Raw genomic sequence first — 72,089 nt, forward strand, 5'->3', positions numbered from 1 at the left:
GCTGATATGTGTGCCGACCGCCGCCGCCTCCCCGCGGCAGGGGGCGGGGCTTAACGGGACATGCTCCATGACGGATATATCCGTCCATGGTCGTGAAGGGGTTAAATCATTTTATCCGTTAACCACTTCAAGACCACCAATGGTAACTATACTGTATTTTGGCTTCTGCTGGGCTTGTGCAGAGCTAACGTTTAATTATGGTAGACGGTCAGCAGGGGATTGCGACCTCCTAAGACCCGCAATCGCCGGAGTTCTGGTGCAGAATGGTAATTATGCCCAGAGACATCATCAGGACCTGAATGGATCATGGCACATAGAAGTTAGAGAGAAGCAGTGCACTTGTTTTCTTACCTCTCTGGCTCCCCGATTGACACAATTACAAGAGAGCCGAGGGTTGTCATGGCAGCTGGAGGTCACATGATGACCTCTGGGTCTGCCAGGTATGGTGGCCTCTCAGACCCAGCCTGCAGTAGTGTCAGACAGGCAATCTGCAGCCTTACACTTAGAGCATAATGCATTGCTATGCTGGTGCATGGTATCGCATTATACCACAGATCAAACTAAGAAAAGTTAAAGTCCCAAATAGGGACTAAGTAAAAAAGGTAAAAAAAAGATCAAAATAACTGCGCAAAATGTAAAAAAAATTACATAACACAAAAAATGCCAAAAAATACATTTATTTATATAAAAAATAAACAAACAAAAAAGTGCACATATTTGGTACTGTCACACCCAGCCAAACCAGATCTATAAAACTGTCACAATATTAAACCCCTTCAGTGAACAGTTTAATAAATGTGGCAAAAAATGCTTTTTCATCATACTGCAGAAAAAAAGTGGAATAAAACGCAATCAAACAGTTGAACATAAATAAAAACTGTATTACTGAAAATTAGATCTTGTCCTGCAAAAAAACAAGCTGCCACACAGCTTTAATGCCTGAAAAGTAAAAAAAGTTATAGTTCTGAGAATATAGCAATGCAAACATTTTTTTTTTCTAAAAAATTATTTTTATTGTGTAAAAGCAGAAAAACGTAAAAAAAAGTATAAATGTGGTATCGCTGTAACCGTGCTGACACACAGAAAAAAGCCCTGTGTTTTTACTTTTACCAAACAATGAACAGCATAAAAAAAAATTGCAAAAACTAATTCCTGAACTGCTGTTTCATGTTAATTATACCTGCCAAAAATGAGAATAAAAAAAGCTCCAAAAATGTTATGTGCCCGAAAATGGTACCAATAAAAATGTTAACTCATCCTGCAAAAAACAAAACCTCATATGACTCTCCAAATGTGACATGGTGTCCATTATCTTTTCCAGAAAATTCCTGTGCTCTAAAATAAAAATGGCGCTCCTACCCTTCTGAGCCCTACTGTGCGCCCAAACAGTAGATTTCCACTGCATATGAGGTATCAACAAACTCAGGAGTAATTGTACAACACATTGTATGGTGCATTTACTCCTGATACCCTTATGAATATGCAAAATATGTAACATTTTTGTTAAAAAGTTAAATTATCATTTTTCCCTTCCACATTGCTTCAGTTCATGTGAAACTTCTGAAGGGTTAATAAACATCTTGGATTTGGTTTTGAGCAGTTTGAGGGGTGCAGTTTTTAGGGTGGTGTCACTTTTGAGTATCTTCTGTCACCTAGCCCTCTCAAAGTCACTTCAAATGTGATGTAGTCCCTAAAACTTGGTTTTGTAAATTTTGTTGGAAAAATGAGAATTTGATAATTTTTAACCCTTATAACTTAACAAATAAAAATATGTTTCAAAAATTGTACTAATGTAAAGTAGACTTGTCAAAAATGATATTTCGTAACTATTTAGTGTAATATAATTTTCTGGTTTAAGGGTATACAAATTCAAAGTTTGAAAATTGAGAAATTTTCAATTTTTTTGCCAAATTTCCAATATTCCCACAAATAAACTTTAAAATATATTGTCTTAATTTTACCACTATCATTAGGATGAGAAATATGTCACTAACAAACAGTCAGAATCACCCGGATCCTTTGAAGCATTCCAACAGGTTATAAACCTGTCAAAGTGACAATGGTAAAAAAATGAAAAAATTGGCTCTGTCACGAAGACACAAAGGGTTAATAGACTGGACTTTTAGAAATGTGTCAGTACTAATTATGCTTATTTTTAGTATTTTGTTTTTCTTTTTTTTTTTTTATTAAAACTGGTTAAAGGGTTTTTTTTTAAATAGTTTTATATCTTTGCGAAATATTTTCTGAAACTATGTTTTTATATTTACCTTATCTGTAATCATTGTATTACTTATACCAAATAATTATATCAAATGATTGCAGTATATAGTATAAATCATGTTTTCCTTTGAACTCGGCCTGCTATTGACCTTCACCAACATGGCACTGATCACATTTGGGAGCCTTCAGAAGGCCCCCAAGCTTCCATATTAATCCATCATTCCCCTATAATCACATTGTGTACACCCAGTCGGCACTGGTCAGTGCTCACACAAGTGAGATTGAGAGCAGCATTTAATTAGTTAAACAGCAGCAATAATGGCTAGCATCAATCATTATCATGAGCAGATGATAACTATGTATTACAGTTGGTATGTGCTCAGTAAGCAGTGGGCCCAGCTCCTGAGCCTGCACCATACATGTGCACCCTGGATGTGATATACATGTATAACAATGTGCACGAAAAAGATACGTTTCTGTTTAAGTAGTTTTACATTTCTTATTAATACAAATTAAAGTATACATAAGTCATTGAAGAGGCATTTCCATTAGAGACATTACAGTATATCGACAGGGTATAATATTACAGCCAATATCCAGTAGGTATAAACTTCCTTAAAAATGAACAAAGCAAGCTAGGCAGGCGTGAATGGTCATCTCTCCATATGTTACTCCTTAAAAGATTGTTTGGGGTCAGCGAAACACTTGTACTGAGATAGGGATTCAATTGCTGGATATGCCGTAAAAGTCTGTGATACAAATAAATATCCATTTAACTTAAGATACTACAATAAAGAGTGAATATGACTCACTCAGGTATAAAACTTGATTCAAATGGTTTTTATTGATTTGTAAATGTAGAGTAGGGTATGAACTAGGGAGGTATAACACTTAACATAAAGGATCTTCAAATATACCTAATTGAAAAGAATTTTGGAACAAAAGCCAAGTTATGTTTAGATAACTTTGGTGGAACAAATTTTTGATGAGATAAAACATCCATGATTTTAATCTAGTATAAACTCCTTACTTTCTATTTACTTAAGCAATGGAATGCTCTTTAATTATAATGTCTTGTCTTTTTCTTGTTATTGTGTTAGTAAGGAATATTATATGATTATCCTCATCCATTACTCAAAAGAAATGGGTTTTTTTGTAAATTTTTGAGAATATATTCACACACAACTATTTCTAGTTCTTATTCTTTGTGTTGCATTCATCTAGTAAACGTAATTTCTAGATACAGATACAAATTCTAGAACAGGAGGTGTGGCGTCCAAAAAGCTCTGTGCTGTAGATATCAATATCCTGATATGTGCTTCAATGTAGTGAATGGGAGGCGTAGCCATGCCCCCTGTTCTCAGACTGTGGGAGCATTAGGAGACTGATACAGCACAAAGCTTCTGGGATGTTACGTCCAGTGTTCTTGAACTGCGGAAGCAGCTGTTATGGGAGACTGACTGATACAGCACTGATCTGCACAATGATGTTGGATGTAACATCTCAAAGAGGAGGGGTGAGGAGCAGCTACTGTATACATGAATTACAAGTGTTCTAAAGATAAAAGAAGCGTACTAGGCATCCCAGCTTTGTATGAATGCAGGGAAAGTAGAAACATTTTCTATCTCCCTGGAGTACCCTTTTAAAGAAGGAAAAGTGCCTCCAAATCTTCAGGAATAGCTCATTCTCCTTTAAGGGGCAGATAATATGATGGTAATGGCTGCAAACAAAAGCCTTCAAAATTGGAGTGGAGTGGCTCTGATTAGGGATGAGAAATGAAAGCAGCAGGTCCCCTAATTGCACCACAACCCTCATATGGGGCAGAGAATGACAGCAGATGTTCAGTGAACAGCACCATTACTAAAGTTCAGGTATTTTGAAAATGTTTGTGGATTACGTCGGACCTGGGTGTTTTGGGGGTTAATAAATTGGAGAAAGAGGGTGGTTTTTTATGTTATTTCAAATAAAGGATTTTTTGGGTGCTTGTGTTTGTTTCTTGTTACTTACAGATTAGTAACAAGGGGGTCTCATAGATGCCTCCCAGTAATAATCTAAGGCTTAGTGACAGCTGTGGACTGTATTAACCCGTTATTACCCCGATTACCACCCCACCAGGGCAATCAGGAAGAGCAACATAAAGTGCTGGGATCGTCACATCTAATGGATGTGACAATCCTGGGTGACTGCAGGCTGCTATTTTTAGGTTGGGGGGCCCAATAAGCATGGATTTCCCCAGCCTGAGATAACCAGCCCCCATCTGACAGGTTTTATCATGGCTGGGTATCAAAATTGGGGGGACTACAAGTCATTTTTTTAAATTATTTATTTAAATTAACAAAAAGCCACATGTGGTTCCTCTTATTTTGATACACCACCAAGATAACCACACGACTGGGGGCTGCAGCCTGTAGCTGTATGCTTCATCTGTGCTGGGTATCATAATATGGGGGAACCCTATGCCAATTTATTCATTTATGTTTTTTCATACCATGGTAGAGACATGCAGACAGGGTCTGTGAATGCAAGCAGTCAGATGCTGTCACACAGGCTGCAGGTGCGTCTGGGTGCAACCAATCACAGATGCAAGGACTGCTAAAGAGCGGGGGAAGCACTGAATATGCATGAAGGTAAATAAGCAGCCCAATAAGAAGAGTGAGTGTTCCAAAAACAGTTACAGCCACACTGTAGACTTGGTAAATTATAGCACGCTTGCTTTAATCCCCCTATCCCTTCTACCACCATTTTTAAATACTTGCATGGGGACCAACGCCTGGCCAGATATCTGGGATTAATTCCAGGCCAGAACCTGATGCCGGATATCTGCGAGTTTGCCCATCACTAAAAGTAGAGCAATGAGTCATGTAGGACGTATTATAATGTAATCTGGCAAAGCAAAACACCAACCTCTCTGGACAAAGTCACATGTTGATAGGAATACTTGATCTGTGTGGAGGCTTTCCCCTACTGTGGCTTCTGCTTTCCTTCCTTGCATACATTCACAGTCACTCACAACTTGTTAAGGTTCACATGCCACATGCCCATGGTACATTCTTAAGAGCACACTGCTCTTTAGAGATGTCCAACTACAGACAGGAAATCTATGTGCACTTTGCCTGCAATAGTTTATAGTGGGAACTAAGAAACTAGGAGGTCACATAACCAGTGAAGAATTTTAACATCAAGTAAATTGTGCCATTTCTTCATTTGTGATAGGCTTCAAAAAGTTTAAATATCTGTGTACTTGGAAAATCCCTTTAAGAAGGTGCTACAGGACCTCATTACAGACTCTAAATAATGGTGTTGAATCTAATCTACGACAATGAAGGTAAATCACTGGGAAACCCACACGCATAATATGAAGCACTTTATGAAGAAGAGTATTGGGAATTGATTCTGATATTCCTTGAGGTGATAGTGCAGATTTCTGACAGTTAGGTCATAATAGCTTACATTAAAACAGTTAAACTAATTTGCTTTTCAATCTGGAATTCATTATAGTAACATTTTCTATTGCCTTTAAGTTTGTCTGTTTTTTGGTCATTTCTGGGGGCAAATACTTTTTCATTTAATTTGTCTCATGTCAGAATAGAATTGCTATATATTCTACCAGCAAACTACCCACTGCTTTTGTGACGCCCCTGGACTCTCAGGTCGTCACAGGGTACTGCACAAGCTGCCCTTCTGTGCAGTATTCCGCCTCCCTCTTGGTTCTGGGTCCCTACTTAAATGGTGTTGCCTCCAACAGCAAATCAAATCGTAGAGACACCTTGCACCACACCCACCTGACACACCAGTGGATGGCTTGAGTGGAATAGAGTCGCCCATATGGGGGGTCAGGGAGGGGAGGTGAGAAGTGTAGGGAGTCGAGTCTGTCTGTGAGTGGAGAAGGAGTTGAAAGTAGCCCTCGGGCCAAGAGGAGCTCAGAAGAAGTCGGGAGTGGTGACTCCTAAAGTAACTGCCTAGGTTGCAGATGGTGGTCTGGGCCTAGAGGAGTCGGAACCCCGGTCGCAGGAGATTGTGGCGAGGTGCTCGGACCTGTCGAGGAGGATTTCCGGCAGCCTAGAACTATCACCCGTCTGGGACCTGAAGGCACGACGGGGTACATGGACCCTAGGTTGGGGAGTTACTTAAGGCAACACGACAATTGACCTGACGAGAACGGAGCCTTTACGATCCGTTCCCACCCGCTCCAGAATCAGGGCATTAGCGCAACGAGGGGGATTGGACTTTCCAACCGAAACAGTCCAGATAATCCCAAGCATGAGCCCTGAGAGCAAGCTCCCATACTTAGCCATAGTAGGAAGCGGGGCCCACTTAGTCATAGTAGGAAGCGGGGCCCGGCTAGTTCCATGCTACCGGGCCATCAAGTTGAAGTCAATCTAAGTGCCAGGAGGCAGGTCACGGAGCACCACTTGGGGACGGGACGCAGACGAGCTCCCCTCAGCGGCAGCATTACCCAGAGACTTGGTTTACCCGGTTGTCAGTGTCTACCCATGAAGTGAGTACAAGAGTGACCCCTGCATCCCCACGGCCCCCCCTCACCGAATCCCGGGGCACCCTCTACCCGTAGAGGGTTACAACATCTTGCAATCCCCGCTCCATCATCCCCAGGTACTCCCAACGGCAGCGGTTGTACTCCCAATTACCACACACCACGGGTGGCATCACGAACTATAATTGCACTGTAAATACCCCCTTTTCATTCGAGTAGCCGCACAACCCCCAGGTCCGGAGACCCTCGAGCCACAGTGAACCCGGATCAAAGCAGCTATTCTGCTTCCATGGAGGCGGTACACGTTGCTCTCAGACAATATGTTAAATTATTGGTTGCGCTTGTTAGGCCATATTTTCAGTTTCACCCTGAAGTTGACATTTTCAATATTTAAAATTAGTTTTTTTCATCTCCTCTTTTTTCTTAGTTTGGTGTTACCAATTGTCTATTTTTAACAAATTTGTTGTAACACTCAGGCAATCAACTAATTTTTGAACAAATTTTTATCTACATACATACTCTCCAGTTGTGTCTGTCCACCTATACCGTCATGCACAGCGTCACTGTCCATTGTGCAGCCGCAGTTCGAACGATGCACCGGCTTCCAGATCCTCACTGCACGCACACACACACAAGCACACACACACACAAGCACACAAACATGTGAGCACATATACACACATAGCAGACACACATGGATACACCAAGCACATACACACACATAGCGCACATGCATGTTTACACTGAACACACACATATGTCTTCACACACACACACTGCTGTATACTCACCTGTCCGGGGCCGCCGACGCCACTTCTGCTGTCAGCGCTTTACTGCAGTTGAATGCTTTATGGCGCCGTAAAGCATTCAACTGCAGTAAAGCCATGACAACATCCTGCAGCAGCCACTCTGGAGACCAGATGCTATTGTTGCGGGTGGGGGACAGACTGTAACTAAGGGGCTGCTCGGGGATGCTCGGATCTGGGTCTTTACTGTGGCCCGAGTGGGAACCGGACCCGGGCTCGAGCAGCGGTCTGCCACCCACAAGAGAAAGGGGGACATTTACAAGGGAGATTGTCTGTGACGCCACCCACGGTGTGTGGTGAGGTAAGGCATCACCGCTGCTGTTGTGGGACACGTTGGGTCGATGGGATGACAGCTGAATGTTAACCCTTCCGTGGGTAGGGATGGATGCCCCAGGGACCAGTGTATTGTGAGGGGTTGCAGGGAGCAGTCTTTAGGAGGCAGGAAGTAGGGAACTTACAGTTGGTAGTCGTGGTGCTGGATGATGCTGTACTGATGTGGAGGGTCAGTAAACACAGAGCCCTTTTGTAAACCAAACTGCCGGTGTCTTGGAGCCGTGGGTGAGTAGTGTCCAGGTTTTACACACGGTGCAATGAGTAGGGGCCCCTTTGTAGTCTACTTAACTCCTCTGGTTGGAACGGGGAATCCACTCCCCTGCACTAGTCTGGGTTCCCGTTCATGATGCTGGTGGGCCACTACCCTGCCCCGGTCCACTTTGGGTCCCTTCCTAATGCCTGACTTGTTCCTGCAGTCCAGGGGCTCCAACCCCTGACCACTCTGCTCCTTTCTCTGCAGACTCCTTCGGCACACAGCTTGCTCCTTTTCTTTCTCTCCAGCAGCCTAGGAGACACGCTCCTCACTGCTCTGCCTCTCTCCTACAACTGAACTCAACTCCTCCCCTCCTGCTCTCTTCAGTTCCTACCCTGGGGGGAGGGGGCGGCTGCTCATATGCACCATGTGGGGGGGTGTGGAATTACCAAGGAGGATGCACCTTCTGTGACTACCTGGCTAGGCCAGGGCATCACATTCCCCCTTGGTTAAACACAGGCATCACCTTTTTTTTAATTTTTACTGCTTCTGCAAATTGAAAAAGATAACAAGTAAAACATGTAAAATATTTTTCATTCCCCGAAGGAAGGCACATCATAAAAAAAAAACATTTTTTTTTTTTTAACGTTGCAAGGAGTCCTTTCCGCCAGTCCATAAAACAACATTTTTACAACTGCTGCCGCTCCCAATACGGTGCAAGGGTTAAGTGCTCCGCCTCCTGCTCAGGAGCCAGGCCCACTCAGATGCCTTTGGCGCCGGCTACAACCGGCCTCGCTAACTGCCGAGAGCCCCAACAGTCAGTGACCTGCTCTGCTGCCTCGCAGGTGTACTCCGGCTGCTCCACAGCCAGGACGGGACACGTGGCAGCGGCTGGTGCTGCAACTGGGGAAGACTTCAGGACGGGTGCTGCCTTCGTTGCGGCCAGGCGGACTGCCGGAGCCGACGTCATCACCGTTGCGGCCGGGCGGACTGCCACAGCCGATTTCATCTCTGTTTCGGCCGGGTGGACTGCCGGAGCCGACGTCATCACTGTTGCAGCCGGGCGGACTGCCAGAGCCGACGTCATCTCTGTTGCGACCGGGCGGACTGCCGGAGCCGGATGGGATGTCGCGGGGTTGCAACCTGCTGTGACATCTTGCCGCTCTTGGGTTCAGATATGGAATTTTGCAGAGTCCTGACGTCCCTGCACTTTACAGTTCTGGTTACATGCCGCAGTTTTCGCCCACCCCCCTGTTTTTTCGGGAGCGGTCTCCAGACGCAGCTTGCTAGTTTCGATTTCGGCCTCAGGGTGTTGTTTCCTTCCGACCTTGTTCCCAGGGGGTGGGGCTTCAACTTTGCGCCCTTTCTTGGGGAAGAAGATGCTGGGTTGTTGTTTTTCGTGCCTAAAAATGGTGGCAAAAATGGCTTTTTTTCAAGATTTTGCAGCGGAGCACCGCTGACAGTCCAGAACAAGGCGCACTTCCATCAGTTAAGTGGATGGGTAAGTATCCTGTTTGTGACGCCAAATTGTTGCGGGCGGGGGTCAGACCATAGCTAAGGGGCTGCTCGGGGATGCTCGGATCCGGGGCTTTACTGTGGCTTGAGTGGGAACCGGACCCGGGCTCGAGCAGCGGTCTGCCGCCCACAAGTTAAAGGGGGTTATTTAGAAGAGAGGTTGTCTTTGACACCACCCACGGTGTGTGGTGAGCTATGGCACCACCGCTGCTGTTGTGGGACACCCGAGGGCGATGGGATGGCAGCTGGATGTTAACCCCTCCGTGGATAGGGATGGATGCCCCAGGGCCCAGCGTATTGTGAGGGGTTGCAGGGAGCAGTCTTTAGGAGGCAGGAAGTATGAAACTTACAGTTGGTAGTCGTGGTGCTGGATGAGGCTGTACTGATGTGGAGGGTCAGTAAACACAGAGTCCTTTTGTAAACCCAACTGCCGGTGTCCGGGAGCCGTCGGCGAGTAGCAGGGCCGGCGTCAGCATCCGGCTTACCCGGGCAAATGCCGGTGCCCTGGAGAGTCGGGGGGTCCAACTCCGCCTCGTCAGTTCTGTTGCCCCTGGGCCGGGCCCACTTGCCTTCAGCTCTGCTGCCCCCAGGCCGAGTCCCGGGGACCGCAGTCCTCATCAGGAAACTGTGGCTGCCGTCCCTTTAAGGCACGCAGACCACAGCGTTCGCTGTGTCCTCCTGGTTTAAACTTTATCTGTGGGCGGAGCTACCGCCCGGCGTCCTGCTCAGTCCCACAGATGAAGGAGGCACAGTACCATCCAGCGAGCCCCAGCACAGCGCTTCTCTTGGGCGCTGTGTGGGTCCCATCTCCTCCGTGACCGAGCGGTATATGCTGCACCCTTCTGCCCCCACCCCCCCACTCGATCTGTATGTGCCCTCCCTGAGCCCCCATTTAAGGGCCCCGGAGAGCTGTATGGGCTTCAACCCCCCCCCCAGATTTATGCCCTGACACCCCCACCAAAGCCGCGTGTGTGGGCCCCGCAGAGCTGCGCGTGTGGGTCCCGCAGAGCCGCGTGTGTGGGTCCTGCAGAGCCGTGTGTGTGGGCCTCGCAGAGCCGCATGTGTGGGCCCCGCAGAGCCACATGTGTGGGCCCCGCAGAGCCACGTTTGTGGGTCCCTGGCTAGGCAAGGGCATCACACTATCATGGAAGGGTCTGTATGCTGCAGCTGAAGGCTCCGCGGCCGTGGAGGAAAGGTGAGACATGACATAATAGGGGACAGAAGGGAACCAGCAGGAACACATTACTAAACAATGGGCTAATTACTGCAGGGGACATCAGCCCCCCCTACCAGATCTGTATGCCCCCAGTCCCCCTCACCAGATCTGTATGCCCCCAGTCCCCCTCACCAGATCTGTATGCCTACAGCTCCCACAAGATCTGTATGCCTCCAGCCCCACTCACCACTGCTCCTGTCAGTACCACTAAGCATAGACAGATGTTCATTTCACCGCACTCCTGATGCGATAGCATCAGGCATATTTCTAGTTAAATAATAAAATGTACTCTTCTGCCCAATAAATGCTTGTTTTCTGGGAGGTATTTTAAAAAAACAGTCCTTAGTATTTGTGACCCTTAGTAAATACCTCACACTGATTAGAGATCTAATAGGTGAGGTTATATATAAAGCAGAAAATGTCCTGAACAAGCTCAAATCTCAGTTATGGAAACTGCCTCACGGTCAGACTGTTCTAGTTGTCCACAGCAACCAATCAGAGCCCAGCCTTCACTTTACCTCTGGTTTCTATAGGCAATCAAAACAATCTTACTATGAGGCAATCTTCATCAATGAGGCCCCGTCATAAGTCATAATAATTCTTTGAGACCCTTTGGGCAAAAACTGTGGTATTGTATTCAACACACAGACCCCGATTTTCTTCTTTATTTCTATAGAATTGAAATTTGGGGGACAAAATCCTGTGAAGGGGAGATTATGACTTTTAATGTTGACAGTAGTTTTAGTCTGGTCGGAAAGACGGGCCATCCAAAATTTCACTCAAATCAGGTGAATATTGTGGTTTCCTATTTAACGGGCTACCACACACAGATTTTCTGCTTTATAAATAGATTTCCCACATTATGAACCATATTAAAACCATGGAAAATTAATATTTTTTGACTATGAACTCCTTTATCTTTGTGTTTTAGTCTGTTTCTTGAAGGCAGATGTTGAACCATGTCTCATGCATATAAATACAATCTGATAATGGCTTAACCACAATTAATTCATCTGGTATTCCAGACAGCAACAGTTATCATGAAAACCTCCTCTCATATTAAAATGACTGTAGGAATTTAACAATTTAGATTGTTTATTGAGATGTCTTTGGAAAGGTTGCATCTGTGCATTCGAGATGTTATTTTTATAAGAATAGTTGCTCCACTGAAGCAGACGGGACAGGAAGGATTCTGAGGAAGAAATGAAGCCTTTTGATAATTTTGACCTTATGGCTGAGTAGACAAATTGGCAGACACGCCTGGCTTGAACTTTACAAAGCAGAGCAATATGATTTTTTTTAGTTGAAATTGCCCTTAAAACATTAGAAACAATTTCCAACAACATTTTTTTTTATTGACGATGTTCAGTGTCTTAAAGCCATTTAAGGTAAATATTCCCCATACAGGTTTATTGTGGACCTTATTGGAATGTAAGAACAGTTATTGTTATGCAAACATAATTTACAACATATAGAGAGATTTTGTCTTCCACAATTATTTTTTTTTTGAAATTTTAAGCATTTTCCTTTGCCTTTTCACCGCAATAGAGCTGAGCAGAAATACTACACACGACCTGTAGAAAACCTGTGGTGGTTTCGTGTCAGTGGGGCGGTGGGGCCTGGAGACATGGGGGCTTCGCCTTGCAGCATGGGTGCATAGGGACCCACTCAGAGGTTCGCCGTAACATGGCAGTGGTCTTAATACAGTGTGATCAGAATGAAAACTAAGAACCTCATGGTCTATTATTTAAATTTTGGCCTAGCGGCTTTAGATCATTGTATTTTTGGGATGTGCTATCCATGTCTTTTTTTCTTTTGTTCTTTATAGTGTGTTATTTAACAAAAAAATATTAAAACATCTTTAAATCATGAACAACCCTTCTCTTTCCATGTTATGTATTTTAAACTTACTGTGGACTACTAAACCTACTGTGCTTCTCCAAAAATGAAACAGGGTCTTATATTATTTTTTTATTCCGAAAGATGGGCAATGGCTTATTTTCAGAGGATGGCTCAAAGGGAACCAAACATCAGGATTTTCGTGTATAAGGCCCATCTTATATGGCCAGTGAGAGGGAGGAACAGGCGGCGGGGGGGCGGGGATACACGTGCATAACCTGCCCGGACATTAGCAGCAGAGGTGCACACGTCAATCAAAAAGTGCATGAATTTTCAAACTTTATAAAGTTGGATTTCACAGCCTAAACACCCGAGCTGCCCACTAATGGTATGTACAGCCTGTGCCTGATAGTGCCAGTACTGCACTGGCTGCACCTTATACATGAAAATCCTGATGTTTGGTTCCCTTTAAGTTTTTTTTTGTATGAACAGCAATCCACATTTATACTTGAACAAATAAATCAATTAGGCTATGAGCGCACGTTGAATATTTGGTGCACACATTTTCTACATCAAATCTGCACTTTTTGGCAGAAAAATGCACCAAAAATTGCATGTGTTTTGGTACATTTTTGTGCCATGCATATTTCTTAATAAAGTCAATTGGTGGAAGAGCTAAAAAATGCAGGCAAAAATGCACGAACAATTGACATGCTACAGATTATTTTCTGCACCAAATCTGGAAGGACGGAATAAGCAACATGCACATGGCACTTCAGAAGTCTCATTGACTTTGGTGGCATAGTTGGCATAAATATAAATATGTAGATTTGTGCTCACATCCTTATTAAAATATAATCATATTGCATTCTGAAACATCAACATAACTCTCTAAACCCTGTGTGTAAGGCCAGTTTCACATTTGCGTTGTGAGTTGTGTGACGCATGTGACGGATGCATTGCAAATAGTGTGCTAATAAAGGTAATGGATTCCTTTAAAAGAACGTTTTGCATTTTGTTTTTTTTGTAATGTTTCGCCAGGAAAGGAGATTTGCAGTCGGGAGGAGAGACAGAGAGGTGACCGCAAATCTCCTGAGTGACTGCAGTGAGCCTCGCGATCAGCTGTGCAATCACTGAGGTGACCCACGGCCACAGCTGCAGTTCTCCACCCGAGAGCTGTGTCACCTGAATGAGGGCACAGCTGATCGCGCGTCTCACTTCAGTTGCTGCGTGGAGCTGATAGAGAGCGGTCGTGTTCTACGGCCGCTCCTGTCAGCTTCATGTAGCAGAGCTAAAAGCATCGTGGGACCTCGTGTGGATTACGCCGGACCTGGAGGGATATTTGGGGATTAATGAAGAAGGGAAAGAGGGTGTTTTTATATCTTTTATTCCAAATAAAGGATTTTTTCGGGTGTTTGTGACTCGCCCACCCCAGGGCTATGGGACACCCGGTGCCGGGCCGGACTAGTCCGGGGGTCGTCAGTGGTGGCGGGGCCCGACTCCGTGGCCCTGGTGGGTGTCAATTAAATATGGCTGGTGAATAAAGTTTATGGTTGTCGTGACGCCACCTGTGGTTTGCGGCTATTAAGCCGCCGCTGCTGTATGGGGCCTCCGGGGCTGATGGTATGGTAGCTTGGATGGTCCTGCTCCCCACAGGTGGAGCGGTACCCCGGGGCAACAGTTGGTGCTCGTGAGAGTCTATGGTGTGATGGAAGTCTATGCAGGCGACAATAACTGAGACAACACCAGAGGGTGCAATTCCAAGGTCTTTACTCACATTTCCTGGGCTGCAGCACACTGGTGCCTTTGGGCGGCTGGAACCCACTGTCAGGGACCTCCGCCGATCCTGGGTAGATCCTGGAATGAAAGACGGTACCCTTCTCTAAAGTGTCTCTGTCTTCAGCTGTCTCCTTAAGCCTTGCCCTTGTAGGATGAACCTGGCTCGGCCTCCACTACAGCCTCCGGGCTGGGAGCTCGCCTGTCGGTTATTTGCCCCTTTTCTAGAGGTTCTGCTGTGGGCTATGGCCCTGGGAGTTTGCAACTTTCCCTGGGCCTCGGTTTTTACTGTTGGAGATGATTTTTCACTCCTCCAGTTTCTAGGGACCGTCCCCTGTTGCAGCTTGATCCCTCCACCGATGTTCCTGTGGAACAGGCCACCAGGTCAAAAGCTATCTGTGGCCCTGGAATCCCTTCTCTTCCTCTGCTTGGTGTCACCTGGACCCTCTGAGTCCCAGGTTCTTCCCCAGGAAGCGTCACTTTCTTCTCTTAGCTCCTGTCTGACTAGAGCTTTCTCTCTGCTTCTCCTTCTCATCTGCCTCCCGCAGACCTCCTCCTCCTTCCTCCCTCTCCAACTTCAACTCCCTTCTCTTCTCTGACTGAACATGACCTTCCTTTCCCTGTCTGCTCTCTGGTGGCTCCTCCCACCTCCCCAGTTGCTATGATCTACCCTATAGGAGCAGGGATGGGTCTTACGGCCCCTCCCAGCATGCAGCATGGGAGGGTTGCTGCCACTGTCCCTGGACCAGTGTGTACCTAACAATGGGTGTTGTGTAGATTTGCCTGGGGACCGGCGTTCACTCCTTTCCTTACCCAGAATGGGACATCACACCGCTGGATGGGGTGCAATGTCCTGTGGTGACGGAAGCCTCAGGGGCACCACACTCCCCCACAGCGAATCCCAGCACGTCCTCGGGCTGAAAAACAACAGAAAATTGTGGAAGGAATTGCAAAATTTTTGTTATGCATAACTGTAAAACTTTAGAACTTTTCTTCCCTTTATGGGAGGCACAGATACTTTAACGTTGCAAACATTCTTATAAAGAAAAAAACTCTAAGTGTGCACTTCCAGTCCATTGCACGGTTTGGTACTTCCACCATAATTCTGGTAGGGGGCACAACAGGTTCAACTATTTACATTTCGATCTTCTGATCACACATAGTCCAGTGGCCCAAAACGTCCTTTCAACATTAAAGGGGGGAAAAGGCAAAGACAAAACAAGCCACTAAGTCCAGTGGCCTGGTAACACAGGACACATATACATTCCCCGGGGGCCACATTCCAGTCCGGTGACCCGGTAACATATAAACAAGGGGGGGGTGACTTCTTCAAAAAGCAGAAGGGGCAGTAAGGCAGGAAAGGGTGTCATCTTCAAAAAGAACATGAGGGCAAAACAAAAGGGACGTCTTCACAGAGGGATGAGGCACAGACAGGGGCTATATACAGTTCAGGTCTTCTTTCTCTTCACTTTTACTCGCGGGGATAGATGCGGGGATCCCACTCTGGCATTGCCCCAGGCAACAAGTAGGCCGAGGAGATCAGGGTTTGGGTCTCCTGGGTGTTAGTGGCCAGTCTGCTGTGGGGCGCTGCAGCCGGTGTTGAAGTGGAGCTGCTCGCTGGAGTGGAGCTGGGCTGCTGGTCTGCCGAGGGCTACTGGCTGGCACGGGGCTGCTGGTCTGCCGAGGGTTACTGGCAGTACGGCGCCACTCTGGATCTTCCTGGGATGTTTCTTCCCGCACGATATGGGCGCCCAAAGCATACCAGTCACGGCTCCCCATCAGCCTAGTGTACTCTAACACATCACCCGGCTTCACATCACGCCCTGGGTGACCTTTAGTGAACTGCTCCTCTATGTCGCGGCGTGCAATAAAGACGTCCTTTCCTAGGTCGGGCTCCCTGATGAATCCCCAGCCTTCCTTCAGTTTGAATTCAAGCACCTGGCCCCTCCGCACTGGGCCCTGGTGTTCCTTGCGGCTCTGTCGGATTCGAGCCTTAGCAGCCAGGTTGGACGCCTCCTCTGCACGGCGTCTCTCCTCCCGGCTCTCTGGCTCCCGCTGGTATTCCTCCAGTATCCTCTGGCAGGCCACTTCAGTGGCCATCTCAGTCTCTTTGGGGCGCAGCGGCTGCTGCAGTCTCCCACTGTCAATGGGCGCAGCATCCCAATTCACCCCCGGTGATGTTTCTCCCAGGAGGTTAACAGGGGGACTTGGAAGGGGGCCCACTAACTGTTCGGGGTCCACCCCACCCCAGGCACCATCTTCGGGGGCCTCCGGGAGGCCTCCGGTGCCCCACAGAGCGTCAGAGGGGCTGGCGGGGGAATTTAGCGGGACTGTGGAGGGGCTGGGCGGTGGCGCTTGGTAGGGCCGTGGGTCCGGACGGGTCAGGGTAGTATATCTCTCATCCGGGCGCTGCTCGGCGGCCTCCATCCAGTGGCCCACGTCCTCAGGCGCCATCCGGTTCTCTCTCCGCCGGTCCACCTCCGTCTGCATGGTGCTCAGCCTCCGGGCCAGGAACTTCATTTCTTCCCGGAGCAGGTCCAGCTCGGGATCCATTTCCCGGGTCCCTGGTGTGCACTTCTGCGGCTCCTCCGCCATGCTGCTGACCTGGGGAATGTTCGCTGCTACACTGCTCGGGTGCTCGACCACGCCACTCGGCTACACCCTTTCACCTCTTGGAGACGGGGCCGGAGGCTGCACCAGCATCTGGCGCCAGACTGGCGCCCAGCCCATCACGGCCGGCACCACTCCGTTTACAATCAGGTACATTCTTGCTCTTGTCTGGTCTGGCATTTAGACTCGTTCTCCAGCCAGCCAGCTTTTCTAGTCGCCATGTCTTCTTCTTCCGCTCTCCATAGCGGGCACTGCTTCGCGCTTCTTTTCTTAGACAAGGGGGCGGGGCTTCTTTTTGCGCCCTTTCTTCTGGCACGCCCCCCTTCTTCCCGCGCTCAGTGGCTTCAATGGCGGCAGTTTCTCACTATAACACAGTCTTTTAAGCACAATTCTTCAGGCGCACAGTACCCGGTAGGACCGGGCACGAAATCCTGTTTGTGACGCCAAAGTTGACTCGCCCACCCCAGGGCTATGGGACACCCGGTGCCGGGCCGGACTAGTCCGGGGGTCGTCAGTGGTGGCGTGGCCCGACTCCGTGACCCTGGTGGGTGTCAATTAAATATGGCTGGTGAATAAAGTTTATGGTTGTCGTGACGCCACCTGTGGTTTGCGGCAATTAAGCCGCCGCTGCTGTATGGGGCCTCCGGGGCTGATGGTATGGCAGCTTGGATGGTCCTGCTCCCCACAGGTGGAGCGGTACCCCGGGGCAACAGTTGGTGCTCGTGAGAGTCTAAGGTGTGATGGAAGTCTATGCAGGCGACAATAACTGAGACAACACCAGAGGGTGCAATTCCAAGGTCTTTACTCACATTTCCTGGGCTGCAGCACACTTGTGCCTTTGGGCGGCTGGAACCCACTGTCAGGGACCTCTGCCGATCCTGGGTAGATCCTGGAATGAAAGCCGGTACCCTTCTCTAAATTGTCTCTGTCTTCAGCTGTCTCCTTAAGCCTTGCCCTTGTAGGATGAACCTGGCTTGGCCTCCACTACAGCCTCCGGGCTGGGAGCTCGCCTGTCGGTTATTTGCCCCTTTTCTAGAGGTTCTGCTGTGGGCTATGGCCCTGGGAGTTTGCAACTTTCCCTGGGCCTCGGTTTTTACTGTTGGAGATGATTTTTCACTCCTCCGGTTTCTAGGGACTGTCCCCTGTTGCAGCTTGATCCCTCCACCGATGTTCCTGTGAAACAGGCCACCAGCTCAAAAGCTATCTGTTGCCCTGGAATCCCTTCTCTTCCTCTGCTTGGTGTCACCTGGACCCTCTGAGTCCCAGGTTCTTCACCAGGAAGTGTCACTTTCTTCTCTTAGCTCCTGTCTGACTAGAGCTTTCTCTCTGCTTCTCCTTCTCGTCTGCCTCCCGCAGACCTCCTCCTCCTTCCTCCCTCTCCAACCTTAACTCCCTTCTCTTCTCTGACTAAACTTGACCTTCCTTTCCCTGTCTGCTCTCTGGTGGCTCCTCCCACCTCCCCAGTTGTGTAGATTTGCCTGGGGACCAGCGTTCACTCCTTTCCTTACCCAGAATGGGACATCACACCGCTGGATGGGGTGCAATGTCCTGTGGCGGCGGAAGCCTCAGGGGCACCACATTTGTGTTTATTTACTTTCACTTACAGGTTAATCATGGAAGGTATCTCGGGGAGACGCCTGCCATGATTAACCTAGGATTTAGTGGCAGCTATAAGCTGCCATTTAACTCCTTATTACCCCGATTGCCACCGCACCAGGGCAATTCGGGATGAGTCGAGTGGAGTCCTGGGACTGTCGCATATAATGGATGCGGCAATTCCGGGCGGCTGCTGGCTGATATTGTTAGGCTGGGGGGCTCCCCATAACGTGGGGCTCCCCATCCTGATAATACCAGCCTTCAGCCATGTGACTTTTTCTTGGCTGGTATCAAAATTGGGGGGGACCGCATGCCGTTTTTTTTTTAATTATTTATTTATTTATTTTACTGCACGATATAGACCCGCCCACCTGCGGCTGTGATTGGTTGCAGTGAGACAGCTGTCACTCAGTGTGGGGGCGGGTCTGACTGCAACCAATCTTGGGCACCGGTGGGCGAGGAAAGCAGTGAATACGAGATGGATTAATGAGCGGCCGGCATTTTCAAAAGAGGAAAAGCTGCTGGAGCAGTGTGACAACTATGCAGCGTTGCGCCCGTGATCGGTGAGTATGAGAGAGGGGGAGAAGGGGGAGAGAGACCAGGAGTGATTTTAAACTATTTAGATCGTTCTGCTGGACATGTTTAGCATGCTCAGCAGAAGGTGACGGGAACCGTCAGCGGATTCCGCCGCGTAGCGCATTGCGGCAGAATCCACCACCATAGACAATCATTACACACTTGGCGGATACCAACGGAATCCGTCAAGGTGCGATATTTTAACGACCCAACGCAGGTGTGAAACCGGCCTAACACGTGTGTATCTGTCTATCTATCTAGTCACACACACAGCACATACATACCAGCCTGTCTCCTCTTCAGCTTTAGATTCCTGCAATTAAGAAACTGTTGGTCACATGACTATTGAGTCATCAAAGGTCATTAAACAAGCTTAACCTCGGAGTACAAATATTTGGGTCCCTAAGAGAGTGGGAGCCCTGAGAAATTGTGCAGTTTTACTCCCCCTCACACTGGCCCTGACTATAACTAGGGCTTTTTTTAAGCATACTCTAGATATCCTGTAAATCATGCTAGGACTTATTTTCGGGGTAGGTTTTTTTTTTTTTTCACAAAAACGTGGTGTTAAAAAAAGATCTAAAATTTTAAGTGGTCAGATTTTATGCTATAGTTATTCTAGTTTTTAGACTTATTCAAAATTTGTTAAATACCAGAATCAGAATAATTAGTAATGGGTGGATCCGGACTGTATAAGTCCGTATCCGCAAAAGGTTCAAAAGAGGCCTTACACCGACCCCAGGCCCGAAGTTCTCAGGGAACTCGGGTAATAAAAAAAATAAAAATAAAAAAAGGGGAAAACAGGCGCGTTACACTTACCAAGTCTCCCGTGCGTCTTTAACTTTTTGCAAAAAATTGCATCACTATCGCATCAAAACCACATGGTGTTTTGATGTTTTTTTGGGGTTTTTTTGCAAGTTGTACATTGGGTGCAAGAATATGGTGTAGAAATTTCAGCACCAAATCTGCACCTCTTGGTGAAAAAATGTGGCTTTCTGCCAGCAGTTTCAGGTCTGTAAACTCCAAGACCTCACTTGAGATGAGGTCACTCAGTTCAATGAGGTCAGGTCAGCTTACCTGTTGTCACAGATTGAGGCCTATGGGAACCTCCAGCTGTGACCGCAAATAACCTGAGTGACTCCACTACTCATCACTGCTGCTCATTCTCTGCCAGAAGCTGACATTGAGCGGTCATGTTCTATGCCCGCATGCCATCACTTCAGATGTAGCAGAGCTGGAATTATCGTGGGACCTCATTTGGATTACATTGGACCTGGGTGTTTGGGGGGGTTAATAAAAGGGTTGAAAAAGAGTGTTTTTTTGTATTATATTTCAAATAAAGGATTTTTTAGGTGTTCGTGTTTATTTTTTTCACTTACAGATTTGTAATGGGGGGGTCTCATAGACACTTCCCATTACTAATGTAGGGCTTAGTGGCAGGTGTGAGCTGTCATTAACCCTTTATTTCCCCGAATTGTTATCGCACCAGTGCAATCAGGATGAGCCAGGTAAAATTCCGGGATTTTCGCATCTAATGGATTCAACAATCCTAGGCAGCTGCAGGCTGCTATTTTTAGGCTGGTGGTCCCAATAAGCATGGTCTCCCGACCCTGAGAATAGCAACCCCTAACTGTCAGCTTTATCATGGCTGGGTATAAAAATTGGGGGGGGGGACCGTATTTGTTTAAATAATTTAAAAAAAAAGCAGCATGTGGTTCCTCTTATTTTGATACACAGCCAAGATAAGCACACGCCTGGGAGCTGTAGCAGATAGTCATATGCTTTACCTGTGTTGGGTATAATAATATGGGGGGACCCTACACAAATATTTTATCTTTTTACTCAAATATAGACACACAGACAGCCTCTGTGATTGAAAGAAATCATACACTCTGCCACTCAGGGTGGGGGCACTTTCTGACTGTAATCAATCAGAGACACTGGTACTGCTGATGGGCAGGGGAAGCAGTGCATAATCTTGAAGAGACCCCGTAAGAATGGCCCAGAAGCAGTGTTACACCTGTGCTGGAGACTAGTTAAGTATAATGCGCTTGCTCTAATCCCCCTATCCCCTCTACCACCATTTTAAAGTGTCAGATTCTAGTCCCCATAGGTTTATATGGGGACTGTCGTCTGGCCAGATGTCTGGGATCAATTCCAGGCCTGAACCATTTTTTTTTTTCAAACCTCTTCGGGTATCTACGGGTCCGCCCATTACTAAAAATAATTCTATTTTGTTTCCTGTTTTGCTTGACAGGCCATATTGAGCAGTTATCCAATAATCTTTTTCATGCTCTGCATCTACATAGTTTTCAACTGAAAATGAAAATATTGCTAAATTTGCTGTAACAATCTTTACAAGTCATCCACTATCCAACATGTCTTATATTAGGCTATCAGTAATTTGTATTTTCCAGTTTTCATAATCACTCTTGATTTTAAGCTAGACTTGTAGAACGACTGGATCTGAAAAATTAAAATTTGCCAAATTGCGGAAATTTTACTGTGAAATGTAATTCATAGTGAAGTTGCTCTTCGCTGATTGAATTTTTCCTACTATGTTCTGAGGTTTGAAGAGACTAGCAGTGTAATGAACAAAAGATGTAAAAAGAAAAAAAAAATCATACTCACCTCAGTGCTCATCTCTCCAGCTGTCCATGTGCAGTAACCTTGTGATGCCTGCTCACTGTCAAGTGTCAACCTAGAGTGAGCGGTAAGGTTTGTTTCTTTTTTTCATTTTTTGCCACTTCTCCATTGTTCAACAAGATGACACCCAAAATTGGCCTCAAATTTGCTGACTTTACATGGAATGAATTACATGAGGTCCATATTTTATAGAGTACAGATTTTTGTGAAAAATGTGAGTAGAAATAAATTCCACATGAATAAATCAGCTCATCTGAACTTGTAAAACCATTTTCAGTTTATTCTCGACGTTAGGTATTTTCTATGAACTGTTTAAGCACCCAGTGCTATGGGCGTCACTGACATCAGAGATATAGGGTTCCAATCCAAACTTCTTGCCATGTACCGCGGATCTCCAGTGAGAGTAACTTGGAACTTCATCTGCATTAAAATTATACTGATACAGTTCGATCTTGTGGTAGAGAAGGGTGCAATGAACTCAATGATCAGTTTTTAGGCATTAGTCTGAAATAGGTTTGAAGCCAGCAAGACATCAGTGTCCTGGTACAATCTCATTACTACATTGTACTAATTTTGCCAACCTATTCATGCATAAAGAGGACTTAGTGAAGATCAGCTTTATTTTTTGCAGGAACTGCTGATCTCAGGCTGTATTAATTCTGGAGGGGGCAGTTGATGGCATTATTAATTGAAGGAGGCACTAATTGAGTTATTTTACTTGCTTATATTGACATTAATTTTCCATTGAGGATCACAATCTAAATTCCCTATCAATGTGTCATTGATCTATGGGAAGAAATCAGTACCTGAAAGAAATTGCCCGAGTACCCGAAAGAAATTTTCACGGTTGTCTCTCTACTTTTGAAGACTAGTGACAAATTCTGGGTTGGGATCCCTCATTTCCATCTGGGACTCTTCATTTAATCTAGTTTAATTTCTTTCAGTACACCCTTGCTGAAGATACAAAGCCATTTGTATATAAGCCACCTTGGTGGAAAGAGCTGGTGTAGATTCTCCTGCAGTCGTATCCTCTCCATTTTGGATATTTATTCCCTGTTTATAATTTGGGTTAATTGGTCAAACAAGACCCACTGAGCTGGAGCCCCAAACACCTCCACAAAAGGGCTGAGCTGTCAGGCCTGCCATCAGACTCATGCATAAGGAAATATTCTTATGATCTCATTGCATGCCAGATATCATTGCCTTTATCTCCCTAAATTTCTCATCATACCTCAGCTACCCTAAGCCACCACAAACCTTGTACACTTTCCCTATTGTATCCATTTAACAAAAAAGAGCAACGCAATGCTTGGGTTCCTTTTCACCAATTACCCTTGCCAAAATCACAAATTCCCGCAGCCAATTTGAAAAAGCCTCGGAATTAACCGATCCATTCATTTTTCCTCCTCATCTGTCTCCTCTTTTAGAATCAATGGGCTTAATCTAATCCAAATTGAACCTTTCTAGCTGAAGTAAAGAAAATATCTCTACATACTCTCCCTTCCAAATCTTATTTCTTACCTCCTTCTTCAAGTGTGTCCCCAATGGGCCCTCAAAGCAAACACAAACCTTGCTCCTTGCCCTGTCATCCATAAATATATACAAATCCTCTTTATTCTTTTCACTAGAGCTTTTTTACACCTCTACAACCAAAGCACCATTCTGTTGCTCAACATCAATATTGCCTTGCCTTACAAATTTTCTCTGTCTCATTCCCAACCTGGAACTCACAGGGCCCAGCCAAGCCCCTACTGGAGACCACAATTCCCAAGATAAGGTGTGCTCTACTGCTAAACCTTGTAACACACCCAGTAAGTGTCCCCATAAATCTGTCCTGCCCATATTAAAACCCTGACTATCCCTAAAATCTACCTCAACTCTACTAGCTCTTTAGCCATTACCATAATCCCCTACAGCAGGTAAATTAGAAAAAATCTCCTCATCGGGCTCATCGGTAACCCTCCACTCTGGCACTAAAAAGTAGCAGTACATTTGTCATGACTAGTCAGTGTCACTCTATCTGGTGCCTTCAATTTTTCTCCCACCTCCTCCTCCACTGAAACTGGCATTCGGTCACTCTGCATCCAATAGAATGACTGCAGTGACATAGAGAGCAAATTTGCTATAAGTCTGGACTATGACTGCACTGTACAAAATAAGACAGGGAGTCATGGTTTAGACATACCACTGTACCCTCCAACCGATTACAGAGGTCACATTGAATGCAGGAGGATGGAAAACCTGGTTTTAAGTAGAAGAAGCAGTGCATTACAAATCGAAGGCAATGGGTAGGTCGACTAATAATCACTTGTCAGCGTCAGAGTGGAGGAGTACATGATCAGTCTGTCCATCAACCTTCTCTGATTGAGCAACTTTACCATGTGCCGTATTTTTCTGGTGGATGCTGATGGATGGGTTTGGACACATGCTCCCCCAACAACTGCTATTTAGGGATAAAAGTATATATAATATATATATATATATATATATATATATTATATGTGTAGAAAAGGCTCTCATTTCTTAATTAAAAAATAACAGATGATATAAATACAGGAGTAGTGGCCAAGATGTATAATATAATTTAACTTTAGTCAACAAAAATAATAAGATTAAAAAATGCTTTTTTATAAAAAATGGAAAATGTCACATAAGGCAAATACCACACAGATGCCTCTCATATGTAAACTAAGCTATTGCAAATATCTGTCAAATAAAGCTTTTCTACATGCACTATATGCAAGAATATCAAGGAAATAGTTACATTTTAAAAATGATTTCATAGACACCAATGAAATCATCATAAATGTGCTGTGGATTAAAAATCCTACAGGGATTAGTGAGAGAATGCACTGTGAGAAAGGGATCAAGGAGCAGAGGGGTTACAATAAGGTGCGGTCCCAGAGTAACCACTCCAAAGCATAGTTTGGAAAAAAAAGGGAATTCTGATGACAAAGATGAAATTTTAATATCCTTGGAAAATATGCAAATAAATCACAGAGATGTAGCTGTTATTGCAGAATAAATGTGATACAGTGCATGGAAAATGCTTAGTGTAGTCAGAGGTATCACATTAATCAAGGAGTACCTAAAGTCCGTGAGTGGTGGTTAGTCATTAGGGGTGCGCCTTTAGCTGCCATGCAGGTTCTACGCCTCTCATTTTCCCCATTTTCATATGTTATTCTTAATTCTATTGCTTTCCATTATGCAGCACGTAACACACTACTTTTAAGGGATTTCTTTCAATTCTGATATGGGCCGTTAATTTGAGGATTATCTGACTCCTTGATTATTGTGATACTTCCGACTACAGTAAACATTTTCCATGCACTGCATCACATTTATACTGCAATATCAGCTACATCTCTGTGATTTATTTTCATATTTTCTAAAGATATCAAGATTAGAGATGAGCAGGGCCGAGGATGTCCTGGTTCGGCTTGAATTTAGCTAAACGTTCTGTTCGGGATCCGGACTTGACCTGAACTTGACCTCAGAACCTAACCCACATATAAGTCAATGAAGACACAAATCGCTGTGTTGTAAGATGGCAGTAAAATGTGATTGGTGTCTGTGGAATACTTTTAACAACTTAACTATTTCCTTGATATTTTGTATATTGTGAGGGTAGAAATCTTCATTAGACAGATATTTACAATAGTTGAATTTGCCTTACCTGACATTCTCCATTTTTTTTAATATTTTAATTATGTTAATCTTGTTCAATAAGGATTAATTATTTTATATACCTTGGCTACTACTCCTATATTCATATTGTTTTTATATATTTGGAACAAGAACACCATGGTACCTACAAGGAAGGCTCTACTACAAAGCAGGCAATACTTCACAAAACAAAAGCAGTAATACTTATATACTTCATATCATAGTATCATGTCTCCTAGACATTTTTTATACTAAAGATCAAATGGTCAATCTCATTTAAATGTTTAACTTTAGTGTCATAATGCCATTTTTCTAGCTACTTTCTGTATGACAACAAGTTTAGGGATTCAGCCTTGTAAGCTTTATCAATTGACTGCTATGTTTTGTCTAATGACTTGACGTAGAGAACTTTGTAGCTCTGAATCAATGCAATAAATAAAAACACCGAGAGTCTGGAGGACCGGACAAATCAGTGTGTTATGTTGGTAACCTTTATTTGTTATACTTTAGAGGTCTGGATTTCTCTGTCAGGCTTAATGCACAGAATACTGTATATTCGATAAATAAAAAAAATAACTGGAAGGTTAATAGAGGTGAGAGCTCAGGGGAGGACACACAATTGGGAGAACTGTGCAGCATCACAAGGGCCTAAGTGGTATGGGGCCACGTCTACCACCAACGCAGGTGGAACTGTGCATTATAATGAGCCATTGACTGCAATGGGCCATATATTTCTCTTGGACAGGGGCCTCTTCTGTATGTATCTGCTACTGGAGGCCACGTTTATGTTTGGTCAGAACTTAAGTTTTGGTTAACAGATTAATTTGTCTAAAAAATTCAATGGTAGAATAATTTCAGCTATTTTTCAAAGTAGAAAAAGTACAAAGAAGAAAAGTACAGATGTGTTTTACTCACCAAAGAAAAGAGAAGCAGCAAAAAGCCCATCAGATGCAACTTTTCCTCCCCTCCCACCAGGAGCCTGAACTCGAACAGCACTTACCTCTGTTATTGATTCTAGCCTGCTCCTCTCCCTGATTCTCTGTATTACACATGAATCCATCTTACATTGCTTCTTCTATAATGACAACCAGTCTGAAATAAGACAGCAGCAGAGATCTCCTACTGGGGATCTTAATCATCACAGAATGCTTTTTACACATTAAACTTACATGTATTGTGCTACAATTACATCCCCATCTCTAGGATTCCAAGCAATAATGAAGTCAGTGCCCCTCTGTCCACCATTACACTGGAGTGGTAGTTGTCCATTATCACTGACTCTGCATAATCTTACAGGACTGATGAAGATAGCAGAGAACTATGCTCAACTATTTTGCTCAGTCCAGTAAAGAATAGATGGAGTAGAAGGACACATGCATTACCACCATTCTATTCATACTGGAGATATAGGACCACATGGTAGATGGGGCTACCAGCATTAGGGGTCCAACAAACACTAAATTCAATAAATAAACAGTATTCAGTAAGAATGTAAGTGTAATGCCTATGTAGCTACAGGGTATTGTATAATATCCTTTCCCAGGCAGGAGGAGGTAGGTTTACACCCATCACATCACCAGGAAGGCGTTAATAGGTTTTTAGCACGTAGCTCAGGTTTGCATGACTCATCCTGTCTCCTAAATGAGCAGGAAGCAGGTGGCTTCACACAGACAGGTCACCATGACGACGCACTGGTAGGGTGGGGTCCTGAGCTAGGAGTGATCTGCAGAAAAGGCAGGAAGTCTAATCAGAACCATCTGGAATGTGAATGAAGACAGACCTCTGCATGGTCAGCTCCTGCAGGGGGAACCAGCCAGACCAGGGGATAGTAACACCTGGAGGAAGAGAACGGGGACAGGTACTGGGGATCATGGAGAATGTCCTGGTAGTAGCCTGGGAAGAGGGGGCGCTACCAGAGTAGGGAGAAAGAGAGACAGAGAGGAGGCGAGTCCCCAAGAAGCTTCACGCTACGGGGACGGCAACCAAACGCACATGACAGAGTGACCCTCAGATAACCTTACCAGACCCTGCTTCCGACCTGCCCGGGACTGACCGGAGGCTACAACGGCGAGGACAAGCACCCAGGTGCGATGTTGGAACAAACCAGCGAATAAAAAGGAACTGGAACCTGCACTCAGAGACTTGTGAGTAAATGCCAGCGCCCTGTGCCCTGCTGGTCCCGAGGACTGTCGCCCCCGGTTTTCACCAACCTCCCGGGCCTTACCCGCTCCACCCGTGGGGAGCGATTCCATCTTAGCAGCCCGTAACACCTGCCCCGGAGAAAGAGTGTGCAGCGGCTAGCAATAGAGTGCGCAGCAGTGTAAACACCTGGCCGCATACCACGGATGGCGCTGCTTGCAATCCCCATTCCCATCCCATACCGTTCCTGGGGGAGAGAAGGGTTGCAGGGAGAGGGGGTCCACAGCAGAGGAGACCGAGACCCCAGTCACCGCTGCAACCGGTGCTCCCAGGAACCATTACTCCCCTCTTGTGGACTGTCGAACTCTTTAATGAAACCCGCCGGGGTCACGGAAGCCGGGTCAGGCCACTCACAGCCTGACCCCGAACACCACCGGCCTGGTGACCATGCAAGCCCTGAAAGCCCTGGCGTGGGTGTTTCATAAGCTCCCACTAGTAGCAGATGCAAGCACCCAAAACGAATTTGTGTCGCCCACCTGTAGCGGTCGCCTCAGGGATGTCACTCCACCTTCTGGGCCACCACGGGGGCTCCACTTGATTACTGCTGGCAACAGGTATGTCAAATTATTTACATCTGAGTCGTGACGCCACTCTCGGTTTGCGGTCAGGGTAATGGGTGACCGCCACTGCAGTTTTAGCGAGTGTCTGGGGCTGATGGAATCTGCATTCGGATGGTGTGGCCTCCCGAGAGTGAGGCTGGCCCCAGGGGCTTGGGTGTATGTGTGTAGAACAACAGGTCGCAGAATAACTCAGTCGCAGTCCAGAGAGTCTTTCAACTTGTTTACTCCCTTTCAGGTGTTTTTGTGAGGTAGTCCAGGCAATGCTGAGATAGACCAGGTGGAACCAGGTATCCGTCAGGCTGGTATAAGGGTAACCGCTAACTCGCCTTCCTAGCACTTCTTGTTTCGGACAACCCCTGACTTAAAGTACCATGGGATTCATCCAGGGAAGTCGCAACTGCCTTTTCTCCCCTTTCTGGCCCGCTTGCTGGCAGCGTGGACCAAGAAAGATGGCTTCAGGTTCAATCCTCCTTATGGACCCCCTCATTGCTGCTGATGCTCGGACTCTGTTTTGGTTGGTGTGGGACTTGTGGTCCACCCCACCGGCAGGTTTAGCAGACCACTAAATGGATGTCTGGCTCTAGGGACCTGTTCCCCGTGCGTGCCTAGCCACCAGGGGTCTCCGTAAATGACCAGCTGACTTCCTCAGCATCTTTCTGTCCAATTTCTGGTGACCGTTCTCCCCCGCTAACGGCTACTTCACGGTCAGGGTCTGACTAGCGTGTCTGCACGCCTGCTCGCTCCTTCTCCCTGCACTCTCCGCTTCAGACTGGTTTGCTCCTCTCCTACTCCTTTTTCTGACTGCTACTGCCACCTTAGCTTCCAGCCCCTCCCCAGCACCCCTAGCTGAGATGTGGAGAAATGCCCCCTCTTGGGTCTGCCCAAGGGTCCCCTCTAGTGTGTGGGAGACCTTGTTGCTATGTGTTTGTGCATACCCACCCTCTTTCAGCCTTTGGATTTTACCTGTTTGCACTCACCCAGCAGGGGTGCAGTACTCAGTGGCGCCTGACCAGGTCAGGGGCACCACAAATTGAACTTCTGTCCTTGCATGGGATTTGCTTCTCTGCAGCAGAAATGAATAGCATGATATTTTGGACCTATTTATAAAATGTTAAAAAAATTATTTTTATACTCCATTGGAGATTCTTTTTAAAGCCATGATCTTATTGAAGGGATTTGAGGGGGATTTGAGAACCAGTAAAGTGGATGAGATGTTACTAAATTTCAACAATATGCTACCTTTTATTCCATATGTACAGAGTGAAATCTGCTGTAAATTAGTTTCAAAATACACAACAAATCCAAATTTTCTTAGATGCAGACTTTTTCTATTTACAGAGAACCTGACTGATAATACATGCTGCCTGATCCAAGAGCAGCATGTATCAGACTATGGCTGAATGATTTCAACTATATGTGTTTAACATTGAAAAGCTGCCAAGGTCCAAGTCACACTAGTCAGATAGGCGAGTCTTTGATGACTTTTCCTCACCTGCTTCCCTTGACTGACAGGTATGTACCTACACAGCAGCCTTTCAGAGCTAAATATATGTGGCTGATGTCATGCAGATAGTGTCTTATACATACTGTCTGTGGATTGGTTAGCATGGATCAGCTGTCAGGTTCCATTTAAATTACCCTATTTTTTATTATTATAACACGCTCCTTACCATGACTCAGGCTAGATTTAGACAAAAAAGACTGCCTGCACTCAACCTCATCGACCTGACGTGTGAACAGGCGCATAACTACTGAACATGACATAAAATACAAAAAAAGACAGTTTGCGCTCTGATAATGCTAAAGTATGGAAACCATGACCTCTGGTTGGTTGCGATACCTTCTAAATTCCTGGACGCTCCAGCAAGAGACATATACTACTACCGGGATCTCCTCATTAGAAACCACACATATTCTTAAGACCTGACCTGACCTGACCCTGTACACCGGCAACACCAAGGGACCCCATAGAGGTTGTCTCCACACGGAGGTCTCCATATCCCGGCAGCCATCTTACACATTCACCAAGCTATTACTCCAGTATAGGTCAAGCCTGTCCGACCTGATGAAGGCTTGTTAGCCGAAACGTCGACACCTGGCGGACAATTGTACAGCACCTTTTTTTTCACGTTTTGCACTAACAAAATAAAAGAAAGAGATTTTGATATCCAACTACTGCGTTCATTTTTGGTCTATTGGAAATTATTAGTGTGCCGGAGATAACCTTCTAAGTTACATCCAGTTACACTTACAGTACATAAACAGCTCTGCTACATGAATATTTACAATTCTTTAAACAGCTCTGTTACATGCAGTTACAATTACACACACAGCTCTGCTAGATGCACATTTACAATGTAACACCGCTGGACTATTCAGGGCGTTACAGGGTTTGGATAGCGGGTTGAAGGGAGAGGGATATTGGGAATGGACTGTGGCAGGAAGGGGCTGCAGCAGAGTAGGTTGAGCCACCAAGTACCGCTACAACCAGTAGCGTTTCTATGATCTTTTTAATAAAAATGAACTCTACGAGTTTGGTTATGTAACATTTAAGTGATGTGCCTCCCCTGTGTGGGAAGGGAAATTTTAAAAATGCTGTTATTCCTTTTTTCTTTCAGTTAAAAAAAATAAATAAAAATCTCTCGGTGTCCTGTAGCTCGGGACGAGCTTCGTTTAACCAAGGGGGTATGTGACGCCGCTGGACTATTCAGGGCATCACACGGTACTGCACTTCCTGCTCTTTGGTGCAGTATTCAACCCCTCATGGTTCTGGGTTCCCAACCTGTGGTACTGCCTCCATCAGCATCCAAAATCCCAACCACACCTCACACCACACCCTGTCAGACACACCAGTGGGCTGCTGAGCTGGAATAGGGCCGCCCACCTAGGGGTAAGGCAGACTGGTGGGAGAGAAGTAAGTCAGTTCTGAAGTAGCCCTCGAGAAGTGAGGAGCTGGGGAGTGTGTGGCTCCCTGTTTGTGGCAGGTTGGGTCGCAGACGGTGGTCTGGGCCCGGAGGAGTCGGAGACCTGGTCACATGGTATTGAGGCTTGGTTGCCTGATCTGGTCTTGGAGGACAGGAGGCATCTAAGTCTAGTAACCGGTCCGGGACCGAAAGCACAGCGGGGTACAGGACTCTAGGTCGGGGAGTAGCTTCAGGCAACCCATCAATTAACCTGTGGAGGATAGTGACTTTATGGACTGTCCCCAAGAAGCTTAGAGATCAGGGACACTACCGCAACAAGGGGGATACGGTTTTCCAACCCAAGAAGCCCACAGAAATCCCATGCGTGAGCCCTTGAGAGCACAGCTCCACTACCGAAAAGGAGGGAGCGAGGCCCGGACAGCTCTACGCCAATGGGTCACCAAGACACTTTAGTTCCATAACTAACAGTTTGCCCCCTGCCATAGAGATAGTTCTGTTTTATATAACTTGTTGTTTTTTTTTTTTACTGCACTATTCTAAGTCCTGTTGTGTATAAATATGTGACTCTTCAGATTTTGAGTTATACCATGCCTGATGAAGAGACCTGAGTAGTCTCGAAAGCTTGCAATTATTACCATCTTTTCAGTTAGCAATTAACAGGTATCAACCATTGAGGACTCTCAGTTCTTTTAAACAATTTTTTTATCAAGACACTTTAAACATTTATGCACGGAGGCAGGCTCCAGATCACCCGGCAGTACTACAGGGGACGGATACCCGGACAGGATCCCCTAAGAGGGCAGCGGCACACAGAGACTTGGTTTACCTTGTTGTCAGAGTCTGCTTTGCTGTCACATCATCACCAACACTGCCTGAGTGAGTACATGGTCCTCCCCTGCTTCCAACTGGCCCTGTGCACCTCCGCTCCACCATCATCCAAAGTCCCGGGGCCTCAGCTACCCGTGGAGGGAACGTCATCTGGCTGCCGCACTCCCTCTCCCCTGGGGACTCCCATCGGCAGCGGCGGTACTCCTCTACCGCAAACCACAGGTGGCGTCACGAACTCTCATCCCCTGTAAATAGTCCCCTTTACATTTTGAGTGGCCGCGAGCCCCCGTGTCCGGTTCCGGAGACCCTCGAGCTACAGCGGTGACCCCGTCCAAGCAGTTTGACCACTGCAGGGGCGGCAAAACAGTTCCATATACAGCAGCTCTGTTACATGCAGTTACACTTACATGCACAGCTCTGCTACATACACATTTGCAATTCTATATGCAGTTCTGTTACATGCAGTTATACTAACACACATAGCTCTGCTACATGCACATTTACAATCCATAAAAAGCTCTGTTACATGCAGTTACACTTACATACACAGCTCTGCTACATGTTCAGTTAAAATTATCTACACAGCTCTGCTACATGCACATTTACACTTTCACAGCAGTGCTACATGCACAGCTACACTTACTGTACATAGACAGCTCTGCTACAATGGCAGATACATTTACATACACACACACTACACATTAACACATCTTGTAGTTTCTGACCAGGAAGTGAACAGACAGAGTCTGCAGAAGTTGAGCAGCTAGAAAACTTTCTACTCAAATGACTGAAGGATCTTTCAGATCCATCACCTGAAAGGTGGTGAAATTACTGGTGTGAAAGGTGTTATTGCTGCTCATCTCCAGCAGTCTTAAGCCATGCAGATCCTGATAAGCTTCATCTCCTGCTCTGCACCAATCACATAGATCAATTGAGAGCAGGAGGAGAGAGTGCAGCTCTCTGTGATCAGGGAGGGGCTGTAAAATGTACAAACTTTTTAGCCAAAGTTTTTCTTGTTAAAAAGTTTGTCTTATAGTTAATTGCATACAGTGAATCCTAAGGGTGGATTCACAGATAGAACTCAAACCAATGGTAGTGTATGGCGTTGTTGGCATGTGAATTATTTTTTTTTCCTTACAGAGTGGTCCATGCAAAATTGGGGAGATATGTCCAATATTGATCCAAGTATAGGATCATAATTGGCAATCTACTGGACTGTGAAAAAACTGGACAGCACTCGGATGCCATCCAAGTGCTGTGCATTTTTCACAGGCTGCTAGATAGGAAAAGGTAGAGAAACTTATTTTTTCTCACCCTAATAAAACTGCCTTGGCTCAAACTTGGATGACCTTCTGATGACACTCGTATGAAAATCTGAAGAAACACTGACTAAAACTACTGGTGAAACTAGAAACACTTTACTCATACATAAAAAGAGTGGACAACTGAATGAGTCTTTACTTTCTGAAAAGTTGACACATAAATGCTTGAGCTTGTTGTTTCGAATGTAAAACCTCTAAGAACTATTTTCATGCCCCTAATTTTCTTTATTTGACTTATCTTAGTTATTTCATCTTCTGAACAGACATATACAGGCAGACATTTCTTTACATTCCTCAATGGTAAATGATTTTTTATAAAATTAGTTTGATTAAGTGCAAATGGGAAGGATGTCTGCAAAGAAGCTACTGTCCCCCTATATGTTGGCTCATGAGTCAACTTAACTTTCACTCAACACAACTTTACAAGACTCCCTCGGAAGTGCCTTAGTGATCTTAATGTGCTTTAAATGAAAAATAGTTACAACATTTCATTTGTGTCATGTAAACAGTTGATAAGGGGACTTTCAACATAAGGTTCAGCTAATAATTTTCTTGTAAAATATATCCTCATTATAAATACAAAAATGTATATACAAATCTTCTTAACTACATTATGTATATGTTAGATATATCTGAATCATCACTGAAGGCAGTTTTATGGTTCTGTTTATGTAGACACAAAAAAGAATAGGCCACTTTGGCAAGGGAGGGGTGATTTATGCTCAAATAAATTCAGTGAAAAATGTGGTATGATTATACTACCCTTAAATGATCTATAGGAAGAAATTTACTGAATGTTACATCTTCCATTTACATTCACTTACTGTAGAAGAAAATACAGTACACTTCTTGATTAGTGATAAAATAGCATGCTTGGAACTACCCATTACTCGATAGAGAATCAGGGAGTTCGGGTACGCTTGTTACTCAGCCGACTATCACGAGTTCTCTAGCGCCATTCCCGAGCCCTCATCCGGCATGTTTTGCGAGTGTTAGAAAGCCAAGAAACATGCGGGCATTGCCTGCAAAACACAGTAATGTTGTAGCCATGTTCGATTCTTGCATTACTGTGACTGACCGTCTACATTGTGTCATCGAGTCTTACATGAGACCAATGCTCGGCACACTGTCCTCTGGAAGTAGTTCAGAGACAGTTGATGTAGGAGGGAGAGCTTAGATTAGGGCTGGGTTTGTTAACTTACACCCTTTAGTGTCTTTCATATAGCACTGAAGGGTGGTTTTAACCTTTTTTAACCAAGTTAATAAATAATTAAAAAAAAAATTCATGTGGGGCCCCCATCATTTTTAATAACTAACCAAAGTAAAGCAGACATAAAAATCTAAGAGGAATCGACACTCCACTTGGGTCATGGTGCATGTGGATAAAAAGATCCAAAAGTCAAATAGAAGATCCCACCACTTGTTTTTGCACCAAATTAAGGCTTTATTGCAGCTCAACCACCTGAGTGATTTTACAGTCCTCCCCAGCCCTCAAGAGGATCTTCCGGAAAAATGCTTGCATTTCCCATTGAGTTTCATTATACTTATTACACGAGTCAAGCCGGTTTGAGCGTCCGACCTGCTCTATTCGAATACCAAGCACTCAAGCAGTTTATTGCTCACTCGTCACTATACTATGCTTTATGCATAACATCCACAGTGCAATCTTTTAAATGTAGGTAGGTGTGCAAGTCTTGCTATCGGCATTAACAGAATACAAGCTATGATTAAAGTATTGTCAACGGGACTGGATTAAAAATACTGGCCATAGTGTATGTGCATCTACACATTGGACATATCCTAACAGGTCTGCTGGCCCTTGCATTTCATTTTGCTTCAGTTTCTTATACTAAAGACATTTGGGGATATGGCTGCCCTCTTGGTCTATGCACCTGATTTATTCAGCTTTCCACAGGCAGGTGTTAAACAAAGTCAGGGACAAGTTCTGCTCTGCCGTTCTCAATTTTAACTCCTTCATTACATGTAGGGTGCACGTGAAAAGCAGGTGTATGGATTGGGCTCACAGAGTGAGCCGCTCCATACTTGGTAGGTAGTGGCTGTGTATTTCTGCTAGTAATTGCATTTAAAAATCGGAGTGCAGCTATCCAATTCTAAAAGTGGGAATCCCACTGTCAAACTCTGACAGCAGCATTTAACATGCACCACATTGGAGGGTGTCATCTTAAGTTCCCATTAGTGCTCCCGTGACATGATCATAGGTCTTAGATGGGTTGCTATGACAGCAGATGATCTACTAAAGACGTTTTTGTTTATCACCATATTAAGTGGCCCTTTTAGTTAATATCCAGCTCTTGACGAGTTTAAAGATATGACAAGGGAAATACCAAGGCCAGGTATCCATCCACAGACAGCTGTTTCGAGGTATTGCCCCTCATCAGTGTGGAGTGGGATTCTGGCCAGCTGGGAGCAATGCCCAGTAGACCAGCAAGACAAAACAATCACTGATCTCGGGGAGACCAGCCTGAGAAAAAACTGCTGGCAGCCAGCGAAAGCGCTCAACACAGTGAAATCCTAGGTGCATTGCCCCCTGGGAAGTATGCAAATCAAAAAAGGTCCGTGGAGCCTCTGTTAGGAGTCTCGACACGGAAAATAGCCAGATATCCCTCCGGGAAGGGCCTAGCCAAGTAGAGGGATATCTGGCTATTTTCTGTGTTGAGACTCCTGACAAACGCTCCTCAGACCTTTTTTTATTTGCATACTTCCCAGGGGGCAATGCACCTAGGATTTCACTGTGATGAGGGGCAATACCCCGAAACAGCTGTCTGTGGATGGATACCTGGCCTTGGCATTTCCCTTGTCATATCTTTAAACTCGTCAAGAGTTGGATATTGACTAAAAGGGCCACTTAATATGGTGGTTATGGTGGTCTCCTAAAAAGAGCCACTCCTTGGCTAGGTCCTTCCCAGAGGGATATCTGGCTATTTTCCATGTTGAGACTCCTAACAGAGACTCCACGGATCTTTTTTGATTTGCATACTTTCCAGGGGGCAATGCATCTAGGATTTCACTGTGTTGAGCGCCTTCGCTGAGTGCTGGCAGTGTTTTCTCAGGCTGGTCTCCCCGAGATCAGTGATTGTTTTGTCATGTTAATCCGAAGGGCAAGAGAGCAGAAAAATTCGGCCATATCAAAGGGAAGATACATAGCTTGGCGATGAAACCAAGATAGGAGATTATCATGTAATTTCATACTGTGGTAGACAAATGTATGACTTGTTATTGTCAATGTATTGTTCGTATTTATATTTACCGTATTTTTCGCTTTATAAGACGCACCGGATTATAAGACGCACCCCCAAATTTGGTGAAGGAATAGAGAATTTTTTTTAATAAATGGGGTCCGTCTAATAATGCCAGTGTCTGTCTAACAAATCATATAGAGTATATGTCCCTCATAGCCCCCCATCCTAAAATTAGCCCCCTTAATCTGGATATGGCCACCTTATATTGAATATAGCCCCCTTGGGCTGGCACACGTCCCCCAGTGATGCAACATGTCCCCTATGGCTGGCACACTGCCCCCTGTGGCTGGCACAAACTGGCCCCCTGTGGCTGGCACACACGCTACCCCCTGTGGCTGGCACACACGCTGCCCCCTGTGGCTGGCACACACGCTGCCCCCTGTGGCTGTCACACACGCAGCCCCCTGTGGCTGTCACACAAGCAGCCCCCTGTGGCTGTCACACACGCAGCCCCCTGTGGCTGTCACACACGCAGCCCCTTGTGGCTGGCACACACGCTGCCCCCTGTGGCTGGCACACACGCAGGCCCCTGTGGCTGGCACACACGCTGCCCCCTGTGGCTGGCACACACGCTGGCCCCTGTGGCTGGCACACACGCTGGCCCCTGTGGCTGGCACACACGCTGGCCCCTGTGGCTGGCACACACCCTGGCCCCTGTGGCTGGCACACACCCTGGCCCCTGTGGCTGGCACACACGCTGCCCCATGCTGCTGCTTTTAGTAAAATAAACTCTTTCCTTACCTTCTCCAGCGCTGTGCTCCCTCGTGTACCCCTCCTCAGGGTTGAGCTCCGGCCTCCTGCATTTCCTGGTTCACAGTCCCGGTCATGTGATAGGCACAGCAGTGTGTTATCTCTGCATGCCTGATCATAGTGGCAGGAGGGAGATGGGCAGATGCTGGAGGAGGTGAGTAAAGAGTTTATTATTTTACTATGGGTAGCAGCATGGGGGCCATAGATAACACAGGGGGAGGAGGCATTTGTGATCAAAGGGAAGCACGGGCAGATATAATATGCACAGCTCCCCCAGCCCATCACCACGGTGCAATTTCAGCACCACAGGGGTGGACAGCAGCTGTGCATATTATATGAGCGGGTGCAGGAGATCAAACGCTGCCGCCCTCAGCTTCACAAGTCTATACCAGCCTCCACCAGCTCCCCCAGCACCGCTCCAGAGCGGCCCCACCTCCCCTGGACCCTGCAGTATATAATCCGTATATTCGGTTTATAAGACGCACCCCTTACTTTCCCCCAAAATTTGGGGGAACAAAAGTGCGTCTTATAAAGCGAAAAATACGGTACCTCTTTTTACCGATATTGCACAAAGCGCATGCACCGCCCCTCACCTAATGATATCCATCGAGCATGCCACAAGCTCGCGCGTGTATGATCGGGAAGTACGCATGCGCAATGCACTGTATAGCAACCCTGTAACCATAATAAACAAATCTACGAATACCAGACGATCAGCCCATGCGCTGTTGAGCTCTCCCATTACCACCATAGCATTAGACATTGCTCATTTACCAACAAGTCTAGAATAGAAAACCCCCACTGAATATTTATCTGTTTTGCGTACTTTACTCCCGAAGAGATCCATATAGTTGTTTAAACAATGAAATATATTAAAGACAATTTGGCTGGTGTTATTACCAGACTGGTTTAAATAGAAGAACACATTAAAAAAATAAAAAAAAATATAGATATGTGTACAATCAAGAGTGATAATGTTCATTGGCATGTTCTAAGGCATGTCATAAATGGCATTATACATAGGATTAATAAACATTAACATAACGTCGCACATTATCACCCCTATTGATGTTATCTAAAATGAAACATATATTGTCCCTATTAATGAGTCATTATGGTAATACACCCATGATATTTAAGATGTGTAAAAGGCATATACAATCTAGAGTGGTAAAGCTATTTTGTATTAGGAGGTTCTTCCGGTAAGGTGGTGGATAGGGGCAGCTAACTAAACCTTGCTGACTAGCATGGACATGTTGACCTTGTGATGATGTTAGCACAGTGGCATTGTTTGAGTATTCAATGTGTTATTTTGCTTTTAGGCATTTAACTTATGCTGTATTCATACATTTTTTTTGTTACACCTGCTCCTATAATCCAGCTTTATGTTTGCCCAAATAGTGTTGGAGGGAGGCACTAGTTCTATACAGGAACGTGCCAAAATGTGTTTGTTTTAATTGTTTTTAACTAAGTGCCACTGATGTGTGTCCTTGTTTGTATATCACCAATAAATAACTAGTTTTTAACCTTGAGATCACAAATGTGTACATTCTAGTCTTTTTCTCTTATTTTTGCTACATTGTTTCTTGGCATGTTTTTTGTATAGATCTCAATTGATTGTAGTGGTGCCCTCTTCCTATTTCTCTGTTGTGGAAGATTTGTTACTGCTTGAGAGATGCAAAGAGGCCTTGTTTGCCATCCAAGACAGAATCGGCTCTCGCTCTTCTGGCTTTGACACACGTTTATGTTCCAGACCATAAAATTTGGCAAGGAACATAGTGAATGCATAAAGCTTCTTCTGACCTGACACAGACTCAGTGCCTTGTCGCCCACCACTGACAACACCACACCAACGTCCATGTGCCTTAACAACTGGCTTTTTTGAAGTTTTGGTGACATATTTGCAGATGTTCATGGCTCAAACCAAGCAAATTTGAGCCCAAAAATATTGTGGAAAAAGTACTTTGTACCAGGCAACTCAAAATGCTAGTAGTACTGTTTTGTATCTGGCAAGTTCACTAGCAACATATGAATGCGGCTGATATGGATGGCACCGGCCAGGCTATGAGCCCCTACAATGGGTGCATTGTAAACTGCTATGGAATATATATTCCACACTATCTGAGTCTCAATGAGGGAGGTACCATCCAAATATATAAGTAAGAGCGGTTCCTCCCAAACATATGTTACTGGGCCACCTCAGGGCCCTCACTAAACCCACCTGAAGGCCCTCTGAAAACCTGAATTGAGGGCCGCAGAATGACATGGAGAAAGACAAAGGTAAAGCCCACTGCCACAACGGGCATATTGTAAACTGTTGTGGAATATGTATTCCACTATCTGAGTCTCAATGAGGGAGGGACTGCCCAAATTTATAAGTAACAGCCATCCCTCCAAAATGTATGTTACAGGACCACTTGAGGCCCCTCAGATCAAAGATCAACATACCAACGGCTACGTTCTATCTGGCCTTGTAAAGTACTGGGGAATAGCTAAATAGAAATTATGTATGACAGAGACACCTACAAAATGTATGTCAGGGCCTTCCCAATTGTAAAAGTAAAAAAAAAAAAAACACTACATGTGAACGCTAAATGGGATTTTTTTTTTTCTCCAATTTATTTAGCCTATGTACAAGGGATTATGCAGGAAAGACTGTTTCTTAACCTTTTTGGCCTGTAAAATGCAATTTAGGTTAGGTTTGGTAGGTGTTCTTGTGCACCTGTAAAAGTGGCATAATACTGTGACATACTCATTCCCAGACACCATTTGTGAGTCAGAAATGCATGTAGGCATATTCTCCAGTCTTTCCCCATTCAGTTTCATCACTTTCCCATTCATTTCAGCCTTTTCCTCAGGCACCAAGATCTTTGTTGGGTCCAGCAGAAAATTACTTGCATTTCCCATTGACTTGCATTGTACTCGCTATTCGGAATGAATATGCGAGTATTACAAAGTACTTGTTACGAGTGTAGCGATTACGAATATTTCGGTACTCGCTCGTCTCTAACCATAATCTATTCAAATGGAATCAACATTCTAAATAAAAAGTTGTGCTTCCTCTCATCTGATGCCCTCCATATACTCAAATAGTAGTGTACAACCACATTTGGAAGAAATTACATAACAAATTGTCCTGTCGATTTTCTCTTGTTACCCTTTGTGTGAATTTTAAATTTTGAGGCTAAAGTAAAATTTTAGTGGAAAAACCAAACAATATTCGTTTTAATCTATAATATTCTGCCCTATTTGTGGGTTAAAAATACTCACCACAACAATAGATAAATTAATTTTAAGGTTTAGTTTGACAAATGGGGCCACATGTGGGTGTTTCTATGTGTTTACCACCTTAGGGGCTCTGCAAATGCAATATCTTGTCCAAATTTGCATTCCAAAAATGAAATAGCGCTGTTTGATTTTTGAGCCCTGCCATGTGCTCAAACATTAGGTTTGACCATGTCACTGTGTTGGGGATACATTGTGGAACAAAGTATGGGGTTCATTTTCTCTTATTATCCATTGTCAAAATTACAAATTTGGGGCTAAAATAAAATTTAGCAGAAAAAAACTTAACCAGCACTTATGAAGCACCAATGGGTTAAAAATGCTCAATAGACCCTTACATAAATTCCTTCATGGGTCTAATTTCCAACACTATGTGGGATCTCTGCTGTTTAGGTACTTTAGGTTCCCTGCAAATGCAACATTGTGCTGCAATCTATTTCAGCCAAATCTGCTTTCCAAAATTCAAATATTACTCCTTCTGTTCCAAACCATCCCGTTTGTCAAAGCACAAATTATAGACTACATGTGGAGTGTTGCTACACTCATAAGAAGGTGCATAAAAAACTGTGGGATCCACTTTTTGGTGTTACCCCTTGTAAAAATGCGAAATTCAGTGATAAAGCAACATTTTTGGGAAAAAAATGAAAATTTTCAATATAACAACCTTACGTTATCAAATTCTGTGAAGTACCTGTGGGTTCAAAAGCCTCACTATGCTCCTGTATAAAATCCTTTAGGTAATCTAGTTTAAAAAATGGGGTCACTTGTGGGGAGTTTCTGCTGTTTAGGTATCATAGGGTCCCTGTAAATTCAACATGGTGCCTACAATCTATTTCCTCCAAATTTGCATTCCAATATTGAAATATTGCTTCTTCCATTCTATGCCCTCCCATTTGTCCAAAAAGAACTACATGTGGGGTACCAGTGTGCTCATGAGAAAGTATGTAACAAATTGCACCTTCCACAGTTTGCTGGTAGCTTTTGTAAAAGTGTGAAATTTGGTACTAAAACAACATTTTTGTGGAAAATAAATGAAAATGTTCTATATGATGACCTAATGTTATCAAATTCTGTAAAATATTTGTGGGTTTAAAATGCCCCTGGATAAAATCCTTCATTTGTCTAGTTTTCAAAATGGGGTCACTTGTGGGGCTTTCGGGTGTTAGGCAACTTACGTGGTCTGCCAATGTGACATGGTGCTGGTAATCTATTTCAGCCATATTTGTGTTCCAAAAGTCAAATGGCGCTTCTTCCTTTGAAGCCCACCTCTGTATTAAAACAGATGTTTCTGACCACATGTGGGGTATGAGTACACTCAGGAGATACTGAATAACAAATTTTGGGGTGCATTTTGTTGTACTACTTCTTGTGAAAGGGAATAAATTGGGGCTAAATCAATATTTTTAGATAAAAAGTAATTTTTTTCTTCATTCCACATTGCTTTAGTTCCTGTGAAGCGCCTAAAGTTTTAATAAACTTATTGGATGTAGTTTTGAGCACTTTGAGGGGTACAGTTTTTAGAATAGTATCACTTTTGAGTATTTTCTGTCACATAGGCCTGTCAAATTCACATCAAATGTGATGTTCCCAAAAAAATGATTTTGCAAATTTTGTTGGGAAAATGAGAAATTGCTGATAAATGTTTAACCCCTCTAACTTCCTAACAACAAAAAAAGTCTAAAAAATTGTGCTGATGTAAAGTAGACATGTGGGAAATGTTATTTATTAACTGTTTTGTACAACACAACTCTTTGGTTTAAAGGCACAAAAATAAAAAAAAAATTGTGACATTTTCAAAATGTTTGCCAAATTATTATGATTTTTATCACAAGTAAATGTAAAAATATCATCCTAAATTTACCACTATCATGAAGTACAATATATCATGAAAAAAAGTCAGATTCAGTCGGATCTCTCTTTGAACTCCTCGAACAACATGTTCATTTTAGACTGTCTCTGCATATTTATCCAACCTATATTTCAACTGGATGCAATCTGGCTTCTGAATCCACCACTAAATGAAATAGGCTTAACCAAAGTCAGTAATATCCTGTTTTCTTTAGTACCAAGGTCATGTTACTTTATGCCTTCAACACAATTGATCACATCCTGATTATAGTTAATCAGAGACTTTAACCACTCCACAATCCTGCCATACTTCACAAAGTATTTTGTAAACCATTTTCACTGTTGGTGTCTACCTGGGGTCAGATCCATTCTCTTCTTTTTTTAAATCTTTTTCCCTACAAACCATAAGAAATATCATGGCTCTTAGTACCATTTCTTTAATGATAATGTTATGGTCACCGAGGAGTGGCGAGCGTCCGGGGGTGGACCCACTGGGCCGTACACCAGACTACCCTGGAGCAGTTAACCTTCAGCTAACCCTATACAGGGATTGTCAGGTGCAGCCCCAGGTGACCTAAATGCACGACTGCCACTACCAGTGGCATCGACTCTTACGGACAGGAATCTCAGACATAGTAACAGGGCGTGGTATCCTCGACGTGGCAGGACAGAGATGGTGGCTCAAAGGTAGCAGTACAGATACGAGACAGCACGGTAGTGGAGACTCAGACATGCAGCACAGAAAAGGTGATAGTAGCAGGCTCTAGGAGGAGACACAGGTTAGCGGGTACAGGTATCTGGTACTAGGACAGGTGATTCAGGACTAGATATAGTAACGGATATGGGACCTGAGAACTAGCAACACACTACAGATAGGGGAGGTGCCTGAGCAACATTGCCTAAGTGAAGAGTGCTTTAAATACTTTTAGGGTGATTGCTGACCTCAAAGATCACTTTCAAATAATAGGATACCGAACCTTTAAGAAAGGGGGGGTGGCCATGCACGCACTCTTCGGCCACTTCTAGAAATCTTGCATTTGGCTTGGAAGCAGGAAGAGGCTGCAGCAAGCCCTGGTGCAGGAACATGGCGCATTGGACTGCCGGACAGGTGAAGGGAACGGCGGCTCCACTGAGGCATGAGAGCAGGAGCGTGCGGGGATGCCACGTCAGGACCAGGCACTACAAATAATACTAAAATGTATTCTGGCCCTAATGTTGCCTGTCTGCATTCCAGAATTCCATGTCCAATGAATATTTCCTCCTTCTGCTGCTCTTGTTTTTTAAGGCCCCAAGTCACTTTACTGTATTTACATTTTGAATGTATTGCTTCCTGAGTTACCAAAATCTGCATTTGCGTGGCACATACATTCTCTATGGTCTGTAATACTAAGATTGAGGTTCCCCGTTTGCCACACTATATTTTCCTTACAAAGCTTCTATGAGTGAAAGTAATAGGGGATATGACTAAAATGTGCACAACTTTTTTCATGTGCAATTTCACATTGATTTTAAAAACAAACATATGTGTGACTTTTTAGCTAATTTTTCTGTATAACAAGGAATTTTGGTGTGTATGAAAAGTTCAAGAAAATAGGTAGTAAATGCCCCTAGATATTTTTCATGGCAATAATTTACTGTTTTGGAACAAAGTTATAGTTTTAATAATTGATTTCATTCCCTTATTAAGCAGAACAAACTCACTCCATTGTGTGGATGGGATAGTTTATGCAGGAGCTAGAAATGGTTCATACTAAGCTAATAAAACCTAACAGTCATTTAACCTAGCTGTTACATTCTCATTCTCAGCATCCTTTGAGGATTCATTATTTTTATGATTAACATGTGTCAGCGTTTGATGTAGTGTACCCCATGGAGCTGCATCATTAGTAGTCTGATTACACAGGGTTTGTGAAGGTACAATATCCCTATATCGTACCACATTAATAGTCCTAGACATTTGAAGCTTATTATCAGGGGCTTCTGTGGTTGTGGTGACTTAACACTTTTCCTGGCTATGTGCAACCACAACAGAGGGAACATTTGTGAATAACCCAATATTGCGAAATACCTTTTTCACCAACTATTTGAAAAGCCATATGTTACGTTGTACTTAGACATGTTCTACAAAGGAATTATACTCTAGAGTGTCTCCTAGAAATTTCAAATGTAAAGTTGTCGAATAGAATAATCTGTTTAAAAATCCTTCTTCGGGTTTCATTGCAAGTGCATGCGTTTATATGTGTTCTTGAGGGAGGATGTATGAGTTCTAATGTCACTCAGAAGGGCATTTAAATAAATTACTATAGCAGTCAGTTTGAAGATTGGTTTGCATCGCAGCTAGTTTTCCATCCTCCCTCTGTGGTTATAGATCAGGTCCCTTTGGGCAGTACAAGTCTGGAAGACACTGAGTAAATCATATCAACATGGAAGTTACAGATTTTTACATGAGCTGTGAGGATTGAATTAGTCTCCATTCCTTGCTTCCCCATTTAACAACTGCAAGGTTGAGGAAATACTACGTAACTTTCAGCTTAGTTCCTGAGCCAAGAAATTAACTGTCTTCCATTCTGCAAAATGGTTTCATTGTGAATGAAAAGAAACCAAATATGCTCTGTTAATATTAAAATACAAAAGACTGGTTTTTCATACAGTAAATGTAGCCAGACGCCTAATTTCACCTAAATGAGACAAGTAATCCATTCATTCATGCTTCATTTGCATAAGCAATGAAGAAATGCTTTATATAGAAGTCTTGATCACAGTTTTATTAAATATATTACAGAAATTGTTTACCCAATGGGTATACCATGTTGACTCTGTCTTATTCCACTAAATAATTAGTTTTATTTAAGTTTTTTGCTGCTTTTAAAGCAATGTATAATACAAATAACTAATATTATTGAACAATATTTCCACATATATATAAAACATTTTGGCAATCGGTTTACCAGATCTAAGGTCAATATTATCTTTAGATGTGTATTATCATAGACATTATAATCCCTATTTATGAAGTTTTATACCCATCTCCTGATTTCTTCATTTTTGCCCACTGCATCTATATGTTCTCTTAGGCTGGGGCAACACGGGGACTACTGCGATCCACTTGCATGACACTCGGCTAGTGCTGGCAGTACAGCAGAGCCAAGTGTGATGCGTGTGTCCTTGCAACTGAGGTCCGTTCGTGCGAGCAGACCTCAGCTGCGGGGGGCGGGCCGGCACTCAGGAGGGGAGGGAGGGATTTCTCTCCCTCTCTCCTGCGTAGTCAGCTATTGCCATTCTCGCACTGCACTAGCAGTACACCGGTGTACCGCGAGTGCAGTGCGATTTTTCTCTTGCCTCATTCACTTGAATGGGTGCGAGAGAAAGAGTCTTAGCTTACAATCGCAGCATGCTGCGATTGTTTTCTCGGTCCGATTAGCGCTGAGAAAATAATCGCTCATGTGTACTGACACACAGGCTAGAATTGGTCCGAGGGGAATGCGATGTTTTATCGCACTCCACTCGCACTGTTTTTTTCGCCGTGGGGCTTAGGCCTTACTTAGATACTTCTGTGCACAGCAGTCAAACAACAGACAATGGGCTCCAAATAACCATTGAAACAGGGCACTGTGCCATGTTTCTAAAACTAATATGTTCAGTACAAAAGCCGGATTTGTAGAATAATTTGTTACCATGAAATATGAATCAAAGCATCTGTATTGTCTCTTGATTGCCTGGTCCAGTGTAGGAGCTTTAGAGTTAAATCATCCTTCTCACCCCTGATGAAGCTGGCTTGTCCAGCGATACGCATGAGGATCCATCATTGGCATTCTATTTTGCTAACGTATCCCACATTACGGGTTTGATATATTTAATACTATTATTATTTTCATTGTTTCTATATCTGTATTTTTGTATTTTATATACTTGCATATTGCGTTACACTTTCTTAGCTCTTTTCTATGCATTTATATTGGCGGTTTGTATACTTATTGTATTATCTTGCACCTTGCCAGTTCTTATTATTTCACCGTATATTTTCATATATTATGCAAAGTTGGTGTGTATTTATGAATAATATCTATGTCTTTATATAAATTGCTATATACCGTATCTATTCATATTTTGCAAGGTTTATATGTATACATTTTTTGAGTGTTTCCATGACTGATATTTATATCTTATTATATTTATATAAAGATATATGTATGTCTGGGTTTTAATGCTATGAATTTTATCTGATTTAAATTGTTTTTAAGGAGATATGATTAGAGTTGAGTGCGGTTCGTGGTTGTGGTTCTCAAGTTCGCAGTTCGAGTGATTTTGTGGGCTGTTCTAAATCGAACTAGAACTCAAGCTTTTTGCTAAAACCTCGATAGTTCTAGTTACGTTCGAGAACAATTCTAGCAGCAAAAAGCCAAGCTAATTACTAGCTGGATTTCCCCTGTAATAGTGTAAGTCACTCTGTGACTCACACTTTTATGAAATTTCAGCGTATAGTGTGCGGGGACAGCGCGTTCAGATCACTGCAGATGGGATAATGGCGATCGCCATTTTTTTTTTCTGTTCTTCCTTCCCTCCCTAAGCGCACGTGTAGTGGGGCAGGCCAGCATGTCAGCCAATCCCAGACACACACACAGCTAAGTGGACTTTTAGCCAGAGAAGCAACGGCATGTGTGATAGGATGTCCATGTCACTTGACCCTGCATTATATATACGGGCATCTGCCCGTCTGGACGCCATTATCTGCCTTCTACGTCTGGGTGTCAGTGACCGCAGGTGCAGCTCCTGTCTCCGATACTGCTGTGTACGCTCTACACATAGCGCTATACAGAATAGGGATAGAAGTTTCTTTCAGCCCTTCTAAGGGCTAATTACAGCAGGCTCAGAGCCATAGGTGACAGTCAGGTCTGTGAAAAGAGTTTTTAACAGCTACAGATAAGAGCGTCTGTGTAGCTAAGGTCAGGGAGTTCCTTGCTGCTTTTCACCATTAGGAGGGATAGAAAGTGAGGCTTCCTTTCCTCTACACTGACCCACAACCCGGCGACTGTAACCTCCTGCCCTTTGCACACACTCAAGCTCATTGTTACTAAGCCATTATACTAGCAAACACTGAGGAAACTTAGTGGCATCCTAACAGTGGCTGTTGGACTTCATTAGTGTCCCACTAGTGCAAATCTATTTGAGGCACCTCTGCATTGCACACTCAAGCTCATTGTTACAAAGCCATTATAATACCAAACACTGAGGAAACTTAGTGGCATCCTAAAAGTGGCTGTTGGACTTCATTAGTGTCCCACTAGTGCAAATCTATTTGCAGCATCTCTGCATTGCACACTGAAGCTCATTGTTCCAAAGCCATTATAATACCAAACACTGAAGAAACTTAGTGGCATCCTAAAAGTGGCTGTTGGAATGCATTAGTGTCCCACTGGTGCAAATCTATTTGCAGCACCTCTGCATTGCACACTCAAGCTCATTGTTCCAAAGCCATTATAATACCAAACACTGAGGAAACTTAGTGGCATCCTAAAAGTGGCTGTTGGACTTCATTAGTGTCCCACTGGTGCAAATCTATTTGCAGCACCTCTGCATTGCACACTCAAACTCATTGTTCCAAAGCCATTAAAATACCAAACACTGAGGAAACTTAGTGGCATCCTAAAAGTGGCTGTTGGACTTCATTAGTGTCCCACTGGTGCAAATCTATTTGCAGCACCTCTGCATTGCACACTCAAGCTCATTGTTACAAAGCCATTATAATACCAAACACTGAGGAAACTTAGTGGCATCCTAAAAGTGGCTGTTGGACTTAATTAGTGTCCCACTAGTGCAAATCTATTTGCAGCACCTCTGTATTGCACACTCAAGCTCAATGTTACAAAGCCATTATGATACCAAACACTGAGGAAACTTAGTGGCATCTTTAAAGTGGCTGTTGGACTTCATTAGTGTCCCATTGGTGCAAATCTATTTGCAGCACCTCTGCATTGCACACTCAAGCTCATTGTTCCGAAGCCATTATAATACCAAACACTGAAGAAACTTAGTGGCATCTTAAAAGTGGCTGTTGGACTTCATTAGTGTCCCACTGGTGCAAATCCATTTGCAGCACCTCTGCATTGCACACTCAAACTCATTTTTACTAAGTTATTATACTAGCAAACTGTGCTGCCATTTTAAGGGCCATAGTTTCATTGTCCGGGATAGTTATTGTTGTTTATTCTACTGTCAATAAAGGTAGACCACCGCTGCAATCTACACCACCTCATAAATTTTAACTACCGCATTTTAAGTGGACATTCTTGTCGCTAGCAAAATGAGTTGCAAAATGACAGATGCTGGTGGAAAGGGGAACAGGCGTGTTGGAAAAGGAAAAAAAGTTTATGTCCGGGGGAAAGGTGGCAAAGCTCCATTAACATCTGCTGAAGATAGGCCATGTTCCAGCAAAAGAAAGATGTCTACTACTTTCCGTGGACAATCTGATGTGCTCCCTTTTTTATGTACACGAACAACTGGAACAAAGGTAGATGTTGCCCAAAAAAAGAAAATGCTTGAATGGATCTCAAGTGGTCCAACAAGTGCCCTCTTCTCCACCTCAACTACCGCATCAAAAAAAAAACAGTCCTCTGAGTTGTCATCCCAATCACACTTGCTTTCTCCCAGCTCTGAAGTCTCCTTCCGCCCTGCACAGAATGGTGGAACAGAGATGGCTGAGTGTGCAGAGCTGTTCAGTCACACTATAGCCTGGGAATCAGAGGTCTGCTCCCAAGCTACAGTGAGTACAGACCAGGAAATGATCTGCAGTGATGCCCAGAACCTTTGTGACTCAGATTCAGGCCGTGAGGACCAAGTTTCTGAGCATAATGTTGACCCTTATTCACAAACTGAAACACCTGTTGTAACAGACAATGAGGAACATACTGATGACGATGAAACGCAGATACCAGATTGGGATAACAACTTAAATATTCGGTCAGGGCAGGAAAGGCTGAGTCTGAGGTTGAGGGGAGTGAAAACACAACGCTTGATGAGGAACTTCTAAATCCCACCTACTGTCAACCCACAGTCAGGCACTCGAGGAGGTCAACAGAGGCGGTGGAGGAGGATGCTACTGACGACGAAGTTACCTTGCGCCTTCCTGGACAGAGGAGGAGAACTGCACGTCTACAACTGCATCCTCAGCCACCACTCTGCCTCTGAGCACTAGTTGGGGTGGCTCAGCATGTCGCATGCCCTCTAAGCCTTTTCTAGCCTGGTCCTTTTTTGACATAGCAAAAGATTGCCTAAATCATGTGATATGTAAAATTTGTCATGATTCTGTTAGTAGAGGGCAAAACCTCAGCAGTTTGAAAACTTCTTCCATGAACCGTCACATGAATAAATATCATATGTCCCAGTGGGAAGCTCACCGTGCTGCTATGCGGTCTAGCGGAGTGAACCATCCACCGCCTGCCCCTTCAAGTTCATCCGCGCGCTCTTCATCTTCTAGGACTGTGGGGACAGCTGTCACACCTGGTTTTCCACGCACAACTTCCACCACTGTATTCGCAACAGGCAGTTTGCTTGGTAGGTCGTCAGTTGGTTTGGAAGGGGAAAAAAGTGCATGTGTACAGCTCTCTCAGACATCGATAACACCAACGTTGGATGAAGGCAACATCATGTCTACGCCTGCACTTTCCTCACAAACCTGCATTTTTCCAGGGACACCCTACTCACCACTGTCTACACGCAGCAGCCAGATCTCTGTCCCTCAGATGTGGACAAATAAAAGGCCATTTCCTGCGACCCATGACAAAGCTAAGAGGTTGACTTTATCCCTCTGTAAGCTCTTGGCTACCGAAATGCTGCCTTTCCGCCTGGTGGACACACAGGATTTTCGAGACCTTATGTTTGTCGCTGTGCCCCAGTACCAGATGCCCAGTCGCCACTACTTCTCTAAGAAAGGTGTGCCTGCGCTACACCAGCATATCGCACACAACATCACCGCTTCTTTGAGAAACTCTGTGTGTGAACGGGTGCATTTCTCCACAGATACTTGGACCAGTAAGCATGGACAGGGACGTTTCATGTCGCTGACTGGGCACTGGGTAACTATGGTGATAGATGGTGAAGGGTCTGCTGCACAAGTCTTGCCGTCCCCACGACTTGGGCGTCAATCCTCTGTCTATCCAAGTTCCTCCACTGCTTCTGCCTCCTCAACCTCGTCTGGGTCCTCCACCTGCGCCCCAATCTTGCCTGGTCAGGCCACCAGCGTTGTAACTGCGCAGAAGGAATCATGCACCACTCATTACTATGCTGGCAGCAGAGCGCAACGGCATCAGGCGGTCTTTGTCTTGAAATGTCTTGGAACTAAGAGTCACACAGCGGCTGAGTTGTGGGCAGCTCTGGAGACTGAGTTTGGTAAATGGTTGTCTGCACTCAACCTGCAGCCTGGTAAGGCCATGTGCGACAATGCTGCAAACCTGGGTGCGGCCCTTCGCCTGGGCAAGGTGACACACGTGCCTTGTATGGCTCACGTGTTGAACCTTGTTGTCAAGCAAATTTTTAACACACTATCCCGGCCTAGATGGCCTTCTGAACAGGGCACGAAAACTGTCTGCTCACTTCCGCCGTTCAACCGCTGCAGCTGAGCGACTTGCATCGCTCCAGAAGTCTTTCGGCCTGCCGGTTCATCGCCTGAAATGCGATGTTCTGACACGCTGGAATTCGACTCTCCACATGTTACAGCGACTGTGGCAGCACCGCCGAGCCCTGGTGCAATACGTCATGATGTATAGCTTGGGCCAACGAGATGCAGAGGTAGGGCAGATTACCCTGATGGAGTGGTCTTAGATCAAGGACCTATGCACCCTTCTGCACAGTTTCGACATGGCGACGAATATGTTTAGCGCTGACAATGCCATTATCAGCATGACAATTCCAGTCATTTACTTGCTGGAGCACACGCTAAACACTATTCGGAGTAAGGGGGTGGGACAACAGGAAGGGGAGGAAGTACAGGAGGATTCATATGCGCAAGAGACAACAACATCACCAAGGTCCAGACGTTCCTCATCACCAAGGCGGCAGGCATGGGACCATGGGGGACAGGGATCAACAAGGGCGCATGGTAGCAGGCGAAATGTTGAGGAAGGTGCAGGAGAACATGAAGAAATGGAGGATGAACTGTCCATGGACATGGAAGACTCAGTGGATGAGAGAGACATTGGTCAAATTTCAGTTGAAAGAGGTTGGGGGGAGATGTCAGAGGAAGAAAGAACGGTTAGCACCTCTATGCCACAAACACAGCGTGGACTTGGTCTGCATAGCTGCGCAAGACACATGAGCGTCTTCTTGCTGCAATACCTCCAACATGACCCTTGTATTGTCAAAATTAGAAGTGATGATGACTACTGGCTTGCCACACTATTAGATCCCCGGTACAAGTCCAAATTTTGTGACATAATTCCAGCCATAGAAAGGGACACACGTATGCAGGAGTATCAGGAAAAGCTGTTACTCGATCTTAACTCGGCATTTCTACCAAACAACTGTGGTGCACGGAGTGAATCTCCCAGTTGTAACTTGAGAAACATGGGACTGTCTCGTCATCTTCAACAGTCTACCCGAAGCAGCAGCACCGTATCTGGTGCTGGTAACAGCAATTTTATTGAATCTTTTCATTATGTTTTTTAGACCATCCTTTGCAAGGCCACCAGAGACAACAAGTCTGACACATAGTCAACGGCTGGAGAGGATGATACAGGAGTATCTCCAAATGAACATCGATGCCATGGCTTTGCAAATGGAGCCTTGCTCATTTTGGGCTTCAAATCTTGAAAAATGGCCAGAGCTCTCGACTTATGCCTTGGAGATCTTGTCGTGTCCAGCTGCCAGCGTTGTCACTGAACGTGTCTTCAGTGCTGCTGGGTGTATGCTGACAGATAAGCGCACGCGTCTGTCCAGTGACAATGTGGACAGACTAACGTTTATCAAAATTAACAAGTCATGGATCCACAAGGAATTTACTACCCCTGTGTCATCCTGGGGAGAGTAATTGCTTGTGTATTTTGAATGTGCTTGATGCAAATCTACCTGTTAAGTGTACAATTGGGGCACAAGTGCTGCCACTGAAGGGGTGGGTGTCTTTGTGTCCCAATTTTTGTAAAAAAGGTAGACTCCGCTTGGAGTAACCCTTGCTTACTGTGTTTTTAAAAAGGAGCCAAGATGAACAGATCTAGGATCAGTAAAGACTTTGCTAACTACCCTGGTGTCATCCTGGGGACGGTTAAGGATGGCGTATTTTTGAATGTGCTTGATGCAAATCTACCTGTGAAGTGTACAACTGGAGCACAAGTGCTGTCACTGAAGGGGTGGGTGTCTGTGTGGTCCATATTTTGGAAAAAAGGGAGACTCCGCTTGGAGTAACCCTTGCTTGCTGTGTTTCCAAAAATGATCCAAGATGAACAGATCTGGTATCAGTAAAGACTTTGCTACCTACCCCGGTGTCATCCTGGGGACAGTTAAGGATGGCGTATTTTTGAATGTGCTTGATGCAAATCTACCTGTGAAGTGTACAACTGGGGCACAAGTGCTGCCACTGAAGGGGTGGGTGTCTGTGTGTCCCAATTTTTGGAAGAAAGGGAGACTCCACTTGGAGTAACCCTTGCTTACTGTGTTTTTAGAAAGGAGATAAGATGAACAAGTTATGGTTCAGCAAAGACTTAGCTACCTACCCCGGTGTCATCCTGGGGACGGTTAAGGATGGCGTAATTTTGAATGTGCTTGATGCAAATCTACCTGTGAAGTGTACAACTGGGGCACGAGTGCTGCCACTGAAGGGGTGGGTGTCTGTGTGGCCCAATTTTTGGAAAAAAGGGAGACTCCGCTTGGAGTAACCCTTGTTTACTGTGTTTTTAAAAAGGAGCCAAGATGAACAAGTCATGGTTCAGCAAAGACTTTGCTACCTACCACAGTGTCATCCTGGGGACGGTTGCTTGATGCAAATCTACCTATGAAGTGTACAACTGGGGCACAAGTGCTGCCACTGAAGGGGTGGGTGGCCCAATTTTTTGAAAAAAAGGGAGACTCCGCTTGGAGTCACCTTGCAGTGTTTTAGATGATTTTAGAAGGGCATGCCATGCCTATATCTGTGTCTCGTCCTCTTTTTCCTTGTAACACTGTTTTGTTTTCGCATGAAAATTTGTTCTTGTCACTGTCCCATGTGTTTGTGTTGTGTTGTGAGTTGTTTGTCACCTTTTGGACACCTTTGAGGGTGTTTTCTTGGTGTTTTTATGTGTTTGTGATTGCCTCCCATTGTTTCCTATGCGGCTCGAGTGTTTCAACGAACCGGTTTGCCGAACCGAACTCGAACGAGACCTCCGTTCGGCGAACCGAACTCGAGCCGAACCACAACCGGTTCGCTCATCTCTATGATCCTAAAAAAAAATAATTTTTATATAGGTATGTACATCATTTATGTATTGCTTTTCACTTTGTATTGGTTCGAGTCAGATGTCTTTACTGATGTAGCACCGTCATTATATATTACATGTACCTTGGCTGTGATACCCTCCAATTTATACAATATCATCCAGCTGTCTGACAAATTTTATAGAAGCAATAGTAGTGTGAAAGCCCATAAGGGGTCTTAAGCATTGTAGTAAGCACAACACAAAAGGTCAATGATATTACCAATCCTTTTTAGCTCTACAGAGGTCTTTGGGAGTGGGCAGGTTTGAAAATTCCGGGTCCATAATCATTGCCAGGAAAAAGATTGAGATGGTCACTAATAGAAACCAGTAATAAGTAGGGATGAGTGGACCCATGATGGAAGTTTGGGTCCGCCAGGTTCAGCCAGACTTTAGTTGAAATTTCAGTTCAGGACCTGGACTTGACCCAAACTTGACCCCAGATACCAAACCCTATATAAGTCAATGGGAACCCAAACGTAAGTGCTGTAAAATAGCTTAAAAATGGTCTTAGTAATGGAAAAGTAAAGCAGACATCTGGGGGCTGATATTAGCAGACTGGGAAGGTCCATGATTATTTGGCTCTTCCCAGCCTCAAAATAGCAGCTAGCAGCCGCCCTAGAAGTAGTGCATCCATTAGATGCTCCAATTCTGGCACTTTATCTGGCTCTTCCCAATTGCTCTTGTGCAGTGGTAATTGAGGTAATCCCTTTGGGTTTGATGTCAGCTTTGAATTGACAGCTGGCATCAAGCCCAGGGGTTAGTAATGGATAGGCATCTATCAAACGCCCCATTTTTATCCCAGCAAGTGTCGGTTAAAAACACACAGGAAAAAAATAGTTTATTTGAATATTTCTTCCCTATACTTCCTTGTTCACCAATGTATTAATGGAAAAAAATCCTCTAAGTTCCGACGTAATCATATAGTATAATGTCTCATGATGCCCATCGATTCCTATGTAGCTGACAAAGTTCTGAAAACGACGCTCCATAGGTCACTCTCAGTCAGCGGTAATTCAGAATTTCTAAGGCTTTTAAGATAACCAAACGATGTGTCATTTCATATTCAGCTAACAGCTATAATCCATAGTTCTTCTGTTACGAAAATATGATAAATCTTATGCTTGAATAGTTAAAATGTTCCTGAAAAATCTTAACCAGTACACATGGTACTTAATCATTTAAAATGGTTCACTAATTTTTTACATTGACAAGTTTGCTGCACTCTACCCGGAAAGAATGAAGGAGTCTTCAACGCCTGGACCATGCGGTATACCGATTACCATCTTATACAGCCTCCTGAGGTTTATTGCTGGCATACAATGGGTATGACTTTAGTTTCCCAGGGAACCATTGTTTCATGGACTATTAGGACCTAGTAATACCAATTGGGAAATATATTGGACCTCATGTCCTTTATCCTGGTACAAACAGCTGTATTGTATTGTTAATGACTAAGGGTATTTGTATAATCTGTTATATACATGCTTTGATGCATAATTTATCTTTGGCATTTTGCTATTGAAAAACATTTTATTAAACCTTTTGGTCATGCATTACTGCATATCTTACATGCTTTGCATAAATTAATGGGGAATTTTCTATTTTTGTATATTTAAACCAACACCTTCTGTTGGTTTTAAAAAGTTTTTACCGAAATTTTTGTCAATTGTCTCAAAGTAAATGATGTTCATTTGCACTTTAAAAACTCAGATTTTCTGTCTCCTTTGAATCATAAATATGAGTTTGTACTACCCATGGGGTCCTTGTAAACATTGGACCTCCGGGATTTTTTCAAATATGTTTTTTTTTCTAACATGTCAGTATGATGCCTCATGTTAGTACGAGTTTGTAGATACCAAACATGTATATTTTTACTTTTATCTAATGGGTGATAAAAAGTTCAGAAGTTTGTCCATAAAAAGAATAGTGCTTTTGTTGCCATTTTCCAAGACCCGTAGCATTCTCATTTATCAGAATTTAGGGCTCAGTGAAGGCTTTTTTTTGCATCTTGAGCTGATGTTTTTAATTATACCCTTTTTCTGTAGATGCACTGCTTTGATAGCCTGTTATTACATTTTAAAGAAATGTTGCAGCGATCAAAAAACAAAATTTTTGTGTTTAGAATTTTTTTCTCACTATGATGTGTACCGATCAGATTAATTGATTTTATATTATGATAGATCAGGAATTTCTAAACATGGTGATACCAAATATATTTATTTTTTAACTTTTTTAACTGTTTATTTTCAATGGGACAGGAGGGGGGTGAATTGAACGTTAAGTTTTTTGGGGTTTTTTTTTCATATGTTTTAAAACTTTTTTTTACATTTTATATTTATTTTACTAGTCCCACTAGGGGACTTTATGACTGCTCAGTCAGATCGCCTGTGTATTTCTGCTGATCAGAACAGCATGACTTTGATCAGCAGAAATGCAGCTTTCCTGCGAGTAGCACCCACTCCTATGAAGGTAGTGTTAATGCAACATAAATATAATGTATACGTATAAAAAGGTATTTTGTATAAAGCAGGATGTAGCAGAGTTGAACGGGTGCGATGTTTAAGTCCACCAAGCGGCCGCAGGCAGAATGTGTTTTAGGATTGGAAAGGATGCAATGTAAATATATACTGTGCAGTAACTGTAAATAATGTGTAAAGGGAATGCTGGCCCCTCATGCTGTGGTAGGCAGGAGATGTAGTATAGGGTTAGGAGTGTTGTAGATATAGGGTTAGAGATAGAAAGTAAAGTTAAGTTGGAACTAAGGACCAAGCTGCAGGAGTGGGATGATAGGAATAGTTAGATAGTTAATAAGATAGAGCAGGGACATAGGAAGAGTAGCAAGAAAGTTGCCTGGGAGACTGAAACAGGAGACAGTAGAGTATAGAGGTGGTTTTAGAATGTCAGAGGAGAGGTCAGTGAGCGGCAGGAGCTGAAGTTACAGGCAGGGCCCAGAGCTAGGGCCTGCCTAGGAAGGGAGGAATGTTGTTGTGTACCAAGAACTCCCACTGCGGACAGGCAGTGGAGCATACTGGGATTGGTGGGACATCGGCGTACAGCCAAACCGCCGGCGGTTCTCTGAACTCGTCGGGAGCTGCCATGCTTCCAAGGGCCTGAGTAAGGTATGGCAGGAAAGGAATACCAAGGGAGAAGGTTTGCATAGAACTCAGCTGCTGGAGGATAGTGCCCAGGGCGAGTGCCAGGAAGATATGTTTTCCCCCAAGGTAGCATAGACACAGCACAAATGGTCCTAAGAGCCTGAAGCATGAAAAGAAGGGAGAGTTACAATAAAGAAGTTCCTGTTGTTTTACCAGAGACTGGCATGTATTTTGTATCACCCCCTGTTTATGACAAGGACCCCGCAAGAAAAGATGCAGGTAACAGAGACCGTGATGGTTACTGACCCATGCTTCCATGGAAACACAGCACGGACTTTGACTTTATATGAAGCAGGGAAACGTACTGCTGGCCATCACCTGACCCCCCTCTTTAAGTGACTCTGTGAACAGGGTGAGCCTGCATGTCCTGGTCCTATGGACATAAAGAAGATTAAATTGGGGGCTGCGCTCATGTGCAGCTGAAACTGAAAAAAATGGCTTCTGCCACATGGCAAAAAGGACCAGGCCATCGTGGGCATATTTGCTGTGCAAAGGCATGAAGTTGTGTCTAGCCTCAGGGAGGGTCAAAGGCTAAAGATCCTCCTTGGAAGGTGTGGACAAGACTGTGACCCTGGTCGAAGTTGGCCAGAAGTTTTAAATGGGTGGAGGCAGTGAGAAAACTGGTGGAGTGTCCAGAAGAGGCCCCACCTTGCCAGGCGCAGCTGGGGAGAAAAACGTACCCACAGGAGAGAACTCTATGGCCATATTGGAATATTGGTCAGGATGGACTTCCACCCAATCCCCTCCAGGATGAGAGAGGCTCGCTCGGTCACGGTCAGTGCACATGCACGGGGACATCGTGCGTGGGAAGAGAATTTGCAAGAATAAGAGATGTTGCCCTGCTGACAAGGAGGATAGCAACAGTAGCCGCTTGGTTCTGCTTTACAAGAAGGAACTGAGCAGGCAGATGACCTGACTCCAATAGAGACCAGAAAGTTGGACCTGAAACCCGTCACCCTAGTGACACCATGCGGGCAGGGAGAGAAGCTTCGGCAGAGACTGGCGGCCCATGAAGCAGATGCCCAGGCTGAATATGCTGTATCCGCCATCTTACCTTCGGTAAAGGAGCTGTTGGTGACCACCCCAGAGCTGCCCCAAGAGACCCAAAGAGAAGAGACGGCGGTCCTGTCGGAATCCACAGAGACATCTGCAGAGGAAGAAAGGTAGAGCGACACGCTGGGGAAAGAGACTGCCTTCTTGGCCCAGAAAGAGAGTGACCCTCTGGAGAAGGGGCCTGCCCTCCCAGCCCAGGAGAAGAGTAACCCCATGGAAAACTAATCTTCCTCTCTGGTCCAGGTAGAGGGAGATATCTTGTAGAAAAGGCCACCCTTCTGGCCCGCCTGCTCTAGGGTACGGATTCCCCCTGGAAGGAACGCCACCAGGATCCTGCTTGGGTTGTGGAGGTGATCAGAGTGAAGAAGCGGCATAAGCGGGAGATCTGGGCCCAACTCTCCCTTCCCGGGGGCAGGTCTGCCGTGGGCCGCTTTACCTATGGATGGGTCCAGTACACTGACTGTGAACGCGGGTACGGGTTAATCACAGAGGAGGGAACCCATGTGAATGTGTACCTTATGCCGGATTGGTGAGTGAGGGGCTGCGCCTGGGGACCAAGTTCACTTTATCAAAGTGACCCGAGAGGCTGGTTTGTGTTGGCGACCAGTCTTGCGCTACCCGCTAACACCGAAGGCTCTGGTGTTGCTCCACCTCCGCAAGCTTCCAGCCCTCCACCGGGTCCCTATGTGGAGCCCCGAGCTATAACCCCCAGCAGTGACTCGGAGGGTAGTTGTTCTGGAGGGACCATGCAGCAGCTTCCTAGCACCTCAGAACCGGTGCAGTTAGCACCTGCTTTCCACATGGCTCAAGGGGCCCATTCCGCGATGTATGTGCGGATGGGAGAGCTCAAGTGACAGAACCCAGAAACTGGGTTTATTGAGGTGCCTGTTGCACCATAAGTTAAGAGTGGTGTCGGTTGTGTCATAGTAAAGTGGAAGAACTGTTTGTTCTGGGACTGTCCTCCTTCAAGGTAGGAGGCAGAGTATGGATCCCAGACTGTTGGTGTTCGGGGGCACTGGAAATCAGTGCTTCCCCCAAGGATTGTGTTCGTGGTGGACTGTCTTGGTCATCGGATCTGAGAAGAATGTGTTTTTTCCCTTGTCCAGGTCATGCTGGCTTGGATAAAGTTGGATTGGAAAGTAAAGTTTAATTTCAAAAGTTATGTATGCAAAAATAAAAGATATGTTAATTAATATGATTCAAAATGTGTGGGGTATTTTGGGTATCATGTGAACCTGAGTGTAGCCCTAGATCCTAAGGTAGATGGAAGCCTACCTGGTAAGTGGTGTAGGGAAAAACATGTGTCTTGAATATAGTAGGAGTGGGAAGAACAGGATGCTAAGGGTCTTGCAGAGCAAAACTGACGGGATGGCCGACCATAAAGTGAGGAGTAGAGTTGAGCGCGGTTCGTGGTTCGTGGTTCTCCAGTTCGCGGCTCGAGTGATTTTGGGGCATGTTCTAGATCGAACTAGAACTCGAGCTTTTTGCAAAAGCTCGATAGTTCTAGAAACGTTCGAGAACGGTTCTAGCAGCCAAAAAACAGCTAAATCCTAGCTTGGTTTCTGCTGTAATAGTGTAAGTCACTCTGTGAATCAAACTATTATCACATTTCAGTGTATAGTGTGCGTGAACAGCGCCTTCAGATCACTGCTGTTTCTATAATGGCGATCGCCATTTTTTTTTTTTTTTTTCTTGTCTTCCTTCCCTAAGCGCGCGCGTCTTGTGGGGCGGGCCAGCATGTCAGCCAATCACAGACACACACACACCTAAGTGGACTTTGAGCCAGAGAAGCAACGGCATGTGTGATAGGATCTGCATTATAAAACCGGACATTTTCTTCACGAACGCCATTATCTGCCTTCTGCGTCTTTGGTGTCAGACATCAGTGTCGCAGCTCCGTCCTCCTGAGTCCTATAGCCGATACAGCTGTATGCGCTGCATACACAGCGTTAGACAGCTTAGGGAGAGCACATTCTAGCAGTCCTTTTAAGGGCTCAAAGCGGCAGGGTCAGAGAGCCATAAGTGACAGGTCCTGCAAACAGCAACAGCGTCTGTGTAGCCCAGGTCAGGGATTTCCTCCCTGCATTTCACCATTAGGAGGGAATAGAAAGGCAGGCTTCCATTCCTCTACCCAGAGCACCACAATCCTGCCACTGTACCCTCTTGTCCTCTGCACACTCCAACTCATTCTAAGTAAGCCATTATACTAGCAAACATTCAGTGTACCTAGTGGCATCCTATACGTGGCTATTGGACTTTGCTATAGTCCCACTAGTGCAAAGACATTTGCAGAGCACGTCTGCCTGCATTGCACACTACAACTTTTTTAAACTAAGCAATTTTACTAGCAAACACTCAGTGTACCTAGTGGCATCCTATACGTGGCTATTGGACTTTGCTATAGTCCCACTAGTGCCAAGACATTTGCAGAGCGCATCTGCCTGCGTTGCACACTCCAACGAATTATAACTAAGCCATTATACTAGCACACACTCAGTGTACCTAGTGGCATCCTATACGTGGCTATTGGACTTTGCTATAGTCCCACTAGTGCAAAGACATTAGCAGAGCACATCTGCCTGCATTGCACACTCCAAGTTTTTTAAACTAAGCAATTTTACTAGCAAACACTCAGTGTACCTAGTGGCATCCTATACGTGGCTATTGGACTTTGCTAAAGTCCCACTAGTGCAAAGACATTTGCAGAGCACGTCTGCCTGCATTGCACACTACAACTTTTTTAAACTAAGCAATTTTACTAGCAAACACTCAGTGTACCTAGTGGCATCCTATACGTGGCTATTGGACTTTGCTATAGTCCCACTAGTGCCAAGACATTTGCAGAGCGCATCTGCCTGCGTTGCACACTCCAACTAATTATAACTAAGCCATTATACTTGCACACACTAAGTGTTTTTTAGTAGCATCCTATACGTGGCTATTGGACTTTGCTATAGTCCTACTAGTGCCAAGACATTTGCAGAGCGCATCTGCCTGCGTTGCACACTCCAACTAATTATAACTAAGCCATTATACTAGCACACACTCAGTGAACCTAGTGGCATCCTATACGTGGCTATTGGACTTTGCTATAGTCCCACTAGTGCCAAGACATTTGCAGCACGTCTGCCTGCGTTGCACACTCCAACTAATTATAACTAAGCCATTATACTAGCACACACTCAGTGTACCTAGTGGCATCCTATACGTGGCTATTGGACTTTGCTATAGTCCCACTAGTGCCAAGACATTTGCAGCACGTCTGCCTGCGTTGCACACTCCAACTAATTATAACTAAGCCATTATACTAGCACACACTCAGTGTACCTAGTGGCATCCTATACGTGGCTATTGGACTTTGCTATAGTCCCACTAGTGCCAAGACATTTGCAGCACGTCTGCCTGCGTTGCACACTCCAACTAATTATAACTAAGCCATTATACTAGCACACACTCAGTGTACCTAGTGGCATCCTATACGTGGCTATTGGACTTTGCTATAGTCCCACTAGTGCCAAGACATTTGCAGCACGTCTGCCTGCGTTGCACACTCCAACTAATTATAACTAAGCCATTATACTAGCACACACTCAGTGTACCTAGTGGCATCCTATACGTGGCTATTGGACTTTGCTATAGTCCCACTAGTGCCAAGACATTTGCAGCACGTCTGCCTGCGTTGCACACTCCAACTAATTATAACTAAGCCATTATACTAGCACACACTCAGTGTACCTAGTGGCATCCTATACGTGGCTATTGGACTTTGCTATAGTCCCACTAGTGCCAAGACATTTGCAGCACGTCTGCCTGCGTTGCACACTCCAACTAATTATAACTAAGCCATTATACTAGCACACACTCAGTGTACCTAGTGGCATCCTATACGTGGCTATTGGACTTTGCTATAGTCCCACTAGTGCCAAGACATTTGCAGCACGTCTGCCTGCGTTGCACACTCCAACTAATTATAACTAAGCCATTATACTAGCACACACTCAGTGTACCTAGTGGCATCCTATACGTGGCTATTGGACTTTGCTATAGTCCCACTAGTGCCAAGACATTTGCAGCACGTCTGCCTGCGTTGCACACTCCAACTAATTATAACTAAGCCATTATACTAGCACACACTCAGTGTACCTAGTGGCATCCTATACGTGGCTATTGGACTTTGCTATAGTCCCACTAGTGCCAAGACATTTGCAGCACGTCTGCCTGCGTTGCACACTCCAACTAATTATAACTAAGCCATTATACTAGCACACACTCAGTGTACCTAGTGGCATCCTATACGTGGCTATTGGACTTTGCTATAGTCCCACTAGTGCCAAGACATTTGCAGCACGTCTGCCTGCGTTGCACACTCCAACTAATTATAACTAAGCCATTATACTAGCACACACTCAGTGTACCTAGTGGCATCCTATACGTGGCTATTGGACTTTGCTATAGTCCCACTAGTGCCAAGACATTTGCAGCACGTCTGCCTGCGTTGCACACTCCAACTAATTATAACTAAGCCATTATACTAGCACACACTCAGTGTACCTAGTGGCATCCTATACGTGGCTATTGGACTTTGCTATAGTCCCACTAGTGCCAAGACATTTGCAGCACGTCTGCCTGCGTTGCACACTCCAACTAATTATAACTAAGCCATTATACTAGCACACACTCAGTGTACCTAGTGGCATCCTATACGTGGCTATTGGACTTTGCTATAGTCCCACTAGTGCCAAGACATTTGCAGCACGTCTGCCTGCGTTGCACACTCCAACTAATTATAACTAAGCCATTATACTAGCACACACTCAGTGTACCTAGTGGCATCCTATACGTGGCTATTGGACTTTGCTATAGTCCCACTAGTGCCAAGACATTTGCAGCACGTCTGCCTGCGTTGCACACTCCAACTAATTATAACTAAGCCATTATACTAGCACACACTCAGTGTACCTAGTGGCATCCTATACGTGGCTATTGGACTTTGCTATAGTCCCACTAGTGCCAAGACATTTGCAGCACGTCTGCCTGCGTTGCACACTCCAACTAATTATAACTAAGCCATTATACTAGCACACACTCAGTGTACCTAGTGGCATCCTATACGTGGCTATTGGACTTTGCTATAGTCCCACTAGTGCCAAGACATTTGCAGCACGTCTGCCTGCGTTGCACACTCCAACGAATTATAACTAAGTTACATTGTCAGGGATATTTATTCTTTATTATTCTGCTGTTAATAAAGCTAGACCACCACTGCAATCTTCACCACCTCTCAATTTTTACTACCACATTTTCAGTCCACAATCTTGTCGCAATCAACATGAGTGGCAAAATGACAGATGCTGGTGGAAAGGGGAAGAGGCGTGGTGGAAAAGGCAAAAAAGGTTTTGTCAGTGGGGAAGGTGCCAAAGCTCCATTATCATCTGCTGAAGATAGACCATCTACTAGCAAAAGTAAGATGTCTACTACTTATTGTGGACAATCCGATGTGCTCCCTTTTTTACGGACACGAACAAGAGGAACAAAGGTAGATGATGGGCAAAAAAGGAAAATGCTTGAATGGATCTCAAGTGGTCCAACAAGTGCCCTCTCAGCCACTTCAAGTACCGCATCCAAAAAACACCATTCCTCTGAGTTGTCATCCCAATCACACTTGATTTCTCCCAGCTCTGAAGTCTCCATCAGCCCTGCACAGTATGGTGGAACTGAGATGGCTGAGTCTGCAGAGCTGTTCAGTCACACTATAGCCTGGGAATCAGAGGTCTGCTCCCAAGCTACAGTGAGTACAGACCAGGAAATGGTCTGCTGTGATGCCCAGAACCTTTGTGACTCAGATTCAGGCCGTGAGGACCAAGTTTCTGAGCATAATGTTGACCCTTTGTCACAAACTGTAACACCTGTGGTTATAGACAATGAGGAACATACTGATGAAGATGAGACGCAGATACCCGATTGGGATGACAACTTAAATATTCGGTCAGGGCAAGAAGAGGCTCGGTCTGAGGGGGAGGGGAGTGCGAACACAACAATTGATGATGACGTTCTAGATCCCACCTACTGTCAACCCCCAGTCAGGCACTCGAGGAGGTCAACAGAGGCGGTGGAGGAGGATGCAACCGACGACGAAGTTACCTTGCGCCTTCCTGGACAGAGTCGGAGCACTGGTAGCACGTCTACAACTGCATCCTCAGCCACCACTCTGCCTATGAGCATTATTCGGGGTGGATCAACAGGTCGCATGGCCTCTAAGCCTTGCCTAGCCTGGGCCTTTTTTCACATCGAAAAAGATCGCCCAACTCATGTGATATGTAACATTTGTCATGATTCTGTTAGTAGAGGTCAAAACCTCAGCAGTTTGACAACTTCTTCCATGAATCGTCACATGAATAAATATCATAAGTCCCGGTGGGAAGCTCACCGTGCTGCAATGCCGGCTAGCGGAGCGAACCATCCACCGCCCGCCCCTTCCAGTGCATCCGCGCGCTTTTCATCTTCTAGGACTGTGGGGACAGCTGTCACACCTGTTTTTCCACGCAAAACTTCCACCACTGTAACCGCAACAGGCAGTTTGCTTGTAAGGTCGTCAGTTGGTTTGGAAGGGGAAACAAGTGAGTGTGTACAGCTCTCTCAGACATCGATAGCACCAACGTTGGATGAAGGCAACATCATGTCTCCGCCTGCACTTTCCTCACAAACCTGCATTTTTCCAGGGACACCCTACTCAACACCGTCTACACACAGCAGCCAGATCTCTGTCCCTCAGATGTGGTCAAATAAAAGGCCACTTCCTCCGACCCATGACAAAGCTAAGAGGTTGACTCTATCCCTCTGTAAGCTGTTGGCTACCGAAATGCTGCCTTTCTGCCTAGTGGACACACAGGATTTTAGAGACCTTATGTCTGTCGCTGTGCCCCAGTACCAGATGCCTAGTCGCCACTACTTCTCTAAGAAAGGTGTGCCCGCGCTACACCAGCATGTCGCACACAACATCACCGCTTCCTTGAGAAACTCTGTGTGTGAACGGGTGCATTTCACCACCGATACTTGGACCAGTAAGCATGGACAGGGACGTTACATGTCGCTGACTGGGCACTGGGTAACTATGGTGATAGATGGTGAAGGGTCTGCTGCACAAGTCTTGCCGTCCCCACGACTTGTGTGTCAATCCTCTGTCTGTCCAAGTTCCGCCACAGCTTCTGCATCCTCCACCTCATCTGGGTCCTCCACCTCCGCCCCAAGCCTGCCTGGTCAGGCCACCAGCGTTCTCACTGCGCAGAAGGAATCACGCACGCCTCATTACTATGCTGGCAGCCGAGCGCAACGGCATCAGGCGGTCTTTAGCTTGACATGTCTTGGTAATAAGAGTCACACAGCTGAGGAGTTGTGGTCAGCTCTGCGGTCCGAGTTTAATAAATGGTTGTCTCCACTCAACCTGCAGCCTGGTAAGGCCGTGTGCGACAATGCTGCAAACCTGGGTGCGGCCCTTCGCCTGGGCAAGGTGACACACGTACCTTGTATGGCTCACGTGTTGAACCTTGTCGTGCAGCAATTTTTAACACACTATCCCGGCCTAGATGGCCTTCTGAACAGGGCACGAAAACTGTCTGCTCACTTCCGGCGTTCAAGCGCCGCAGCTGAGCGACTTGCATCGCTACAGAAGTCTTTCGGCCTGCCGGTTCATCGCCTGAAATGCGATGTGGCGACACGCTGGAATTCAACTCTCCACATGTTACAGCGACTGTGGCAGCACCGCAGAGCCCTGGTGCAATACGTCATGACGTATAGCCTGGGCCAACGAGATGCAGAGGTGGGGCAGATCACCCTGATGGAGTGGTCTCAGATCAAGGACCTATGCACCCTTCTGCACAGTTTCGACATGGCGACGAATATGTTTAGCTCTGACAATGCCATTATCAGCATGACGATTCCAGTCATTTACATGCTGGAGCACACGCTAAACACTATTCGGAGTCAGGGGGTGGGACAACATGAAGGGGAGGAACTACAGGAGGATTCATATGTGTAAGGGACAACAACATCACCAAGGTCCAGACGTTCATCATCACCAACGCAGCAGGCATGGGACCATGGGGAACAGGGATCGACAAGGGCGCATAGTAGCAGGCGAAATGTTGAGCAAGGTGCAGGAGAACATGAAGAAATGGAGGACGAACTGTCCATGGACATGGAAGACTCAGCGGATGAGGGAGACCTTGGTCAAATTTCAGTTGAAAGAGGTTGGGGGGAGATGTCAGAGGAAGAAAGAACGGGTAGCACCTCTATGCCACAAACACAGCGTGGACTTGGTCCGCATGGCTGCGCAAGACACATGAGTGCCTTTTTGTTGCACTACCTCCAACATGACAGTCGTATTGTCAAAATTAGAAGTGATGATGACTACTGGATTGCCACACTATTAGATCCCCGGTACAAGTCCAAATTTTGTGACATAATTCCAGCCATAGAAAGGGACGCACGTATGCAGGAGTATCAGCAGAAGCTGTTACTCGATCTTAGCTCGGCTTTTCCACCAAACAACCGTGCAGGTGCAGGGAGGGAATCTCCCAGTTGTAACTTGACAAACATGGGACGGTCTCGTCATCTTCACCAGTCTACCCGTACCAGTAGGACCGTATCTGGTGCCGGTAACAGCAATTTTATGGAATCTTTTCATAATTTTTTTAGACCCTCTTTTGCAAGGCCACCAGAGACAACAAGTCTGACACATACTCAACGGCTGGAGAGGATGATACAGGAGTATCTCCAAATGAACATCGATGCCATGACTGTGCAACTGGAGCCTTGCTCCTTTTGGGCTTCAAACATAGAAAAATGGCCAGAGCTCTCCAGTTACGCCTTGGAGATTTTGTCGTGTCCAGCTGCCAGCGTTGTCTCTGAACGTGTATTCAGTGCTGCTGGGTGTGTGCTGACAGATAAGCGCACGCGTCTGTCCAGTGACAATGTGGACAGACTGACGTTCATCAAAATGAACAAGTCATGGATCCAGAAGGAATTTACTACCCCTGTGTCATCCTGGGGAGAGTAAATGCTTGTGGATTTGGAATGTGCTTGATGCAAATCAAAACATCCTGTTTGCAACTAGGGCCCAAGTGCTGCCACTGATGGGGTGGGTGTCTGTGTGGCCCAATTTTTGGAAAAAAGGGAGACTCCGCTTGGAGTAACCCTTGCTTACATTGTTTTTAAAAGAAGCCAAGATGAACAAGTCATGGGTCAGCAAAGACTTTGCTACCTACCCCGGTGTCATCCTGGGGACGGTTAATTATGGGGTATTTTTGAATGTGATTGATGCAAATCAAAACATCCTGTTTGCAACTAGGGCCCAAGTGCTGCCACTGATGGGGTGGGTGTCTGTGTGGCCCAATTTTTGGAAAAAAAGGGAGACTCCGCTTGGAGTAACCCTTGCTTACATTGTTTTTAAAAGAAGCCAAGATGAACAAGTCATGGGTCAGCAAAGACTTTGCTACCTACCCCGGTGTCATCCTGGGGACGGTTAATTATGGGGTATTTTTGAATGTGATTGATGCAAATCAAAACATCCTGTTTGCAACTAGGGCCCAAGTGCTGCCACTGATGGGGTGGGTGTCTGTGTGGCCCAATTTTTGGAAAAAAAGAGAGACTCCGCTTGGAGTAACCCTTGCTTGATGTGTTTTTAAAAGAAGCCAAGATGAACAGAGCTGGGATCAGGAAAGACTTTGCTACCTACCCCGGTGTCATCCTGGGGACGGATAAGAATGGCGTATTTTTGAATGTGCTTGATGCAAATCAAAACATCCTGTTTGCAACTAGGGCCCAAGTGCTGCCACTGATGGGGTGGGTGTCTGTGTGGCCCAATTTTTGGAAAAAAAGGGAGACTCCGCTTGGAGTAACCCTTGCTTGATGTGTTTTTAAAAGAAGCCAAGATGAACAGAGCTGGGATCAGCAAAGACTTTGCTACCTACCCCGGTGTCATCCTGGGGACGGATAAGAATGGCGTATTTTTGAATGTGCTTGATGCAAATCAAAACATCCTGTTTGCAACTAGGGCCCAAGTGCTGCCACTGATGGGGTGGGTGTCTGTGTGGCCCAATTTTTGGAAAAAAAGGGAGACTCCGCTTGGAGTAACCCTTGCTTGATGTGTTTTTAAAAGAAGCCAAGATGAACAGAGCTGGGATCAGGAAAGACTTTGCTACCTACCCCGGTGTCATCCTGGGGATGGATAATAATGGCGTATTTTTGAATGTGCTTGATGCAAATCAAAACATCCTGTTTGCAACTAGGGCCCAAGTGCTGCCACTGATGGGGTGGGTGTCTGTGTGGCCCAATTTTTGGAAAAAAGGGAGACTCCGCTTGGAGTAACCCTTGCTTACATTGTTTTTAAAAGAAGCCAAGATGAACAAGTCATGGGTCAGCAAAGACTTTGCTACCTACCCCGGTGTCATCCTGGGGATGGATAAGAATGGCGTATTTTTGAATGTGCTTGATGCAAATGTAGCTGTGAAGTGTACAACTGGGGCACAACTGCTGCCACTGAAGGGGTGGGTGTGTGTGTGGCCCAATTTTTGGAAAAAATGGAGACTCCGCTTGGAGTCACCTTGCGGTGTTTTACATGATTTTAGAAGGGCGTGCCATGCCTATATCTGTGTGTCCTCCTCTTTTTCCTTGTCCAGCTGTTTTGTTTTCGCATGAGTATATGTCCTTGTCACTTTCCAATGTGTTTGAGTTGTTTGTCACCTTTAGGACACCTTTGAGGGTGTTTTCTAGGTGTTTTTCTGTGTTTGTGATTGCCTGCCATTGTTTCCTATGCAGTTCGAGTTCGGTTCGTCGAACGTTCGACGAACCGAACTCGAACGGGAGGTCCGTTCGGCGAACCAACCTCGAGCCGAACCGCGACCGGTTCGCTCATCTCTAGTGAGGAGGTGTGTAGGAGAGGGGCGAGTAGCGCCCACTCCTACAAAGGTAGTGTTAATATAATGTAAATATAATATATATATATATATATATATACACACTCCCTGACAGAAGTTCTGTCGCTTATCCATGTTGTGTAAATAAAAGTTTATAACCTGACTTTAAATTCATCCATTGGTTTTATAAATTACTTTTGAAAGCTGAACCCTCCCAAATTTGGTTTAGGTTATGAAAATAAAGTTGCTGCAAAGCTGAAATATTGATCATTTAATGAACACAGAAAGGTCAGATTTTGCGTTTTGTTGCCCACAGAAATTAATGTGAAATTAATAATTAAACTCTAATACAAAGATATGTTGCATAACATTGGTCAGTTAATATATAGGTCACTCCCCAACCTTATTAAGGCTATGTTCGCACGTTGCGTTTTTTCCCTCGTTTCTGCAGCGTTTTTAGCAGCAGGTGGGACAGGTGGGGTACTCAGAACTGCTGCAGAACTGGTTAGTACTATTACTTGATATTTCAGAGATTGCTGGTGTGGGTTTTTTTTTTTTTTGCCCACAGCAAACTACTAATGTCATTAGACATACATATGTATATAGGGCTCTCCACACTAAAACGCTAGTATGATCAAGCAGATGATGCATAAAGTGGCTGTTAACTAAAGGGAGTAGTGATTTCATTCACATAACTACTAATTAAGATATGCAACATCAAATTACAAACAAGTGGTTAACACAAGCTTAAAATGCTATTTATGTATACACCTTGTTTGCATTTTTATCTACACATGCATGCAGAAAGTGTTAAAAAGTGTTAAAAAATATTTGACCGTCTGCACTCTGTATATCATAGTCTATATTGATTGTAATCATTGAATTGCTCTGCACACAGTTCTGTTAACCCCTTGAGGGCTTCTTGCTCTATTATGATTTTTAAGTATAATCAATAAAGTTTTGTATTTTATCAATATTGGACTTGTGCCACATTCTTTCTCTGTTAAATATAATAACATTGGTCAGTGACGTTGTGGTGCTTTTAGAGACAATTTTAATATGTTGTGTGACTTCCATGAGCTTGAAAGACTGCATCCATGCGGTTCAACAATGATTCATACAATTTATTGATGATATTATTAGGCTGGGGGGCTCCCAATAATGTGGGTCTTTCCAGCCTGAGAATACCAGCCCCCCACCTGCAGAGCTTTATCTTGACTGGGTATCAAAATTTAGGGGACTGCACGCCGTTCTTTTCTTTTAATTATTCATTTATAAAATTAATTTATAAATTTATAAATTCAAATACCGGGGATCAATCCACTGTCAACCCCGAGTCGGTAAGGGATTGATTGGTGAATCCTCCCATCACTAGTGAGAAACGCAGGGACAAAATGCAAAAAGAATGAACATGCTGCATTTGTTTTTGTCAGACATTTGTGACAAATAAACTGCAGACAAAAGAAAAATGCACCGTACAACAAATCTGAATTTTTATAGATTTTGCTGGGAAGTCAAATGTGAGAACTTTTTGCCAACAAAACTACACCAAAAAACACGACTAAAACGCATTGTGTGCATTGTAGCCTTACATCTACTGCACATGACCTTTTGAAAATGTATGAGTAATACTAAAGGATGTTGTCCAAGATCTTTTTTTTTAAATACTGTAATACATGAATTTCAGTGCATGAGTAAAACATTTTATAAACATGTTATAATTTATTGAAGATTGAATACCTGTGTGATCGGAGCTAACCCTGTATATTCTTTTACAATTTAGAATTTTTACACTAATGGTTTTTAGAGAATGTAGGACATGGAAAAAATCCAACAACCTCATACAAAGCTTCTTCAAAGAACCAAAGGAATATATTACCATAGTATTTACAGTGTTGGCATAATATGTTACAACAATCTAGAGTTCAATAATTTCTCCTCACAGTGGGTGTCCAAACAGCTTAAGATCAAAATATGTTTTTAATACATTTCAGGACTATTCAGTCTGTAAAAGGGAAGATCTTTGGAATCATGGGGTAGCTGTGAATAAAGTAGTACTGGATCCAAAACTACTTAACAAATCCTAAACTCAAAGTAAAAACACAGCATTTTTTTTTTTTTTCATATTTCATTATTCTTTATTTGTTGACATAAAATCAGCTTCATTTTTAATATTTTTAATAGGAAGATACATTTTGAATAATGTCTATTTTTATATGTCTGAAAAATAATCAAAAATTAGTAATCAAATGTGTAGTAAAAGTTTTTAAGATAAAATAAACAAAAAAATTGAAAACGTACAACATAAAAATGTTGTTTTTCCTATTGGTTTCTGCCACGCATTTCAAAGCAATTGTTTTACAAGTCAAAAGTAATGTCTTTACAAAATATCTAGGAACAAACTTATTCAAATGAAATCTAATTCTATGTGAATTTAAAAAAAAGCTTAACATTGTTTCCAAAATACAGATTTTTTGCAATTGAGCAAAATGGTGGCCAAATACTTTTCTTTTTCGATTCTGCCACCGTCTTAATGCTCCCCAGTGTCTTCACTCCAGGATTTGTCTTGTGAGACAGCTAAACCTCGGAGGACACTCTACTCGATGACATCACTGTGCATAACGCGACATCTGGATGTTATTGTGTGCCATCATAGGGGGCTATGTAGGGGGCTCATAAAGTATATAGGTGGTTAGGCAGAGGCTCATACTATATGTAGCGGCTGTGTAGAGGTTCATATGGGGATGTCCACATACATAATTCTGCTCAATATTAACTGCTTCACCACTGAGAAAAAAGTGAAGGAAAATTCAGCATCCACATATAAAATTAAAACATGGCTTTATTGAAAAATTAAAAACTAGAAAAAACCATGACAATATTCCAAGTAGACTAGACAGTCAATCTAAGCACTTTGAACAGTTAACCTGTTGTTAATAATGACATTGATGACATGAGCTGTTTACATCTTTACGCTTCACCATCTAGCCTGTCTTCACCTGCATGACTCGGTCAATTTTATAAATTCTGACTAGTGTCACTTTATGAGGTAATAACTCTAGAATGCATCAAC

The sequence above is a fragment of the Anomaloglossus baeobatrachus genome, chromosome 6, assembly GCF_048569485.1.
Source record: "Anomaloglossus baeobatrachus isolate aAnoBae1 chromosome 6, aAnoBae1.hap1, whole genome shotgun sequence".
Classification (NCBI taxonomy): domain Eukaryota; kingdom Metazoa; phylum Chordata; class Amphibia; order Anura; family Aromobatidae; genus Anomaloglossus; species Anomaloglossus baeobatrachus.